We start from the raw sequence: 72,089 nt of genomic DNA, 5'->3' as shown, positions 1-72,089 counted from the left end.
GCCCGTGCCCGCTCACCCAGGAGGGTGGGTATCTCCTTTGCCACAGGCACCCCTGCCCCAGTCAGCCCTGCTGGCCTCAATGAGGAGGCTATTGACCTCTTGAGGTCCATCTCTGTGGAGTAGACAACCATCATGAATGCCATCCAGAGAATGGCATCCCAGATGCAGCAGTCCAATGCGTTCCTGGAAGGCATTAACGATGCCTTGTCTAGCCTACAGAGATCGTTTCAGGCTCGGGCCTCCTCATTGGCAGCAACCAGTGTACCTTCATTTTCCGTGCCCCCCCCCACAGCTACCTGGTCATAATCCACAACCCCTGTCCCTACACCCGTCCAAAGCACACCTACATACCAGCATACACCCACTACAACAGACAAGGTGCGCAAAGACAGTCATAGGCATCACAAACGTGCACACACACAACACACATCTACAGACACAACAGACACTTCCCCCACCACCTCCTCCTTTAAGGTCACATCTCCACTCACATATGCCAGCACTGTATCATGACAAACTGGTCCTGCTATCATTCCGGTCATACCCTCAATCACTACAACAGCAGACACACATCACATCTGCACTCACCACAACTACCGTCTTTGCCACCTGCAGCACATCCACCTCACTTGCACACACCACCGCAACATTCACTCACACACCTCCCATTCCCTCTCCCTGCATCTCTGCCCCCTAACCCCAATAAATGCACACACACCCACTCGCTCATCCAACATTCAGCCACCACACACAAGCTCTCATTGCACACACCAATATCCACGTACAGCACATCAACACGTCAGACGAGCACTCCCTCTACCGCCACTCCCAACCCTCAATCATGTGACCGCCCGTGTACCTAAGAATGTTTTCCTTGCTGCCCTTGACCTCTTCCCTACTCCTCTCCCACCCCGTGTTCCCTGTAAATGCTGTGTCCCCCTGGCCCTCTCAGGCCCTTCCACCTCCCATTCCTCAGGTGCCCCCTCTGTTTTTTCCCCTATTCCTCCACCCAGCAAGAAATCCACCCCTCCCAGTGCCAAAGTCACCCCTCCCAAACCGAAACATGCCCCTTCCACATCCAAGCCTCCTCAACCACCCCCACTCCCCTGAGGTGCCTGCCTGTCCCATTGATGCCCCTATGAGGTGGAGGCCTAATTGCTGTTAGGAGTCAAGTTGGGGCCATAATATGTATGGACTTGATGCGTTTCTGCATTAATGCTGTTGGACTTGCAGATTTTGTATATCTATATATATATATATATTTTTATGGTTACAATTAAATCTGCCCTCATTGCTGTGGTTGGCAAGATGAGTTGCTTGTCCTGGTTTTCTTCTACTTGGTGGTGTGACAACTGTGTGCAACGGTGTGTAGGGTCTGTGTATGGATTGTGTCTGTGTTGTTGCATGCGCTGGGTAGATGTCTGTTGCCAGGGGTATGTTATGTGTCTGACTGCTTGCTTGTGGGATTGTATGGGGTGTTGTGTGCGTCTGTGTGTATGGTGCTGCATGTGTGGATTTTCTTGAATGTTGGTTGTACTTGTCACCTGTGTCATTGTTTGGATGTGTGTTCATTGCTATTGATTGTGTGTCATTGTTAGATACAGTTCATGGTGTGTGTTTGTGTGTGTGGTGTCCCACAACGTGCCTGTCTATGCCTGCATTGAGGTGTTTGTGGTCTAGTTGTCGTTGTGTGGTTATGGGACGTGATGGTGTGCTTTGTGCTGTATGTTTGGCACGTATCTGCTTGGCTTTGTGTTTGTAGTGGGTACTTGGCATTAACGTATATTGTGTGTGCCTGTGTGTGGCTTTCTCTGTCTGTGCGAGGAATGTGTGTTATGTGTGGGAGTGTCTCACTGCCATTTCATCCCCTCTGTGCTAGGCGTACTTACGGTTGTCTTCATTAAACATTATCTCTTAGATGCCCCAGCCAACACACCACATTCAAGGAATGCCTAAGGGTGGGGATTGTGTTTGCTACCATCTCTGTATTAACAAACTGAAGGGGGCATTTGGCACCCATACCCCCGCCCCCCAAACCCTGTTTTGCCCGAAGGAATGAGGATGATTTAAAAGGGAAAAAAAGATGGAGCAGCTTGAGCTAGCCCTCTCCTCCGTGCCCCACAGCATTGAGCTCACAACTTCCCCCTTTATCCTTTAGCAACTATGAGGAAGATGCAAGTGAAAGGTGATGAACTCAAGGAACTCTATTTGCTTACTCTGGGACATGCTGGGTTTCTTCTGGTTTATGCAAAGCCTAAGTCATGCAACAGATTGAGCAGTATCCACTGATAATCCTACAGAACCACCGGGTGTTGCCCCTTTAGGATCATGTTTCCGAATACATTGAGCCTCATTTCTCTAGCCTGAAGATACGTCACCACTGACTTCAACAGTTTTGTGGAGCACATGGAACAGTGACAGAGAAATGTAAAGACCTGAATTAGAACTCCTGCACTTACCCTTCAAACTGAAGGAACCATCTGTGAAGACCCCAAATTGGAACCATGATGTTAATGTCCTTTAAGCCAAAGCACTTGCAAAAGGTCTCTGAACTGGTAAATACTCCATTTCGAAGTGACAGGAGACCGGCATGCATTCAATTTATCACTGTCCTGCATCCTTTCTCATTTTCCACCAGTGAAATATTGCTTAGAAAACAATGAGGGTGTAACCTCACCCTTGCTGAAACATCTAAAGCACTCATGCACCCTGGGTAAGCCAATGTCAGTTGGCCAGAACAAATGATGTCTGACCCAAAAAGTCACCTGTTTGTAATGAATAAATGTTTACCTGTCACTTCCCCGGAGTAGCAGGTCTCAGGAAGCAATTTGAATCATTTCATCAAATCTCTACTCATCCTGCCTGAAGCCCTATATTAATACCATGGACATGGTAGCAACCTTAGGCCTGGGCCAAGTTGGATAAACATCTCTTATTATGTCCAGCCCCAGTAAAAAGACCAGGTTTGAAAATGTTCTTAATGGAAAACTGTGCCTTGTTTAAGTTCACAAATTTTGAGAACTTCATAGCAAAGGATTCTTCAAAGCACTGCACTTAATTGACTGGGCCTCCCCTTAGACTACAAAACCCACCAGCTTCAGATCAGTGCAGCAATGTTGCCTTTCTGCAGAGATGGCACAATTAGCATTTGCAAGCGAGAAAATAACTCTGACAGAAGATCTGGGTTCATCACCATCCCTCTCCTCTTTAGATGCCTCCTCCACCTCTTTGATCTTTGTAAAAGGCACCACCTGTATCTAATAATTTATCTTGACATGCTCTCCAAGATTTATTGGTCCTTTTCTTTTGGACTCATTTGCCAAGAGTAAAGCACTTTAGTTCCAGGCCAGGAGTCGTCGTGACCTTACTCTCCAGTAAAGTGGCAGGCATCTGTAGATGCTTATCAAGTTGAATCATCTGCTTCCAAAAAAGAACAACATAACCTTTGCTTCTGGTCAACAGCTTGGCATGGATGAGCCATAGAATGTCCCATAGGGGACCACTCTTTTCATAGAAAAACTTAATCATGTTCACCTTGTGTCTCCCTGCAATCATAAAACCAGGTGGCTGCAGCCCAGAAAAAAAGCACTGACTACAGCAGTAGGACCATGTTAAATTTAAGTGCCTTAGTCGTCTTCATTAATGTTTCTATGGATGTGCCACACACTAATGATAAGTTAAACTTCCTCTTTTATAATAGAACAAATTGGCACACAGGTTCTACAGTGCTTTGAACAGCACCTTTCCAACTGACCTCTTTGAAGTATATCAGTCTGAAACTTCTTCCTGCAGCTTTGATATGTGATTCTTTCTTGTAATATAATCATATTTTCCTAAAACCCTCTCTTTGTTTAAATCCCTCTCTTGTTTGTATAATCTAGTAGATTGAGATGATCTAGTTGTAAAGTACGCTGTATTAGTTCTCTTAAATTAAGAGTAATAAAGATATTTCATCAAACAATTGGAATCAAGAATTCTCACTGCTTTGCTATTGAGGTCTGCCATCTATTCAGCTTAATCCTGCCTAGCAAGTGCCTCAAGATGGGAAGATCTTCTCAGCCATTCTAGCGGGCAGTTGGATCATATCAGGTATGCTAACTTCTATACCATTATTTGAGGTCCAAGCAAACATTCCACTGAGTAGGGGAGAAGGAAACATACATACACAGTGCTCTTCTTTGTATTGAACTCTGCCTTCTGCGTTAGTACCAAGGTGGAGACTATATGTAAAGCATCCACAGCTAACTCAGTCTTGATGACTAACTGGTTAGGTCGCCAGCTCTGCAAGGGTTTCAGTCCAAATTATCTGAATGTTTTTGCACTATGCTGTGATGGTTGTAGAGAACTCTAGCCTTAATGACCTTCAGCATTTAGATGGCTCTTTTTTAATACTAGAGACTGAAAAAACCTTCAGCTTTCACTTTTACTATTGTTCTATTCTATGTATTTGTAGAGTGCACTCATAAGAGTTTCATCGTACTTGCAGAGTCTGCAGGAAGAGGAGAATCAGAAAGTGGTGGCCTAAATAAAACAGTAAGATTTTTAATGACATGCAAAAGGCTAGATGGCCGTCTAGAAATCTGCTAAAGTATACTAAAAGTGATAGATGGAATGCCTGAACCAATCTCAGCCACTGGTAATTACTAGGGGCCGCATAACAGTCCATAATTATTTGGCACACCATGTGAGGCCAGGTCCCGTCTGAACTAGAACACCAGCAACCTACGACCAGTTTCGCCATGATTATGGCTCATTAGCCATGTGTAGCTTGAGGCCAGTGTGCACGGGACCCACGTCTGGGTTTACCTGTCCCACCTAGGGCAACAAACTAAAGTATACAAAAAAGTGGTGGCTGGAATGCTTGAACCACCCCCCAGTCACTGGTAATTACTAGGGGCCACATCCTAGTCTATCATTATTTTGGACACTGTCACCTCATTTTGGACCCATCCATATGCAAATGAGTCTTGACTCTGCTCCAGTAAGAACAGTCCAGCTGTCACAAATTCAGATATACCTATCTTTTAGGGACACCACGACCTCTGCAGTACTTTGCAACTTGCCCTTTTAGAATCCACACCCCAAAAAGAAATTCAGTGTGGCAGGGTGGAGCCCCGGGGGAAATGGGATTTGGAAGAGAAAAAAGACTGCTGGTCCGGATGTGTGTTTCAGTGGAGTTCTGATATTCTAGTCTCTCTTCAGTGAAAACCTAAAAAATAAGAACAGTAATTTAGTAAAACATATTATTGTAACTTGCAAAATTCTTTCATGTGGAACATTGCTATACCTAGCTACTTAACTCGGGCGTATAGTAATCCACCCTCAACATGCAGCAGCAATGGGACTGGGGGGAGAAGTACACAGTCCGTCACAGCTAAGCACTCTCTCTCCGAGCGCTCACCTCAAAGACTAGTCCATGCTGTGTCTGCCAATATATTATTGTAAAACAAATAATTATCTCCTCGCACCAAAATTGTCACAAGTCCACACAGAGCATTTCTGAATAAATCTCTATAGACTAAGTTCATTTAGTGTCCTTCCGAATGTCATGAATTATGGCTTGCAATCCTTTCACAAATAACACGAAGTTAATCTGCAAGTTCAGACAGTCTTTCTCCGGGTAGCGAGTTCTATGGCCTTTGGTATCTGTAAAACTAAACTCCAAATGAAACAGTGTTCACCAAATAAATATGTACTTGCAGTTCCGTATCAAACTTAATTATACAGAAAATGAAGCTTTAGAAGCGTCTGGAATGCTTTGTCCCTTTTCTTTCACTTGGCACAGCTTAATCAAAAACGTTATATTTTAAACAAGGACTTTATGAAATCGGCAATCTTCTCTTTAATTGTTTTGCTCCAGTTGCTGATGGTTCACACATTTAGGCCTGTGCCAAAAATAATTCAAACCAATACTACCTTATGTGGAGGGCCGTGGCCAGAAGCCCAGCATGCCAGTCACAGTTTAGAGGAGCCCCCGACCCTGCTGCCGTCCCTCTAAATCCGCAAGCATCCATCACAGACTCCACTTCTTCTTTACCCCCCATAGCCCTGACAAAGGACGAATGTCCCCGGGCACCACCAAGACATAGACTCCGGAGGCCGCAGTGTGCGGCTGACCGGCCACGACTAAGGCTCAGCAGTTTACTGCGGCCTGCTCAGGAGCAGACCCGAGGCCTTGGTGAGAGCGAGAGACTGGACAGGCTACCGGAGGCATTGCCGGCGGGACTGCTGCAGCAACCTCACCTACATCCTGCAGAGAGCCATGGGGCTGTCGTGATTGGCCCAGCCCCTGATGATTCTGACAAGGCAGCGACTCTGGGAGGTGGGGCTGGTCCAGGAGGTGGGTGTCGAGGCCCTCCCTCCCTTGGCCCGCTGGGGCCTACGTGAACTCGGACCTGCGTGCCCCTATATTGGCAGACACAGCATGGACTAGTCTTTGAGGTGAGCGCTCGGAGAGAGAGTGCTTAGCTGTGACGGACTGTGTACTTCTCCCCCCAGTCCCATTGGTGCTGCATGTTGAGGGTGGATTACTATACGCCCAGGGCACCGCCAGCGGAGAGTGAGGCCCTAAGAGTGAGTGTTTTTCTGGGGAGAAACTGTGGCCCTGGGGGCTTGAAAACACTCTGGGATGAGAGTGAGGATTTGTTTGAGCCATGCTGGGAGTCCACAGCGATGGCCCTTCTGGTGGAAAGACCAGAGGTATACACACCGACCAGTTACGGGCTTGAGACAGTCCCCTAGAGGAGACGCATACCTGTATTGCCCGATCCTCTGCCTAGCTGATGGTGGTGAGTAGTGTGTGGGAGAAGGGGTGCTGGTTCTTACCTGACATGGTGGGTGGCAAATCAACTAAAAAAAACGCAACAGAATAAGATGGACAGATAACCTGTCCTAATGAGCACACAGAAGGAGTGCGAAGTTTCTCCCGGCGAGGCTCGACAAGCCAGGGCGATGAGCCGCAATTCAAAGTATACAGGGCACTCGAACCTAAACTGGACTCCGTGATTGAGGAGATGTTGCTGCTCCATGCCAAGGTCAATAAAGAAAAAGATTGCCTACAACACACAGTAAAGAACATAGCAGGCGTCCCTGAAATAATAACTGTGCTCAAATAGCAAGTGAATCGCCTACAAACAGACAATGCTACCATGCAGGTGCGATTGGAAGATATGGAAGGCAGATCCAGACACAATACCATCCATCTGGTGGGGGTGCCTGACCGAGCACAGGAGCTATGCACAGACCTCTTCGTAGAGGACTTTATTATGAATGCTTTACAGCCTTTAGGTCTATCAAAAATGTTTCTCTGAAGAGCAGGCCCACAGGATGCCCATGACTGCTCCTAGAACTGGCGTGCCTCCCCATACTTTCATCACAAGAATCTTCAACCACAGAGATAGGGGCGCTATACTTCGAGCAGCTCAAACCAGACTTGAAATTTGAAAATGGTACAATCAACCTTTATACAGACTTTATTCTCAGGATCCAGCAACTGCGCTGCAGCTTCCTAGAAGTCAAAAAAGAACTCCGGAATCAGAAAATCAAATATATGATGCTCTTTCCCATCAGGCTACGAGTGATTTATGAGGTAAAACATGGCATTTTGATTCCCTGAAAGCAGCCTGGGAGTGGCTGGAGGGATGGCACCCAGCTCCTAGCAGCAGAAGGGAGAGGCACCACCCGGCCAATGAGGGGAGACTTGAATGAGGGGGCATATAGAGATTATGGGGGTGATTCCAACCTTGGCCCCCCAACAGAATACCGCTACGCGGTCAGAAGACCGCCGCGGTTATTCTGTGTTTCCCGCTGGGCTGGCGGGCGACCGCCAGAAGGCCGCCCGCCAGCCCAGCGGGAAACCCCTTCCCACGAGGAAGCGGCTCCGAATGGAGCCAGCGGAGTGGGAAGGGTGCGACGGGTGCAGTAGCACCCGTCGCGATTTTCAGTGTCTGCATGGCAGACACTGAAAATCTTTTAGGGGCCCTCTTACGGGGGCCCCTGCAGTGCCCATGCCATTGGCATGGGCACTGCAGGGGCCCCCAGGGGCCCCACGACACCCCTCACCGCCATCCTGTTCCTGGCGGTGAAAACCGCCAGGAACAGGATGGCGGTGAGGGGGTCAGAATCCCCATGGCGGCGAGGATTCCACAGGGCAGCGGAAAACCGGCGGGAGACCGCCGGTTTTCCGTTTCTGACCGCGGCCATACCGCCGCGGTCAGAATGCCCTTGGGAGCACCGCCAGCCTGTTGGCGGTGCTCCCGCGGTCGTTGACCCTGGCGGTCAATGACCGCCAGGGTCAGAATGACCCCCAATGTCTCTGATGGGTCATTCGTTACTGAAGGTAAGTAACTTGTTCTTCAGCATTAATAACTTTCATTAGCATTCATGTTACAGTAACTCTAACGAAATGACTGTTAATGCATTTCCATTAATGTGATGCAGAACTTAATTTCTCTAGTTTTGCATATGAATTTAAAGTACTTCTCAGAAATTCAATATTGTTTAATACAGACTATTAATTTAGATTATAAAATATAACATCATAGCAGATTCATTCTTCAAACATGCAATTTAATCTCAGTACCAACTAGGTTTCAGTGACTAGCCTAACATGAATGCACACTAACATGGCTTTTCAGTGCATCATATTGCAATCAATCTATTAGTACTTTAATTAACATACTGCATAAACTGTCACATAAAGATGATCATTGTGACATGAGGGACAGTCCTAAATTTCTGCTACATCAGGCCATCCTTTGATGGTGAATCAAGCCATCACAAAATATTCTAACTCTCATGGAGACAGCTTAAAATTTCAGAGGCCGACCCAGGTAAGGTCTTCTGAACTCCACTAACAGCTTGACTTTACTATAGCAGCAGTTCTCAGTCTGTGCATCGCGGCAACCCTGTGTGCCATGAAAACTAGCCAGAGGCGCCAAGAACCAAGCACACAGCTTGCTGCACTCTCCCTCATACACAGGCCAGACATCATTCGACTTGTATGACATCACAAAAGGCATTCAAGGGAACATAACATATAGCTGTCAAGAAATAGACAATTGTAATTGGAAACCGAGCCACGGCCTTGGTTTGGTGTTTAAATCTGCACGACTTGTTAAAATGATTTTGCTTTCATTTCTGATGTGGGAATGAACACTGCTTAGATGTCTCAAATGTAACACCTCAGAAAGAGAAAGGGTGTGGCTACAGTGAAAACAGCAATGAAATTGCAAAGTATTTATGTCTTAACGTTTTTCCCCAAGCCATAGGATTCCTCTTGGTCCTCTAAATATTTAAAGCCCATCACGCTGTACCTTAAGTGTTTACAGCTAGTGCGCCAGTACCAAAATACTACACTTTGGAAAATCAGACACCACAAAACATACGTCTAAAAGAAAACACTTACATGGGCCATACTAGTACACCAAAGCACGTATGAGGTAGCTTAAGCTGTGAGGGTTCACCCAATTATGCAGAATTTTGGGTACAAATTAATTTTTGCTGGGCAAACTTACCTGTATATAAGGCCAGTACATAAGAAGCCATTAAAAAGCATACTGATTAGTTTTCTACAGGTTTTCAGTCACACTGTTCCATTCTTCAGACAACCAGTGAAAGCCAACTGCAATTCTGTACAACTTAAAAGAAACACCAAAATTCAACTTACTCCTTTTAATGCCCTCTTCTCCTAATCCCCCACGAACACATTTATTAATTGTGAAATTGTTGATAAGTTCCATTTGTGACCTTTGCATTCTAATTAGAAAACAAAAACTATCACTACATCTTTTTTTACAGGCTTGTGAAGAGCATAACAATGAATCCTTCTATCAGGTGATGACGCAGAAACGAAGGTTTTACATTTATTAGCGCATAAACGTAGTGCCGCAATAATCAAGTGTGACTTTAACCGAACTAATAAAGATTGTACGGGGACAAATGTGCCCTCAGGGTAGTTCGCCAACATTTATAAGCGTGCTTTATATAACGTGATGTATTAGAATTGTACTAATCTGACATAACCGTAAACGTGTGCCATGATTTGCTTGTTTGAAATGTTTTAACTTTAGTGGAGGCTTCGGCCTAGTTGCCTTGTCTCACGGTTTAGATGCTCGTGTTTTTCTAATGTGCTAATAAAACGTGTATTCTTGCTTGAAGCTGTACTTTTCCAGTGAGATCGGTTCACATGCTTATCTTTAAGGTTTCGTGCCAGCCTGGCATCTTCTTCTTTGCTCCAAGGTCAATCTGCAGGTGCAGACAATGGAAGCTCTGAAAGTGAGTTAATTGGTAAAATATGTTGCAACTTACGTTCCCGACTCCAAGGATAATGTATGCCTAGGTAGAAGCTTGTGAATTGTTGTTTTTGATTGGACAATTTGAAGCCAACCTATGAACCCTCCAATGGAAGACCCTACTGGATTTGAACTGTTGTTTATTTAAACCTGGTGCACAAGAAGAAAGCAGCCATTCGCCATTATTGCCCATCGCAGCCATTTTGCAGGACATTGCAGCCATTATGGCCCATCTTGCCGACTTCGTCATTTTGCCATCTTCTACGATGCCAATTGATGTTCGACGCCATCTTGAATGAGACTTTGATGCTTTCTCTAATCGAGAGAAAGAGACTTTAAGTAATTCTCGCCCTAGAGACTTTAACTTCGATTTGCCCCTTAGCATAAAGTAGTAGTTTTGTCCTTTTATCTTGCCGCTGTGAGGCAATTGCCCCGTCCACCCTGCCCCTTTGCCCTGTCCCATGCTGATCGAAACCGGTACCTGTGAGACGAAGACTTCCTTGAATGCTGATTGAATTTGGTAAATATGAAAGGAAAATGTACAATTGCATTGTGTTTCTTTTTAGGTAACCAACTGCTGATTTTTGATAAGAACCCTAGTTAGGAGTTTTCCAAATTAATGTTGCTAAATTGTTTTTGCATGAAATCCCACATGCAGATGCTAATTTGAGGTTAGATGAGGATTCATTTGTCGCACGATGCAATTTGAGACCTTGTTATGCTGACTAATGTATGCAATTAGCCCATTACAGATTATAGTTTTAGTGGTTTGCGTTGCTATCATCGAATGCATTGTTATTCAAATGCTGCATAGATTGCATCTTTTTCGCCGTTATGGACAGCTATTAATGTTCATTTACATATATCATTTGGTGTTGAGACACATTTATATCGTGCTAGCTTTGTTAATATAGGGAAATAAATTCACTAACTTTGAATAAACTGGTGTGGTTATTCATGGCCGAAAGGTCATGGTTCGCCGAAATGTTTTCTGGATTAATTGTGAAGTGTTATGTTGATCAGGGCATTGCTTATGTTCGTTATTGATTATTGATTTGATTAAACTGACTAATCTCGGGTGAAGAGAGCCCCACTTGGTCAAAAGATTCATCGACCTAAGAGCGTCCAAATACAGGTAATTTATTAGAACGGAACGCTCTATCACAGGTAATTTATGCTTCCACTGATTTAGCAGTCATGTGAGCAGGTCAATCAGATCTTGCTGTCCCGGAGCAAACGCTGCTCTCGGGGCTCCCTGATTTACAAGTGAAAGACCTCAAGAAAGCCTCAGACTTAAGGATTGATGCTCTGGCCTCGCTGTACTTTTGTTGTTAATCATTGTCATAACACTAGTTTCTGTAAAACTGAACACGTTTCGAAGCTGAGGTTGCCATTCGCTAGTGCTTGTTTGCATGAACCAGAGCCTAACATGGGTATTACAAAATGGTGGTGACTTTTAGGGTAGTCCAGCAAGCTGTGAGGTTGGTGGGTTGGTTGCATCGGAATCACAGGAAGCTGTCAAACTGAAGCAGGCCATACATACCAGCTCTCAAAACTCAACACTACTGATGACACATGCTACCTCTGGGACTCAGAGAACCAGTGTAAATAGCCCAATATGGCACAAAAATAATCACAGTAGTCCCAATTCTCAGGTGACCTTCATTTACAAAACAATGTCTTTGAAATAATTTTTGTTACCAAGATGAGAATTCATTACAGACTAACTGTGCAGCAAGTCCATCGGTTCACGAGAAGAAACACTTTCATTTGTACAAAATTACCTGCAGCGCAGTCTCAGTCTATGCTGTTAAATGATGCATGCTTCCCATGATGTCACTGATCATGACCCTGTTATAGGCGACACGCTCGCTCTTTTGACATATTATAGAAGCCAAATGGTTCTTGTTGGCGTAAGTCTGCTTGTCGACATCAACACTGGTGCTGCTCACCAGAGCCCTCTACTGACTTGGGCAGGGATAGTGGCATACTCTGGGGAGCAGGCAAAGTCATCTAGTAAAGACTGAAGAGGTCCGTCAACGAAGGGATGGCGGGGCATAAGGCAAATAAAATATATGGCGCAGGTGAGGAATATACAGTACCATTGTCAGTATGGGGGATATCCATTGTCTTAAGAAGGAACTTTACTGGCTGCTTTCACTGCCGACCAGGCTGAGCCGTGCTGGACATTGTGAGAAGCTGAACAACTTGGGTATAATTGTAAGGGTATGCAACAAATTTGTGGTGCCTTTCACCTTGACTGTCCATAAGCCAAAAGATAAGTGGAGAGGATGTGGCAATACAGCCAACGTAGCTGACTTTGGAACAGGGGATCCAGGTTTCAGTTTTGTCCTCTACTCAACGTCCTGTGATGGGGATGACATGTCCATACTTTGTTTTTCTTTAAAAAAAAAAAAAAAAAGTTACCCTACTTTTTGTGGAAAGACAACTGTCTCTGACAGTTACTTCTGACAGTTGAAATACTTCAGGTGACGTGTAAGGCAGTGAGTCTCCTGTGCTGTAAAACCGAGGGTTCCGCAGACTGAACAAACCTTCTTTTCAGGGTGCCTGTTTCCATGAAAGAAATGTAAATGCACACAACTGATCAGGCTGTAAATGTAAAAGGTACTTGGAAGCCAGTATTGGCTTTAATTGACAGAATTATTTGAAGCTTCCTGATGACACACATTTATTCTTTTTGAGATGTATTGTAAGGGAGCTTCATCCTAATTATTTCAGGGAGAAAAATGGAAGTACCCCCGTAGCCGGGCTTACAAAACAGCCCTAAAACACGCATCCCCCCCCAGCTACTTTTTCCCAATTTTGTAAAACTATTCCTTTTTCTATTTTAGTTTTCATAGCTCTTTTCCTTTCTTCAACTTGTCCTATTAACTCCTTCTCTACAGGGGTAAGAATACATGTCAGATTATTTTTGTGGGTATATGCTGTACCAAATGTCAATGTAGGCTCAAAGAACCCTCCCACTGTGTCAATGTTTTAAATCTTTGCAATGCTGCTCAAATGTTTCGTGATCAGTACAATTAAAAACACAAGGTCATAATTCAAATAATATTGGTAATGCTCCTGCTGACAAAAAAGTGTGAGTAACAGGCTACAGGAAAATCTATAGGTTGGGGTAAACTATGATAGGTGATTCACTCACTGATGAAGACAGCTGTGTGCAGACATGTGGCTTTCATAGTATCTCCATATTCATATAACATCTTATAATATACATTTGTGGAGAGATCACCTCTAGAACCATCAGTGTGTAAGTATTTCTCATTATTGCAAAAGGGATTTTGATTTGCTATGGAACTGATAAACTCGGGACACTTGTAGAAGTAACTTTCTCTGAATCACTTGTGGGTAGCTTCAATCCAATGAGCAATAATGTAATCATAATAACTGTCACAGCCACTAAAGCTATACATATTTATTTATACATACTACCTCTACTCGACTCCATGAGTTTTGTAATTTCAGACCAAAAGTTTGAAATGAAAATGCAAAGCAACTTCAATGTATCACTGTCTCTTTTCAGACCCTTTTATTTGTGAGCAAAGCAAATAATAAATACTCTCCTTAAAAGGTTCAAATTATTCACAAAACGTTTCTTGATCTTCTAGAAAGTTTATCAACAGTTTCCTCTACTTGCAAATGTTCAAAAGCTTCTACTAAAAGTTCAAATGTCTCTAATATACACACAGCTCGTAATCACAAAAAAATCACTTCTAGTACGTGGTGTCTGTTCATCAAGTGGCCATGAGACTTCAAGGTTCAGCTCCACCTCAAAATCAAGAATATTGAACTTGATTCAAATTGTTAAAGTAAAAGGTTGTAAACTCCTTCTGCTAGTAATTGGCAGCAAAACATGTCCATTCAGGTGCTGAGTATTTTTGGTTTGGTACTCTCATTCACTTTGATCTCTGATCTACTCGACCCTCAGCATCACTGTCCCTTTGACTTGACTCTTCAGTCTCCTCTGAAATAGTCTGAGGCACTTGTACAGTTGGCACTGTTTGCTCACTAGGCCAATTGTCCCCTCGAACATCTTTTATTTTCAGTAACTGGTCCTTTGTCAGCAACCAAGCTTGCAAATCAACTGATTCTGTCTCGACCCTTCTGTACCAACCACTGATGTTGACTTGCTCAGTACACACTTGTGCTGTATCAACCGCTGGTTCAGTCCCAACAGCTTGACTAACCTGATTCCTATTGCTCACTGTAACCAGCCCTTCTTGGACATTTGCTGTATCATTTAAGGGACCTGGAAGTTTGCAAGTGTGGCTCAAATGTATCCAGTTAGGGAGAACAGCATACTTCACACCTGTGGTAGTTCTCAAAACCAGTCGGTAGGGACCTTTCCAACATGGTCCCAAGCAGGATTTCCTCATGTGTCTTTAACATTACCCATTCGCAAATCTCCTGCTGTGGCTGTACTGTAGCTTATCCAACCCAATGAGACAAAGAACGAACTATGTTAGCCAGTCTTCTGCAGTTATCCAGCACCAAATCATCTGAATTCACAAGCACATTTGCCAGCACAGCTGGCAATCTCATAGCTCTCCCCATGATGATTTCATGTGGGGACAAACAAGTCTTGTCAGGTGTGCTGCTTATACTCATCAAAACAAGAGGCAATGCTTCTGGCCATTTCAAAGTGGTGGATGTGCATACTTTCGCCAGTCTAGTACCATTAACTTGCTCAACATGTAGAAAATTGCATGCCAGCAACATAATTTCAATTGAGTCTTAGGATTCAAATAAACATCCAAAGGGAATTTGTGTATGTGTATGGACCATTAGAATGTCTTTGCACTGTTCAATGCTGACGCTCAGGGCTGCAACTACCTTCAAACAACCAGGCAGAGCAGAAGCCACAGGATCATGTGTGACAGAAAAATATGCAACTGGCTTGTTCACATATCTATGCAGATCTGTCAAAACTGAGAGAGCACATCCATCCCTCTCACAACAAAATAAAGAAATAAATTGTCATAATCAGGCTCTCTCGGAGCTTGGCCACGTCATAGGCTTTCTCTCAGCTCCTTGAAGGCACATATGCAGCTGTCATCCAATGTTACCGGCTCAGACACACCTTTGTGTGTCAGCCTCTGTAAAGACAGTAGACAGTACCCAACCATTCGCAGGAACATTCGGACTTCGTTCTCAGTGGCAGGGCAGATTCATTTTCATAATGGCTGAGATTGTTTCTTGCGACACATTCCACACAACTTTCTCAGTGTGGTGACCTAAGTAAACGACTTCTTTCTTGCAATATTTTAATTGTGCTGGGAAAACTTTGTCCATTTTCTCCTAAATGAGTCAAGAGAACAATTGCGTCTCTCCTGCATGCTTCTCGCGTGTTTGGTGCTACAAGTAGGTCATCAAAATACCGCACTAAGACTGAATGATAGGGCATTTTAAGTGACTCCAGATTCTTTTTCAAGATCTAATAAAAAGTGGATGGACTTTTGGTAAACCCTTGTGGAACTTAGCACCATGCCAAAACATGACTGCCGAATTTGAAAGCAAAGAGGTATTGGCTTTTCTTATGCCAACGGCATAGAGAAAAATGCTTGACACAGATCAGTCACAGTGAACCATTCTGCCTCACATGGAAATCATGGGAAAATATGGGACAACAATCTCCTTTATTTTTCTCAGATCCTGAACTTCGCAGTACTTTTAATTGTGCTTCAGCAGTCTTAGAATGAAGAAGAGTTACACAGACTTCTCAATATCTCCTTCCGGATTCCTTGTTCATTTAGAAAATTTATCAGAGGAGTTATTCCGGCAATTGTCTCGGGGGTCATGTTATATGGTGTTTTTGTTTTTGGATCTGCTTCATTTGGTTTCGCTGTTATTTTTACAGACAACTCCCTTAATGAGTCCTGTCTTTTCTTGAAAATTCCCATACCTCAGGTGTCACTGTGTCTTTTAAATCTTTAGGCAAATCATTAAATGTCAGCATTGGGTACAATGTGACACTCCGGTACTGCTTCACAGTTTTACAGGACACATCTTCCTCATTTGTTTGTATGGAAATTCCTCAGGTGTGCAGCTAATGGAGCAATTTAGTTTACACAGTAGGTCATGTCCAAGCAAGCTCACAGGACTTGAATCGCAGACCATAAATTTGTGTTCATCTTTAAATGAAGCTATTTTTACAGCGATAGATTCTGTTACAGGGTTGGTCAACTGTTTATTTGGGATTCTTTTTCGTGAAAGGGGCAAATTTGGTACTTCTGCTGTTCTGACAGCAGAGTGCATAACCACTGTGTCAACCAGGAATGACATATGATGACCCCTTACATGAGCATGTACATAGGGACCACGCTGATCTACTTCTAAGTATGCACCTAGCATGCAATCCTCCTCTTCTGAGCTATACGCTTAACGAATTTCTGGAAATTCTTCACCACTCAGGTACATTAGGGAAACTGATGCTAACTGATTCACATTTGCAATTTGGTTTAGATTCGGTTGGGTAACAATCATTTGCAGAGTCTCTGAATTTGAACCTGATTATTGCCTTGTACTTGAACAATTCCATTATTCTGTCCCTGATTATTCACATTATTAAGGGAATATTCCCTTTTTCGAATGGCCCAATTTTCTGCACACATGAGACATATTAGTTCTCTTCAAAGCCTGTACATCAACACCACCAGTTTGATCTACCTGAACACCACGTCCTCTACCTCTAGGCTGAATTAAATTAGTTTCCTGTAGCACTCCTTGCGTACCACAAATGTTCACCATCATCTGCAGGCTTTGATTAACTTTCTGTGCAGCTTTCGATTGCTTGACCATAACCATCTCTTTCAACTTTCTCTGCTTCAATTCCAATTCATTACTGCAATTTTTTGTATTTCACAGGATCTCATCAATTGGTCTGTACTGCCAACAGATCAAATGCTGCTGAATCATCTTACTTATGTCTGGTTTCAATCCTTGCTCAAATCTGAAGACAAAATGACCCAAATCTTTAGCTTCTATTGTTTCTATTCCACTGAAATGTTTAAAAGCCTGCAACAATCTCTCATAATAGACATGAATTGACTCCTTTGATTCCTGTGTTATCCTGTCAATCAATGTCTTTCGGAGACACCTTGTTTTTTTATAACTCAGTTACCTTGTAATACACCCCTTACTGGGTCTTTTTGGCGTTCACAGTCTGGTCAAACACCAACAACTCTTCCTTCAGTCCACAAATCACTCGAAACCACAATGTCAAACAATTAATTCAAATCTTCCCACAGTCATTTTGAAAGTTTGACAACCCTTTCTTTGTGCTTGTTCCCTTCCACTGGCTTCTCTCAATGTTGGGTAATCATTTGTGAATAACAGAATATCATCCCTACTCAAAGATATATAAACATACTCTCTAACTGGTATTTCTCTCATGTGCAGCATTTTTACATTTACCTTAGCTTGACTTGCTTCTGCAGGAGGCATCTTTGGCTTTGCTTTTTACTGATTTCTTTTCACTGCCCATCTACCTTCCCACTTATCTATAGCACCCCCATTTCTGAATCTACATGATTAATTCTTTAATATGCGTTTCATTCCGGGGAATCTCATGTTAGCTATATCTTTTGTGCTAAACTCCAATCTGAAACTTCTCTTTAAGGGCTTTGGTTTCTCCAAATCTGAATTATATTTCTCAGCTACTTCAGCTAATCTTTCATAAGTCTGTCCTGCATGTTATGTAATGTCTTTGCACATGAACTGCAATTCGTCTTCTCTGTACGTTTCTAGTTTGGCTGTGTCTAATGTTCCTAATATATAATTTAATTCCAATTTCAATCTGGGCACATTCACTCATCTATCTCTCCCTGGTGTATCTTCTGTTCTCACATTGCAATTTGTTATACCTGTCGCACCTTCAGAAATAAAATTATTTACCCAATCATTTAGCTGCTGTGCAGAGAAACCTCTCAAACTCACACAATAATTTTGTAACGCTTTTGCTCACCGGCCCATAGTCTGTTGATTTGGGGTATTGAATACAGACATGTTCTCTGGCGTGTTAAAGGGTACACCTCCTTGTGGAGTGCTGCAATTAACGTTCAGGATCTGCTCTGGTCTAGACACAAAATAAGGCGAGGCTCTCCAAGGAAACCTTTCATCAGGTATATCCTGCCTGACTTGTCAATGGTGTTAGATCTGCAATTTGTGTTGGGTTTAACAGTCTAACAAGGGAATGCGTTTGCTCCATCTCTGAGTTGTTAGGACATACAGATCTCAGCATACCAATTGGTGACATCCCAGCGAATGTAATTGGTGTATCAGGAACTGTCGGGACATTTAATGAATGTACATTGCTTCCAGATGTAACTGGAGCATACAAGGGAGCAACCGGACCTATATACACCAGAACTATTAATGCATCTGGGCTGATATGATTTGTCCAATTCTTAGGAATTGTCATTCCTACACTCTGTCCTGTTAAGACAGTACTGAAACTTTGTCCTATTTGGGTTGGCGAAACATTCAGTATTGACTGACCTGGACTAAACATTTGCGGTTGATTCAGAATAAAATTTGGTACAGGCAGTTACACATGGTGACTGTACCAACTGGTTCACGCTAGAATTTGGCATAATCTGATTCACAATAGGACTTGGTTTAGGCTGTACTGTGTTACAGCTCTGAAGTGGTTGATTAGTTTCAGGAATTTGCGTCACTGAATTTGCATCACTGAATTTGCATGTGTATCTAGTGCTATCTGACTCTGAGTTTGTGCAACTGGAGCAATAGGCACACTCGGATTACGCTTTGTACAGCTTCACTTCTTGCACCCACTTCAACTGAATGGTATGGAGGTAGATGAATTAACAGGATTTGATTTATAAATTCATCATCTGAATCACTCTTTTATGTCATTACCTTTTTATCCTCAGTATATGTTGTCTGCTCTGGTTTTCCTGTCTTTCTTAGTCTTGGGTTTAGTGCTTTCACCATCTTCACTGAAAAAAATAGCTGGATACATTGTAACTCCTTCAATTATGTCTATTCTCCAAACCTTCTGCTGTGCATCCCATCTTGCCTCAGCAAGTGTCTTTATTGCTTCCTGCATTGTGTTCTTGTATTTAGTTTTCATTTTCTGTTGTGCTAAAAGTTCCCAAATACTAAGGGCTTAAACTTGTGCTGGTCTTGGAGGCCTGCTTCATCTCATAAAGCACTCCCTCAGATTATCTAGAATTCTTTGGTTAAAAGTTCCATAACAGGGAAATTCTAAGAGTAATCTTGCTCCATTGTTCAAGCCACAAACATGCATGAAATCCTTTTTTGGATGATGCATAATAACCTGGAGTACCTGTGGTTGGTGGTTTCCATATGCACTTTTTAATGCTTCAAATAAATTCATTTTTAATCAAGTTGAATAAGTCACAATAACATTTCTTCCAAATCAGGAAGTAACTTCAATACCACAATCCTTTTCTCTTGATGTTCTCAAGCAACCTCATTGCAGCACTGTGTAGCAATACCAGTTTGGCTTCACACCAACCGATCTATACCAGCATGGCACACAATGACTTTACACTCACTTCTTTCAGCAATCCAGTCGCTTCCCAATTGTCGCTCACACACACGTAATGCAAAATATTGCAAGCAAAAACCAACAACTTGTCTGCACACTAAGGGATAGGGACTCAGACACTTCAAAGCTCTTCAGAGATATGCTTTCCGGCTATAGCTTTCACAGCTACACAACAAGTGAAACTTGACCAGCAAACCTCACTCTGGTTGACACAGATCCTCCATGGGCCCTCAGGATTCACTTAATACCAACCACAACCCACACTCACTCAAGAGAAACTATTGGCACTGTCAATGACGTCTCATGACAATCATCTCTCAAAAGACAATAAATTAACCAACTGTCTTCTACACTTTTATCCCTGGATTTTAGGCAATGACGGACCCGCCAACAAAAACAACTGCAGACATTTTATAAACAACAAGTGCCAAAATTAAATGAGTATGATGATTCCACAAAACACTCCCCCTCAATCTTCAGGCCAAAAAGCAATGCAAGCGCAAAAGTCTATTAATACTCACACATCAGCCTCTTGCAGGAATGATGCTAGAACGTCCTCAATCTTGTGAACGGACCACAGGACACAATTTGGGGTGGGCAAAATTTTGATTGGGATAATTTCTCTCTCCCTAACACAATACTTATGCTGCTCTTCCCCCATGTCGGGCAAACTATACTTCTGCTACAAGATTTGTTGGACCATTTCCTTTCTTCGCAGGAATCGGTGCTCAACAAGATCAACAGATCTTCGGACCCAGCAGAAGTGTGTGGAAAACCACACAAAAAATGTCAATACAAGTTAATTCAATTTCACAATATGACATCACTTGTAGATCCTAACCCTCAAGTTAAGTAACCCTTATGCTACCCTCTACCGCTCCTCTAACCCTGCTCTGAAAGTGACCTAGCACAAAGTTACATAGGCCACCCAACATCTGGGTCCAATGCAGTCAACCCCCACACCTTCAACATATGCCCCTAGTGGTCAAACCACGCTTGCATTTCAACCCTTAAAACCATGTTATGCACAGGAAGTGACATCATAGATTGCTTCAACATCAAGATCTTAATGTCTCAAACCACACCTACCTTTCTGTCTTCAAATCTCAAGAGTATAAGCTCAGAATATTCCCTCACCATGTAAGCCCATGCCATGTTTTTGTGAAGTGAACAGGACTGTTGTAAAAAAAAAAGAAAATCTGAACACTGCAGTATTTACAGAAGTACTTAAAGGCATATTTTAATAAAAATTGTTTTTATTGGGCAGAAAATAAGAAAGGTTTGAAAAACAGAGATATACATACATATGAATTCCATGACACATCACCAAAAGAAACACAAGATAGTCAGCCAGCTGTTGACGTTTTGTGGATGCTTCCAGAGCATATCCTTCACAGGAATCAATGCTCAACCCAAACAACGAATTTCAATGCGAGTCAATTTAATTACACTGTATGAGCAAGTTGGCCATAAAAGGAAAACTCCAGTCAGGAATTAACTTTAAGGGGTATTATTACAAACTTAAACCAAAAGTCATATAGAGAATTCTCAAGACAAAGTTATAAAGATACAGTATTACCAACTGTTGACCAAGGTGACGGAATAGGTTCAGGTGAACCAACATTAAGAGAACCAAGCACTCAGCAAAGGCCATACAGAACATCAATAAAATTATCTGATGGACAGACAGCAGGTGTTGCTCAGTTTTAATAAGCGTTAAGGCAATTCAAATCATCAAGGTTCAGCTAATTTTGCACAAAGGAAAGCTCTTCAGATTATCCAATTAGGGGATAAAGTGCTAGATGGAACACGTGGGCAAAAGCAAAAAAAGGACAAAAAGAATTTGGAAAAAAGGTGATCTCAGGCAACAGGTTTTACTAGGTAAGGTGGGCAAAAATTTGAAAAGAGAAGGGGTCAGCAATTCAGAAGCTTGACTAGACTCTTCTTTGCATCGGTAAAAAATCGCTAAATCTCACAGGACTCAGCATGCAAGATAAGGAGCAAACAGATTCTGACAAAAATCATGCTGGTCATTGGTATATTTACGTTCCTAGGGCAAGATGATTTGTCAGTTCATCCGTCCACCGGACGTTGGTCAGGGAAAAATCGCTAAATCTCTGCAAGGCATTTCAAAAGGGCACGGGCGGAGAGGACAATACCTCTTAGAGTCCATAGGACTCAGCATGCAAGGTGAGGAGCAAATGGATTCTGACAAATCTCCAGCTGGCCATTGGTATGTTTAAAGGGCAAGATGATTTGTCAGTTCATCAGTCCACCTGAAGTTGAAAGGGCAACATCCAACAGAAATCAATCATGTGACTCCAACTTGAAACATCAATATGGTTTGCCCGTTTTGTCATGAGAACATTGTCTATCTGTACTCTCCCACGCAAGATTGAAACAAATGTTAATTCTGACATAAAATAATTACTGGGAAAATTAACAAGGGCTCCGTAGACACAAGAGCGACAGAATGGGATGCTCACAAAGTTATTGTTCAGGGGGTACTGTCTGTCTGCTAGCTGGGGGGGGTCAGGCGCTCACTACACGTCGAAGTTACTACGCTGGAGAAAGAACTGAGAAGGCTGAAAATTGCTAGGGCACAAAATGAAGCATCAATAGAAGAATTAGGGAACACCCGCTTAAAATACAACGAGGCGGATTTGAGACTCCGTCGCCACGACTATAACTATTATCTACTACGGCTGCAGACGGAAGGGGATAGATCAGGGAGATTATTGGTGTGGTTACTCCGAGAGGACCGCCAGCATGCTCCGATAGGGGCTATAAGACAGACAGATGGAACTATGGCCACTAGCCAAGAAACAATTAACAAAGCGTTTGAAAGTTATAATACAAGCCTCTACCAGGGACGGGAATCATGCACTAGTCAACAACTTGGGTCCTTTGTAAACACAATTGTCACAACCGGATATTGAGGTGCTAGAAGCCCCTCTGGTGATGGCGGAATTAGAGACAGCCATAACACAAATGGCTAGAAATAAAGCGCTTGGAATAGATGGCTTACCAATAGAATATTATAATATGTACTCCAAACATCTGAAATCACATTTACTAGAGGTGTTCGAAGAAGCATGGACACATAAATTACTCCCATGTTCACAGCGAGAAGCATTGATAGTGGTTCTACCTAAACAAGGCTGTGAGCCCACAGATGTTAGATCTTACAGACCACTCTCACTACTAAATCTAGACTGTAAGATACTAGGTAAAATCCTGGATTAGCCCCCATAATGCACACCCTGGTACACGAAGATCAGAATGGGTTTATCCCAAAACGTAACACATTCTTGAACATTCGCAGACTGCTAAGCATATTAGGAGATACTGGACCAGAGGCACATGATAATGTAGCAATATCACTGGACATCGAGAAAGCATTCGACACACTGGGTTGGAACTATTTTTTTCGCAACGATGCAAAGTATGGGGTTTGGACTCAACTACATAGGCTGGGTGAAGACATTATACGCACAACCCAGGGCCAGAGTAAAGACAGGAGACATTATGGGCCTGATTACAACTTTGGAGGAGGTGTTAATCCCTCCCAAATGTGACGGATATACCACCAGCCGTATTACGAGTTCCATAGGATATAATGGACTTGTAATACAGCTGGTGGTATATCCGTCACTTTACCGTCACTTTTGGGACGGATTAACACCTCCTCCAAAGTTGTAATCTGGCCCTATATCTGATAGTTTTCCTTGTGAAAGAGGCACCAGGCAGGGTTGCCCACTATCTCCTTTATTGCTTGCCATAGCGATGGAACCACTGGCGACCAGGTTACGCATGGAAGGGGAACGGTGGGGAGTGATTACCGTGGGGACTCGTCATATAATTTCGTTGTATGCAGATGATGCCCTGATATATGTGAGAAAGTGTAATGAAACTATACCGTTGGTGATATCCCTACCAGAGTTATTTGGCGTAATATCGGGACTAAAGGTAAACTGGGATAAATCATGTGTGTTCCCACTGACTATATGGCCTACTGAAAATAGGGATTCAGTACAGGAGGGGCGCTTGAGATGGTGCTTTGACACCTTCAAGTACCTGGGAATACATATATACCATAAACCTGAGGATTTGAGAGATGGGAATTTGGGACGCGCATTGAATTCTATAAAGTGGTCTCTGCAGTTCTGGTGCGCACTACCATTATCACCATTAGGTAGAGTGGCGATAGCAAATATGTTGCTGCTCCCCTGACTTCTATACTTCTTCGCGGCATTGCCGGTGTTAGTACCCAAAAGCTTTTTTCGAGAGTTAAATGCAGCTTTACTGAGACTCATATGGGGGAATGGTAGAACACGAGTGGCCCTCACCACATTACAGCACCCATTAAGTGAGGGTGGACTAGGAGCCCCAAACTTTGAACTGTACTTTGCCTCGGCACAGCTGCAGTGGATCTTAAACTGGATACATAGACCCGAATCGGCTGAAACCACATGGATCCTGAAGCAACTACATGGCAAACCATTGCTGGAGTGGCTGTTTAATGCCCAGGCAAAAGGGGCAACCAGTAATTTATTAATGATAACCGCACACGAATGCTGGACAAAATACATACAAAAGGGTCCAAAAGGAAACCCGTACTCCCCCCTTATCCCTTTGTGGCAAATCCCAGGGAGGGGGAGCACCGCAGGCATGTATTCCACTGCGGTTTGGTCAGCGGCAGGTATATTAACAGTGGGTGACTGTTTTGAGGACGGAACGTTAATGTCATTTGGAGATATGAGAGAACTCACGTCAGTAGGAATAGGCCAATTTATGGCATATTACTCTATTTGCCACTTAATTAAAAAGGCATGGTCGTCGGGGATCAGGAACCTACTACATCCTCTTTATTACACCACATGCTTACATACGACAACCAGAATAAAGTTATAACAAACACATATAAAGCCTTAAATACATTCCCCATAAACGGACTAGAAAATGTTAGAACACGATGGAACACTGTATTATCGAACCAATTGTCGGCTGAAGAGTGGTCCCAGGCTTTAATCCACACTCGTAACGTGCCCAGAAACCCCTGGTTTAGATACACCCAATTCAATTACAGACATCAAACATACCTCGCGCCCGCCCGGCTGAAGCGCATGTTCCCCAAGACGGACTTCCAATGCCCCCAATGTAATTCCCCCTCAGCTAATTTTTACCATATGGTCTGGGAGTGTGGCTCCCTGGACTCAGAATGGCAAGTGGTAGCGTCTGATATATCAGAGATTACAGACCTTACATTCACACTAGATCCTAGCTCTTGTCTGCTCGGGATAAGGAAGAGGGACAAAAAACATAAACACATACATAGATCTAGCTTTTGGAATGTATAAAAGGTTAATCGCTATGAATTGAAAAGCCTCTAAACCACCGGATCTGAAAACATGGCGTGCCTTGACACTGCGCTGGGCACGCACAGAGTATCAGGCACTACGTAAGATGTCAGATGGAGGCCAGAAACACACTGGGTCTGAAGCTTGGGAAACATTTGTGGCCAAACTGGAGGTAAAACATTATATATATAAACAAACATGAAACAAATTATCCCACAGAGCCACAACATACATTAGCGGAATAAACATACACAAAAATAAATAAGTGACCTCTGACCCGGGCCCCCGACGCAACTGAGTAACCCATTTATAAATAAGAAAGTATAACGCCACCTGCTAAGAATGATGCTGGAGAGATCAAGCGTTTTAACTGTAAGATGTAAAATATGCAAAATAGATGGAGACAAGACCTGTGTTGCTATTGTTATCGTTATTGTTAATCATGTTATATGTTATGCTGGATTAATCCTAAAATTATTGTAACAAACTGGAAATGCTATCGTTTGATGTGCAGAAAACAATAAAAACAAAAATGTTTTAAACTGGGATGTGCCCCTGAGTAATTGCAGGCGGATGAGATTAATTCAAGCATTCCATCCATCGCTTCTTTGTATACTTCAGTATGAAGCCTTTAGTGGGTCGGATCTGCCAATAAATGGGTCCTGTGCACAATGTGCAACAGAACCAAACTATACTCTGCTGACGAGCTCTAAATAGGGCGAAACCTGTTTTTGGGTTACTTGTGTTCTGGCACAGGGAGTGCCTGGCAGTTTGGGCTGAACTGTTCCAATTGGAACAGGGTCAAGACTGATTTACCTATGGCTGTGTCCAAACCGAAGTGACATGGTGTGCAAAACAATGGACTGGTATGTGGCCAGAGTGTTGCCTGTGGCTGAGATTAACTCAAGCATTCCATCCATTACCTTGTTCTTTTTGAATTGTTTCGAAATGCCAGTCCAGCACTCTTTGGTAAATGGGAGAAGCATGTGATTAAGCATACAACATTGTGTTTTATCGCCTGTGTGATATATAGGATGCAGGATGGTATATAGTGACATATGGAATAAGAAGTTAAAGTTCTCCAGGCTGCCATGCATTTGTATGTATATAATTGTTACAGGATGTGCAGCAGTATTTTTCAATTCATCTTCTCCCTTCTAGTATTGTAGATGGTTGTTGAGATAAAATATTTCTGTAGTGGCTGTGCTTTCATGTGCTTTCAAAGGCTGTCATTAAGAAAATCATGTTCCTTTAGTCATTATCCCCACCCACTGCCATTTATATACTTTTTTTGTCCCCAACTTTAATAAATAACATTTGTTCAGCGGATTAGGTACCAGAAAGGTTTGCAGTTTTGTATTTAATAAGAAGGAGTTTACAGAGACACGGATCTGCTTTCTGCTATGGCAATGTTATGTTACCGGTGCCAGAGATTTGCTGAACCCTGTTTATTTAAGAGCTGTGTTTATTTTAGGTCAGGGCTGCTATCAGTGATGTTGATCAGTGCATACCAGGGTCCTCACCGAAGTGTTGCTCAAAAGCTTTTATCTTGTACTGTGGTGGTTGGTCCTTGTAAAGTTATGAATCTCTGGCCCAAGTTGGGCATGCATCAGGAGATGCCTTTCATGCTTACAGAGGGGCGGGGACCTCAGGTCAGGCTCCGTGCTCTCCTACTGATCCAAGTGTATAGCCAGTTTACGCAATCTTAGTCAGGCTCTCCAAGCCGTAACCTCCCCAAGTTCCTTTCCTTAACCCAAATTTGACAGTGGGGATGTCCCTATTCCTTCCATTCAGAACAACATTAAGTCCTCACTGCAAATGCCCCATCACGATTACTTGATGGAGAATTTGCCCTGAGAGTAACTGATATCTGCGGCCGAAATACTGAACAAAACGTGGGAATTGGTGTGGCAACACCGACTCCTGCACGTTATTCAGACGTATTCCATAGTCAGGAGTGTCCCAGCCTCCCACAGTTACAGATTCCCTTGGAAACGTTAACTCTAGAGGGAAGAACACTGCCTGAGTTGTGTTGCAGCCCTTAGAAGACCAGTTAGTTCTTAGTGTAAATATTACTTGCACGTTTATTTTTGATCGGTGAATTTTTAGATCCAATTTTCAATTTAGCAGGAAAAATGAGTTACAATGGGCGCAAATTAAGTTTGACTACATTTTGTGCCCTTTGTTGCTGGACCTTTGCTGTTATGTGTTTGGTGCTCACGTCTGGTCCCACCTCTCACCACCATTGGCGCACGGTTTAAAAACAAGCATTGGGAAAGCCAATAGGTCTTGCCAATCCGATAACTATTGGTTTGTCAATGACAATGTCTTTTAGCCATTTGTTATGGAGTGTATGTTTGTGATGTGGAGTGGAATTATGTAGGTTGGATTTGAATTGTTTGTTGTGGAATTGTGTGGTGATGGGTGGAATTATGTGTAGTGGAATTATGTTGCACTGTGTGCAGTGGAAAAATGTGCTGTGGTGTTTTGAGGCATGATATGAGGAATTCTGTGATGTGGATTGGATGTATGTGGTGTGTAGCAGAATTATGTGGTTGGAGTGGAATTATGCGGTATGGAAATGTATGGCGTGGAACTGTCCGATGTTGAGGAGAATCATGTGGCTCGTTTTGGTGTCAAAATGTTGGCTAGTATGCTTTTGGTGTTACTTTGACAGATCGAACACCGTTTTATGACATTACTTTAGCACCCCTCACACCAAGATGCAAACATAGCACTTCTGTTTCCCTCTTCTCTCTGATCTGCCTTTATAGTGCTTCTTTCTCCTCTCCCTGGCCTGCTTATAAACAGATCCGGCGCTCTAGACAAAATAGCAGAAAGAGGGTACTTTTTTAAGTCAAAGAAATGCTGCTTTTAAGAAACACCACTAAACACTTGCTAAAATTGTTTTTACTTTGTCCCCTTACGTGCCTCGACCAGTCACCAGCACACCTGTACCTACTTGGGGCCTAGAAATTGTAGACGTGTTTATGTCCCTGCTGTGGTTTTTTTTCTATCCGACGATTTCACCTACCCAAGAAGTGACGTCATTGCTCTTTCAGAGGAGGAATAACTTTAGATACAGGCATCCTTTTTAACGAGGACGGGAAAGTATCCCAATCCATTATGGCTATCACGGGAAGGCTGCTGAAGACTGAAGACAGGTAAGCGTTGCTGCCAGGTTAAATGAGGCTATGCAGGATTTAGTCTGAAAGGCCAGCTTTTATAGCTGCCCCAAACCAGGTGCAAGGAAACACATGGGGAAAACAGAGAAACTTGTTTGTCATTATTGCACCTGGTTTGGGGCAGCTATAAAAGCTGGCCTTTCAGACTAAATCCTGCATAGCCTCATTTAACCTGGCAGCAACGCTTACCTGTCTTCAGTCTTCAGCAGCCTTCCCTTTGTAGATGCAGTCCTCTCTTCACAGCGGCATCCATACCTTCACAGCGTCAGGCTTCTCCTTGCAGTGACGCGCTTCCTGAGTTCTGACCTAGTATTTCAATCTTCTCTGCAGTTACAACAGTACCCGTAAAAGGAGGTCAGCTTGCAATTCAACTCTCGCATCACGCTTTCTTGCACTGGCAAAAAGACAAGAATCATCCCAAATACGGTAACACAAGTTTTTCTGTTTAATTTGGGATCTTGATCAGCACTGATTAATCAAACTTCGCTAAAGCCAGCAATAATATTTGGATCAATCTCGTGGCTAAAAAGATATTAGAGAAAAGTCGAATTTCTTGTAATAGCTGCGCCTACCTGGATCTTGTGCTCATAGTTAATTTTCAATCTGTGTTTTCTCAATCAGACAGCTCTCCCCTTTGATACACCTAGATACACCCTTCCGTGAGGAGCTGTGGCAAGAGATTACTGACTTTCTGGAACACAATGCAGACTTAGTCCCATTGATCGGTACTATATGGGAAGCACTCAAAGTCACAATACCGGGAGTCTGCATTGCAAAGAGCTGTGGGATACAACGTGCCCTGTGCACCAGTCTGGATAGACTGGAAACAGAGCTCAAACAACTTGTGCAGCTCCAGAGTACCCTTAGGGACCCTATTGTATCTCACAAAATCAGAACACCTCTATTGGAATTCCAGGAGGTGGCAGAAAGCGAATGGCTATATGCTGCGGTCCGAGCGTACAGAGAAGGGGAACGTCCAGTTCATACCCTGGCCACTATGACCCATAGACCACTTCGGCTAATGAGATACTCTAAGTGAAGGTGCCGGAGGGACAGTTATGCAGAGATATGCCAGACCTACTCCATGCCTTTGTGAGGTTCTACCAAACCCTAAATGACACTCGTAGGATGACACAGGTAGGCACCCAATGCATTTCTGAATGATGTGGTACTGAGCTGGATAAGCGATGCACAGTAACAGTTCCTTGCTGAGGATATCACGGATGATGAGATCAAGGAGGTGATGATGTAACTTCAATCAGGCAAAGCCCCAGGGCCTAATGACCTCCCAGCTGACTTCGATAAAACATACGCAGAGCTGCTAATGCCAGTCTTGAAAGCGGTCTCTCAAGAAGCATAAAATGCAGGCACGCTGCCTCCTACAATGCGTGAAGCTGTGATTCTAACTCTGCTTAAACCTGGCAGACCCTCTGATGAATGTGATTCATACAGACCATTATCGTGAATTAATTGCGATACTAAGATATTAGCTAAAATTCTTGCCAATCAACTACCATTGCTTATGCCATTTCTTGTGCGACCTGATCAATCTGGAGTCATTCCAGGGAGGTCAATGTGACACAATCTTCCAACATTGTTTGCCTTAATGGAAGACATTGACCCGGACCTGTCTGTGGTGGCAGTCTTTCTTGATGCCACCGAAACCTTTGATTCCCTAGAATGGGATTTCTTGATGACTGTCCTCCAGCACATGGGGACCTCACACTCCAACTTGCCATGGATTTGCACCCAGCAGTGAGAATGTGGATTAATGGAGCAGTTTCAGCACCAATATCTATATCCAGGTTTATGCTAGCAATGGAGCCCTTGACTGCCAAACTCTGCCAGTGGGACCGGGAATATGCCATTTGTTATCCACCCAGGCACATATTAGTGTTGTTATATGCTGATGACATCACTCTGTATCTTACAAATCCACAGGTCCGCCTCAATGGGATCTTGAGAGAATTTGTCCGCTTTGGAGAGAAATCCGGTATACAAATCAACTGCGGGAAATCCCATATTTTTCCTCTGACAGCTAGCGTGCACCGTTTCACCCCCCTGACTATCCTCTGCAATGGTGCCTAACTGACCTCAAATACCTGGGCTGGTGATAGCTAAAAATAAGGAGGACACATTGAGGGCGAACTATGGAGTGGCTTTTTTCGCAATTACGGACAGTATCACTCGATTGCCCTTGACCCTAGCAGGGCATATCGCACTAATGAAAATGATTATATTACCCACATTTTTATATCTGTTCTTAAACATGCCATACCCCCAAGGCTGCCCCTTTTCACATGCCGTCTGCACACATTTGATACAGCTAGCATAGGCAGATAAGCAACCTCGTATACTGTGGGAAATTCTTGGGCTCTCTTTCTCTAAAGGAGGATTCGAAGCACCAAATATGGAGTTGTATTACCTATGCGCCCAAGATCATTATGCTAACTTGTGGTATAAGCCCACCCCGTATATGCCACATCTGGCAGTGGAGGAGGTATACTTGAACCTGACACCCCCGGCTTCTTATCTAGGCACTACATGGAACTTTCCAAACTCAGCAGATTCCACCATTCCATGAAATACCACTGCTTGGTCCAACATAGCACTCAAACCTTGGAAACCGCTGTTACATTCCCCGCTTGTCCCGCTACATTACCACCCTCTACTCTCTGTTACACATGAAGCTACATGCCGTAGACTCCTCCGCAGTGGAGGTTACCTCTTTTGGGGAGACCTATATGTAGAAGGCAAGTTCAAATCGAGGCAACAATTCTTCGAGGACGAAATGCCACCCCCACTAGATATATTCACCTATGTCAGAATTAGGCACAATGTGAAGGCAGTCCTAGCTTTTCCCGAGGAACCTCAGAAACTGAATGCCCTACACATACTACTTCAAGCAGAGACACCACAACACTTAGTTTCTCTGTTGTACTATACTGCACATCTTGAGGCAGCCCCCACTGGTGAGCAAACACGCAACTGCTGGCAAACAGATATAGATATTGTCCTCATGGACGACATATGGGGCGATTGCTATATGCAAACGGAAAGAATCGCTTCCAGCAGTCGAATGCATATTATACTCTACAAATTTTTTGCATAGAGTATATTACACCCTAGAAAGGTTGTATAGATATGGTCTACACACAGATGCTAAATGTAAACGATACAACATGGAGGGTACTGAATTTTTATATCTTGCCTGGGCGTGTAGGCCCATCCAAATGTATTGGACTGCGATAGATTCTGCACTACGAGAAATGCTTTGCCACAACCTAACGCTTACCCCCTTGTTTGCTTTAGTGGGATACACAGGACAGATTGAACCATGTTATAGAAGGTTTGTGGCGCTGGCCCTATTGCTAGCTAAGTGTAGAATCGCTTGCCATTGAGGTAGTGGGAGAGCACCTACATTTAAGCAGTGGCTGACTGATTTAATATACTGTAATGAGTTATATGCTGAAATTCTGCTGCCAAGATCTAGGCCCAAAGACATCTAGGATCCCTTAAGTAGCTATCTGTAGACACATCCCCTTGACACTTCAGAACCGGAAAATAGAATTAACCGCCCAACTGAAAATATGCGTATTCTGCCAGATAAGAGGATTACAGCCGAATGTCAAAGATAACTGAGGTATTTAGGACAGTTAGAGACCTCCATAATGTATATTGTGCAAACACCACTGAAAGATGCTTTAGAGTGCGAATGTAGATGGTGATAACCAGGATAAATTAACGTTTCCTGAGATACATGGTTGAGATAAGGTACTTGAAGGAGTATCTAGGGGTTTGCAAATTGGTACTACGCAAAACATAAATGTTTCTTTTTTTCTTGTTATGACTAGCTGACATGATGATGCCAATATATTGCACTGCTACCTGCTTTGGACTTATGCTTGTAAGGTTTGTTGAAAATTAATTAAAAAAAAAATGTAAAAGCATCCTCCAAAGCACAATTAAAATCAAGCATACGAGCCATTTTGCCCTCAAAGACTGCTATTGGAAATGCCCACCTCACAGGAATCTTAAATACTGCTTTGGTATCCAGAAAAGTTACCCTCCATTCGGCCGCTGGCCTAGCAACGAACCCCAAGAAATTGTACTATATCAATATCTTGAGCGATCCATACTGGCTACTCCAGCAGGCTAGGATAAAATCTAAACCAACATACCTAACTTTCAAAGCCTTGAAGTGAGGCCTAACATCCTACATACACTCCCTATTACACATCTCTGGAGGTGAAAGAACATGAGAAGCAAAATATCCCTCTGACTTAAAAGCAACATTTTTAAATGATACCAAGACTTATAAAAATGATTTGCATGTGTGGTTCCCTCTCTCTGGAAGACATCAAAAGTGAAAGAAACCTGACCATTTTCAGTAACAAGCATTGGCAAAGCCAATAGGTCTCGCCTATGCAAGAGCTATTGGCTTTACCAATGTGTTTTAGCTATGTCATACACCAGCGTGGCTGCTGTTTAGCATGGCTAAAAATTAGTGGCGTAGAAAAGAGTGTCATGCAGTGTCGTAGAGTTTCATAAAGTGGAATCATGTAGAGTTGAGTTGCCTAGACTAAGGGAGTGGAGACGTGTTGTAGAGTGGAGTGGCTTAGAATTGAGTAAAGTGACACAGAGGGAGTTGTGTAGAGTGGCCTAGAGTGGAGTAGTGAGTTGTGGAATGGAGGGGCAAGGAGTGACAGTGTCATAAAGTGGAGTGTTGTAGAGTTGAGGAAAATTGCATAGAGTGTCTTACAGTGGAAAGCCATAGAGCGGTATGGAGTAAAGTGTTGTAGAGTGTAGTAAGGACTTGTAGAGTGTCATAGAATGGAAGGGCATAGTATAGAGTTGAGTGGCATGGAGTGAATAGGGGTAGCGTAAAGTGGAATAAAGTGTCATAGGGCAGAGTGAAGTAAAATGTGACATGGAGTTTCATGGCCTAGAGAGCATTGTCATAGTATGCATGGTGTGGTAACGCACTGCCATTATAGGCAACATGTTTTCAATTGAAATGAACATTACATTTGCAGATACAGTTTTGCTGATAAAACTATACAGCACACAAACAATAATGTGTGGAAATGGCATCACTTAGTGTATTGATTTGTTTTGATCGTATTAAAATATTTGTTTCCACCACACTTCAGAATTACCAAAAAATATGCTTGATTTGTGCTTTCCTAATCCTTATATATTCAGAAATATTTGCACATTTCATTTACAGACATTTCAATTTTGTTGTGTGCTAGAAAAAACATTTCCTTCCCCATACCCAGCTAGATTGTTACATACATTCTCTCACTTCAAAGTCAGAGAAAGAAAAGTAATCACCAAGATCCCTCGGATGATAGAGCCTGATATGTGTCGCCTGACTTTGAATGCACAGCGAATGTGACAAGGTAGGAACAAAATGTATAGGCCTGTTTAGAGGAAGCGAGTGAGAATGCAGTAAACAGGCTATCCTCCACAGGACAGACTAACTCAAGCTGGACCTCCTAAAACAAATAAAGCCAGAAAATAAAAAAACAAGCAAATGTGAGGTACAAACCACAAAGCCAATTGTAAACAACAGGCAGAAAGCATTCCCAGGAAAGCTTACATAATGTCCACAAGAAGTATTTTCGCAACCAGACAGCTGTGCGGTCTGGTAGGCTTTGACATAAACTACTACCTAACTGCTTTTTTCAGACTGATTAGTTCCTCATCTCCCTTTAACTCTCGAGACGCCCCCCACCTCCATGACATATTTTGCCTCAGGATTATCTAGTTTGTTGTGATAATTGCTTTTTGTTTTTCATCGGTTAAGTACAAACATGATACTTCAGGTAGAGTTCTCATCTGTAAAGCACTGTAACACTCATTGTTGATAGAATAGTGTTATAAAACAACCTAAAATAAACGAAGTAATACTGTTTGTTTTTCTCCATTCCAAGAGGCAGATCTTGAAATGGAAACAAAGGAAGGTGGCTGTGTACTTACAGCACACGCTCCAAGAGTAATATCCTTATCATTAGTCCAAAAAAAATTAAAAGTCCATCTGGGTGCTCAGAACATAAGAAAGCCACCACTTCTCCAACAGTTGGTAAGTCCTCCAAAATAAACAACACAAGGTTCCAAGCACTCCGTCAAAGTATCACAAGCGACATTATTACGTGCACTCTTCAATAGTGTTTATTTCTTCATCACAAAGTACTGCCATTGATTCTCTCGGTTACATCACCAAATTTTCATCGAGGCACAATAATACCCACAATAGCCAAAAAGTGTTTCGATCAGGGCTATTTATCTAAAAAAAAAAAAAACAAGACCCATACGAGTTGTTGTCCAGTACAAAATCCACACCGTCACCTAAGCCACCTTGTGTGCTTTGGTCATTAGTCCACAATATCCACATTAGAGTATGTGTTGTTAGTACAGAAAGTAAATGTGCCATCGGGATTAGAGTTAAGATAACAGTTTCACACAAACAAGGGCCAGAAAGCGAGTCCCAGAAAGAGCAACATGTGTTTTCGGGTTGCGCGAATGTAATAGCCCTCCAGCCACTCCATTTAGAGACAAAATAAAGAAATGTAGGAAAGATTAATTAAAGCAACCATGATGATCACCACAAACAAACAAAAAAAATGTCATATGTGTCCTAATAGGTCGCCATGTCCGCAGCAGTGGGAGGTTAACTGGTACATTAAACTTTATGCCGCTCACTTTATAGTCCAAATAACAAATTACGCTGTGTCCAGCGTACCCTCCGTAACATTCAAAAGTATCTAGGAGGCAATGAAAAGTAACCAAATAAACATCGAAATCTCCGCCCCCAGGGACTGTAGTACTTAAAACCTCGTACACCAGGCAAGTTATACTCACTTTATAAGTGCCATGCAGTAGCTTATAATTATAGACATAGTCAACTATTAAGTAATTGCAAACACTAATGTTCGAAATGAATACTGGGAGGGAAAGTAATGTCACGGCCAATATATACTTCTTGCTCGCATAATAGCCATAGCGTGTAGTCATTACATCGAGCAGTGTTTGAAGAAAAGTCAAACTATCGAAATTGTCTCTATTAGCATAAACACATGTAGCTGGTTCAGTAATAAAATCCCCATCAAATCCAATGTATAAAGTCATGTCATTAGAAATGACCCAGACTCAATTCTAAGATCAATTCATCCCACCTCAAGGGTCTACTCAAGCTCCATCTAGTACATTATATTTGTGATGACACATCATATTAATACATCCAAGTGCAAATAGGAGAAGGGGTAACTGCACCATATTAGTGTTGTGAGAAGACGCCATACTTACCCGGCATTTAAGAATGGTGAAAGAAGATTAAAAGACATCAATATCATATATAATCCATACTGAAACGGTGCAGGTGTTTTCCCAGCACATATTACACCAGGTTTTTTTTTTACCTGACAAAAACTGTAGTTGGGTAAGACCCACAGAATATGATAATTCTGTCACCATAAACCCGATTTAGGCACACACTTCTGTTTGTACCTGAATTAGGATCACCACAGCTCTGAGGATGAGGGCCTGCGTGTTTGAAACAGGCAGCTATCGGTTTTTGGTATTCTGTGCACCCACCTAGCAATGCAGCTTTACTTTTTATGGCACAAGCCCAATTCTGACTCGGGTGAGGGTGAAAAGAAGTAAGCTGAATAAATCAACAAAAGGGGATGGAGATAAGACCTTAAAGGATTCATATAATGAGTACACATTTGGTTGATGATTCAATGTTATCTTTCACCTCAACACACACTGGCCCAACATGTAGCTCAATATGAAAAGCACAAGATTAGAAAGGCAATGCCCAAAGAGCTAAGGACATATATGAGACCAGAGTGACCAAGAACTACCACACTTAATAAGGTAGCTTTTACTCCTGAACTGGATCCAAAGATGATCGTGTTTCTGAACAAATTTGGTCAAGATCCTAAAAAGAGCACTGAAAGGATGTCAGGATAAGAGTCATAGATGTACTGGGCTTACTGACTAGGATTTGTGATATGGCTGAGGAGGCTTTTCTGGGCAATTCATGTTTGGGTGTTGGGTACAAGCTGGTGCTTGCATACGTGGTTGGAAGGGTATATAACAGTAATGTATTCTATGTCAAAATTATTTGATGATTTTTTTAGGTTTTTGGTGGTGCTCTGAACTTCTCCCTGCAGAATTGATATTGTTGTCATGATGAGATGTGAGGTGGATTTGGTGGTGCTTTCATGTGTCCAAACTGCACAGAGAATTCAGACAGATTATCAGAATTTACAAGGATGCTAGCGGTGGTAGGCACCTTGTGCAGCCAGACTGTGTATGACTGAATGCGGGTATGTGGGGTCTCCCACTTCACAGATCGGAGTGGTGTTTTTGTTGTCACAGTGCGTTGTTCCACAAGCCATATGGAATGATGAGTGGGAAGGACGGCATGCTAGTGCAATGCGGGATGAAGGATTTCAAACTTTGTATGCCAAAGTGACATCATGTAAAGGGTTCTGACGGTTGGAAGATTCTCAGGAGCTAGGGGCTTCTAGGCCTGGGAGGCCTCATCTTCACAGACTTAGTGTACCAGGAGTAAGGGTGACCCCTTCCAGTAGCCAAGGTTCCAATGACAAGGTCAAACGACTAGTAGTTAATGCCCTCTGGAAGAAGCCCCAAAGAGGAAAACACAGATGGGCAAAAAACTTCTGATGATTAGGAAAAACCTCCTGATGGTTGGTGATGAGCGCTCCGCTGTAGGCAGAAGAACATGTCGATGAAGGACCCCAGCATAGGCCAACATCGGATGATTGTGTCAGAGCTGGAGGCTCCCAGGCCTGCTAGAGGGCAAACACTCAGACATAAATAACTGAACTCCAGGAGGAGGAAGGTGGAGGTGGAGGAGAACTAGATGAGAAAACAGCTGAAAAGACATCAGGACTGGTCAGGAGCAAGAAACACAAAGAAAAAAAACACACCTCAAAGTGTTGCGAGGCAGGGAATAGAGGAACTGATTTCATATATGAGGAAAACAAAGTAGGAATTGAAACCCCAAGCTTCCATCTTGGACTGTGAACGGATGCTTGGGAAGGAAACTATAGTACCCATCTTAGATGGTAAATTAGAAATCCTTACCAGAGGTCAATGCAGAGGGACCTTGGGAAAGAGAAGTCTGCTTGAGCTGGGACTTCAGCCCCAGATGAAAGCTTGACACCCAGCAGGACAGCACCAGTGGGTTGGCTGCCAACAAGTAAGTAAGGCAGTGAAACGCATCAACCCACTGGTGCAGCAGAGCTTCTCTCTGCACACGCCGTGTGGGGGCAGCAAGATGCACTGCAGGCCCAACAGATTGTCTTCAGGCAAAGGTGGGGGTCAGAGCGCCAACCACCATAGTGGCATGACAGACCATGAGGTTAATTAAGAAGGTGAAGCCAAGCCTTCCCTTTCCACAATGGTGGTTTAGCCAGGGAATCCTATCTGAGATTTCAGATACAAGGCGGAAGGTTTATTCCTGTGATGTCAATTTCTAGTTAAATCACACATAAGGAGGCATCTGCAAGTGACAGATATGTCACAATGTATTAATTATCTTATTTTTTTTATCATGTCCATTTCCCATTAGATATATTTATTTGTCCTTTGTAGCTGGATATTCTGCTGGATTTCGTCTGGACTCTTAATGTCAGGAGGAGCGTGGTACCTTCCAATTTATTTTTAGATTAGTCATCAGCTACAATCGAGCTATAATATTACCAAGGTGATTTTTTATTTTTCCCTTTTTTGTCAACTTTCATGTGCACTATAAAGTGCAGGGTGGCATTGAGGATACTTGAAATAGTTGCCCTTTCCTCAGACAATCAATTCAGCGATTATCTAGACCTCAGCGTCCAGTCCTTGACAGGACTGGATTACTTCCGGGCTCGGTGCTGAGTCTTCCTGGGATCTAGAAGATGTGGAGGCAAGGTTCATCCACTGTTGCAGGCAGCCAAGTGATTCTGAAGGGAAAGAGAGTTCTTAAGGATACTTTCATGAGACATAGGTCACTTTGCATGGCCTTATGCCAGTGTGGAAGCCACACCAAACATGTTTTTTTTTTTTGCAGTATTCCAGTGTCATGCCCCATTAGAGGATGGTTAATTGAACTTGAAACTCATTGAGCTCAAAGTCGCATATCAAAGGGTTTACAGTTACAGTATTGTGTCCTTGAACTGATGAGGGGAATTGAGCCTTTCGTCCTATACGTCTGTACGTAAGCATGGGTGCCATCTGACCCTTTTAACTCATACCATCTACCATCTCTGCCATGTGGGGGGAATGATGTGAAATCTTCATCAGAAAGTAAGTGGCAGATTGCCCTACTGTACATCTACAGTGTACAAGCTTACTATAATATTTCCTTATTATCTAATGAACGCAATAGTTTTTATACACATGCACGTACATGTTCAAAAATAGAACAGGAAGTGTTCATAACAATTATATTTTAGTAACTGGCTCTGGAAGATCTTAAGACAACACAGGACAGAAATAATCCCGGATAGCCTAGGAAAGAAGCTCACTAAAATACACAGTTTCACTGGGGTACGTTTTTTTTTTCTCAGTGAATCTTTTACTGCGGGAGCTGAGGAAGGGGGAAGGCATGACGGATGTACCAGGTTAAACCCAAAGTGGGCCTATTTTATTGTAGGGTTAAATTCACCCATTGCCCAAATAATCATAGACGTGAGATGGAAAACCTGCACATGGTATTACTATCCTGTGAAGGAATGCCTAAAGGGGATGGGGCAGTGGAAAAAGATGCGGCATGACTTCAGATCCAAATCATATTTAGGAGTTCAGGTGCTGTTGAACAACCTTGCCAGTGTTAGATTAGATCTGTCACAAGCAACCTGATCCTCCGACTGGGACTTGCTGCCATGCAGACCAGAGTAACCACATAATGCCTGGAATGAACTCTTGGTCCCATTTTGTCTATGAAAATAATTCTCAATCAGCAACAATCCATCCTTCGCCACTGACAGTTCTTACAGCCATTACCCTCACAAAATGCCCCAAAACTAGAAGACGCGTAGCTTTCCATACTGAGCTTTGCCTCTTTTTCACACGCCTTGTAACAACTGTTAAAGGGGGAACTGGGTCTCCCATCAACAAGACTGTAAGCCCCACCCCCTGTCACACAAGCCACCCCCCTCTCTCTCTTTGAAAAGTACTGCACGTAAGTCATCGCTCCCTTCAAAGCATTCCTAACCATCTATGACAGTGGTTCCCTACCTATTGACTTCTGTGGACCCCCACTTTAGCATTACTGGAACCCGGGGACCCCCACTGAATCCTTACTGAAATCGAGGGACCCCTTCCCCCCACAAAAAAGTCATTACTGAAGCTGGGGACCAAGTATGGTGGTAATGTCACATTTTCTAAGCAGTCGTGGACCCCCTGAGGAGGCTTCACGGACCCCCACAATTGATCACTGCTTTGGTCAGCTTGTAAATGTCCTTGACACACTTGCAAGCCCAACTCTAATCATTCGTCTTAGCAACTTTAATTGCTCACACAATAAACTGCACCACACCATATTTTTACAATGTGTTTCTGGACACCGGATAATTAAGAGACTCTTCTCACCAACACATTGCTAGGGGAATATATATATTTTTTTTACATTTTATTGCATTTATGAGAAAGTACAACAAATCAAAACATTCACCGTCATGACAGTCGAAAGGCACAGTTAGCAGAATATGATAGGTGAGTCTCGTGCCAATACAGAACAAACAGCTTTTATCCAAAACCCCCCCACTTCTTTCCCATGCTACCTACCTCCACGAGGTAGGGACATTTAGTCAGCACATCAAGCAATGGGGTCGTATGGCTCAGTCTTATGGGTTAACGTCAGTGACGGTAAACCACGAAAGAAAAAGGAAAAAACAGAGAGAGGGGGGAAAATGAGGGAAGGGAGAGAAAGAGGGGGGTCCGCACAACAATAACAACTCTCTTGAAGAGGAATAGTGTTATCATCGCCTTGGGGGAGGAATGGGGGCGTCATCTATATCATAGCAGGTACTATGCATCAGCGGCCGTGTACCTCACTAAGGCCGGGACATAAGGAAGGATCGTAAGGGGGACCATATGTCTTGTGGCCAGGAGTTACCGCCATCAATTCCCAGAAAGCTATTAGTTGTTCCCGACAGTGCGCAGCATCACTCAGCCACTCCTTGCATCGGGGTATCTGTATCTTTCCCCAGCACATCGCCACTCTGTGCTTGGCCAGTACCAGTAGCAACCCCACCAGTTTCCTGTGATCAGAGGGTACCTCCTTGATATATCCCATGAGAGCAATCTTGGGGGAACGCGGCACTTTGAGCCCAACCATCTCCCCAATCGCACTCAGCACCTCGGTCCAGTATCCCTACAGCACCCCGCATTTCCATGCCAGGTGCAAGAAGTCTGCCTCCGGAGCTAAGCATCTTTCACATCTAGCATCCGACCTGACGCCTATTTTCCTAAGTCAACTCGGCATATAGTACAAGCGGTGCAGGAATTAAAAATGTATTAGCGCAATCTGTAATTGGGGGAGAGTTCTCGCATATGCGCACAGCAATATCGCCACACATCGTCCGGAAGAGTCTCACCTATGTACGCTTTCCAATGAGTTCTGGCCTTGGACATGACAGAGGTTACAGTCATCTGCATGCAAACATACAGGCCCGGGATGAGTCTGAACGGAGACGGCGAACTGTACACCAGCTCCAGCGCACTGCCCACCGGGGGCGTCTCAGGGAAGCAGGGGTATCTTGCCCACAAAAGAGCCTTGATTCTAGGGTAGATTAAATGATATGTTATAGCGCAGTATTGTGCGTATCGCAAAGAGCGGCTTCTCAGGAGATGAACGAGCCCCCTAGATACCAAGACCCCAAGGTAGCCATATCCAGATAGTGCAAGTGTTCATAAAACTGTCCTTCCTCCGAGATCTGCGGTGCCACGATGTCTTGCACCGGTATCGAGGGCGCAAATGGCTCCCTAGCCTCCGCATGCTTCAGGAGCACCCTCCAAGCCCTCGCCATACATGCAACAGTGTTGACCTCTCCCGACCTAGTTCTGGGTGGTCCACAAATGACCCCAGAAAGGGTAGTAGGCCAGACTGAATCGTGTGTAGAGAGCCAGATGTGGTAAATATTTTATGGGGTGCAAAGTTGGCCTGTGCACAGTTATAGTAAAGTTTCAGATCCGGGGCCACTAGGCCGCCTAACTGAAACGGTAGCGTCAACATTTCCAATGAGGTTCTGGGCTGTCCACCAGCCCAGACCAGAGCTATGAGTGAAGATCTAAGCCTTTTCAAGAAGCTGGAAGCTGGATGTGAAGACAAGAGGAATGTTAACGAATAGGTAGAGGAATTTGGGCAAAATTACCATCTTGTCTATGGCTATGCGGCCCGTCAGCAAGAGTGGAAGAGAGCGCCAGATCGCCACTTTATCTTCCAGCCACATAATGGCCTTGCCATAGTTGGCCGACCACAACTCGTCGGCCTCCCTGGTAAGCAGATGCCCAGATACCGCACTGGTCCATCAGCCCAGCTAATAGGGTATTTGGAGCAGTACTGTACCGTTACAGCCGACAGGGGGAAAACAACTGACTTAGACCAATTGATCGTAATCCCAGAGATCTGGCCAAAGCGTACTATCTCATCTATCTCGTACTATCTTGTCTATCAGTGTATCAAGATGCAGCTGTGGGTCTCGAACATATAGCACAACATCATCTGTATACATAGAGACCAGGAGTGGGCGTTGTCTAAACGCCAATCCCCTATGGTTGTGGTGTTGCCTCAAGAGTGCTGCCAGTGGTTCCATTGCCACTGCAAATAGCAGAGGCAAGAGGGGGCATCCTTGTCAAGTGCCTCTAGCTATTGGGAAGGGTTCTGAAACCATCCCATTGATTCTCAGTCTAGCGATTGGAGCCGAGTACAACAAGCAGATTAATTGGATGAACCTAGGAATCAGCCCCACCCTAGCCAACAGGCCGAACATATGCGGCCATGCGGGGGAGTCAAATGCCTTGGTGGCGTCCAGGACCACCGCCACTACCCGTTCTTCAGGATCGATCATTCGGGACACCGCAAATAACAGTACAAAGGTTATACAAGGTCGAGCAACCAGGCACAAACCCAGATTGATCCGGAAGCACCAAAGATGGGAGGAGGGGCTGCAGTCTAGTTGCAATCAGCTTCACCAATATCTATATTTATTAGCAATAATGGCCTTTATGAATTGCAACTGCACGGATCCTTGCCTGGTTTCAATATAGTGACGAGGAGGGCCTCACGCAGCAAAGGTGGGAGAGTCCAGCCCTCGAGCGCCTCCGCATAGACCTCTAGTAGGTGCGCACTAATAGATCTGCGTACTCCTTATAGAAGGCTGATGGCAGTCCATCCAGCCCCGGGAACTTGTCTCCTGGCAGACTGCGTATAACCTGGATGACATCGTCCACCAAAAACGGAGTGACCAAGTATTGCCTGTGGAGTTCTCCAGCCAGAGCAGGTTAATTTCTTCCAAGTATTCTTTATACTCTGCATGGTGCGGCCCTGTTGTTCCGGCATATAAGGCGGAGTAGAAATCAGTCAAGACCCGCCTGACCCACTGACCCAGTATGGCGTAATCCAGCCAAGTCGAGCAGCTCAACAACATAGTTCCCCACCCACAGCATTACAGCCAGAGTTTTGCCAGCCCTCTCACCCTCTCCCTATCTCCTCGCCTTGGCTTCCCTTCCCAGGAAACCCCACTTCCTCATATTGTGACAGCTTCTCTCTTATTTCAGCCAGAAGGCTGCCGGACATATCTGTACACATTTGTTTCTCCAGAATGGCGAGCTGGGCCTCTAAATCTGATAGGTCGCGTTGGATCGCTCTCAGCACACTAAGGGACAAGGACTTAGCGGCTGCCACATGTTGCGGCCGAGCTTGACTCTCACGGTCTGCCTCAAAGTCCAATACTACATTAAAATCTCCTCCCCATAGCAGGGACTCGGAGCCCAAGGAGTTAATCAATCGCCATACCTCCCCAAAGAACTATGGGTCATCAACGTTGGGACCATAAACTGATACCAGACGAAACAGCCTGTCCTGTAATGTACCCTACAGCATAACATAGCAGCCGTGCAGGTCCGTAAGCACTTTTTCAGTATGCCACTGCAGTCCTTTTCTGAGCAGGATGGCCACCCCCCTAGCATAGCTTGAATACACCGCTTCATGGCTCTCACTAATCCAACCAGCCCTCACCCTAGATTATGTGGCGTTAGGTGAGTTTCTTGGAGCATACAGATGTCTATCACATGGCGCTGCATATAAGCGGACAACACTCTCATCTTAATCCCATCATTTAGCCTTTGAACAGTCCATGTCAAGCATCTCACAGGAGTTGCATTTTTAGAAGCCATTAAATTAACCTTTGCATTCGTTCCACCATGACCCCCTTCCATACATAAAGGGAATCAGCTGTGTGGACGGGAAGGAATAGGGGAGAAATCACAGGGTGTAAACATCAAACCTAGTGACGAACGGTACATCTGCCGCCCGCCCACTCAGGCCCCCCACTTGGGCCCGGCCACTAATCCCACCCCCACCCAAAAACATATCCCATATCAAAACCACAACCAAATGATTTGAACTCCTCCAACAGGGCACTGGTGTGACCGTCAGACTTCCCACCCAATATGGGTAGGTGGGCAGGAGTCGCCAAGTAGTCCGAAACTCAACGGGTCAGTCATCACCGGGGCGCAGTTCACTAACGGGCCTAAAAAGGCCATGGGGCGCCGTCCAGACCCACAGATGCCCCTCATGTGGAACTGGTCTCAGTCATTGTCACTCAGATGATTCCCCTCCTCTTCATTTGCCGGCGAACAGGCAGGAGCCATTTTTTTAGGAATGCTTTTTGCACTTTTTGCTGCCAGTTTCGGATCCGAGAAAAAAACGTAGTTTACCTTAATGTTGTACATGTAGCTTAGCCGGAGTATTTAGCCTCCGTGTGGCTCAGGGTGCGCTTGACCGGGAGAAACGCCCAGCGGGCCACCTGCACATCAGGGGTGTAGTCTGGAAAGATGCTGAGTTTGTTGTTTTTATATATGATGGCGCGGTGGTCACGGGCAAGGAGAAGGACTGTGTCTCTATCTCTATAGTTGTGCAGGCGTGCAATGACAGGCCCTGCTGGTTCCCCCCGGCGGCAGCCGCGGATCCAGCAATCTGTCTGCCCACTCCGCCATCACTCGAGAGAGCTCACCAGGGAAGAGCGCAGTAAGCATCGCCTCTACATAGTCCTCCATGCGCCCCATGTCTGTCAATTCCGGAAGGCCTAAGATGCGGATGTTTCACCTGGATCAGGCTTCAAGGTCCTCGTTTTTATTCCAGATGACTTCCAAATACCCGTTCCGTCGCGGCTCCGACCATCCTCCAAGTCTGAAACTCTAGATTCTGCCTGCACCAGGCGGGTATCGTGATCATCCACCCTATCTTTCAGACGATCCATGTGATCAGTTAGATAGTCTAGCTTAGTATCTATAGCCGCCAGGCTGTGCTTAAGGTCCATAAACATGGCCTTGAGTGAGGGAAACTGAGAGTCCTCCTCCTGAGGCAACTCATCCGTCAATCTACCCGCTTGGCTGTACTTTTTTTTGTCCTCAAAAGTCAGCTTCGATTGTTTTTGGTCCATCTTCCCCATCGTGACCCGGTACAACACCCAGTGGGGGCGCTACTTCATTCGGATTCGGAACCCCGGCAATCAGTCCAGCCTCAGGCACCCTCAACCGTCACCACACTGCCCAGCCAAACGCCACCCACCCAGAAGGCCACCAGCAGCACACCAGACAGGCCGCTCGGTCATCACGCCTGCATGCCGTCCAATCATGTTGTCCTGGCCACACAATCACTCGCAGAGGCCTGGGGCCCCAGCTCCCGTCTGTTTACATACGCAACCCTCCAATAGTGAGCAGAGGCCTCTCTCCACCTAGGCCTTCCCTCCACAGCAGCCCCGGACAGTGCAACAAGTTGTAGGGCCAGTCTGGTAGGCCCAGCAGGCCAAGCTCGGGCGCGCCAATACACGCGGCCAGTGGATGTTGCCCCAACCGTCAGATGACAGGATTCAACGCCAGGGGCGGCAGGGGCCTGACAGCCCACCCCCTACCCAGGCCTCCTCTCCCTCCGGCACATCCCCAAAGTCTCCAGCCGCCTCACACCAACCTGCTGGGACTGCGATTCGGCCCTTACTGTCGGCGCAGATCTTCAGACGCCCACTGCCCAGCTGTTCCTGGGGATCCATGGGTGCTGCAGCCCCAGCCTGCCAGCCCCGCTGACGTCCAGGGGGGTAGGGCAGGCGGCAGCCCCAGCTTCGTTCTCCGCCACCACCGGCCTGCGCCGGGCTCAGCTCCGCCTCCACGTCCTCGGCAGACCACGAGGCCCCGCCGGCTCGAATGTGATCGGGCCCGCACTCGGCCCCTGTCACCAAGCCGGCCTGCTGCGCCAGCCCACACCCACACCAGAGTTCAGTTCTCAAATTTTGCCAGGTTAAGCATCTCGGGAATCCGATCCGTTAGGATTAATTATGGATTAATGCTCCCGCCCTGCAGAGCCTCACACAGTGGAGGCCATCTTGCAGGACGACCAGGCCACGCACGGGAACATTGCTGGTGGGGAAAGGCTTTACAGGGCCCGTCTGAAGCCCTGGGAGGCATAATTCTTAAAGTGAGTAATCTGCAGTAAGATTGTGTATCCACAACAATATTGTTACCGGAGGTAACAACTTTTTCTTTTAGTCTATAATGACCGTAATCTTTAATTTACCTATTGGACCAAACAAAAAAGGTGCCCACAACATCTCAGAGCTCATATGCTTTGAGGGAGTATAATTCAGCCACTAAATTTAAGCTAAAATTACCGAGGAGTGATTCTACAACTGCATGCGCCTGGGGAAAAATACTTTTTTTCTGATGAAGAAATACAGCAATAGGAGCCTCTGTTAAGAAAACTCTAAAATGCATATTTTACTTCACATCACATTGTATGCATTGCTATTGTGAAACAATGTTACCCTCTCTCAACCAAACTATCCTGTCCTTATTCATAGCCCTAACATGTATTACTGTCTTACAAATAACCTTGTCCTTATCACTTACCTTAGTCCAACACGTTTTAGAACCCTAATGCTGTTTATTAAATCACAATAACAATTGCATATGTAGTTCCCACTCTGTTTCTTTCTGCAGACTTTTTCCTGTAGCAAATGTGGTCTTGAGTACTTTTTTTAATAGAATAGTCTCCATAATTACATAACCCATGAGAGTAAGCTTTAAGCGGGAAAAAGGGCAGCAGGAAAGAAGAGGAAAAACACCAGGTTAAATTAGTTAAAAATTTAAAAAGTTATTTCCAGACTATTTTGAGAACATGTGTATTATATGGCTACTTTTTGTAGTCGCCCAGTTTGCAAGTATGGAGGGCCACTGGCATTATGTGGCTGCGGAGGACAGAATTATTCTGTAGGGTTGACTAATTTGTGCAGCTAGAAAAGGGAAGTTATGCAACGTTATGCAGAACACTGTAATGCATATATGGGAGGTCTTTGTTTGCATACTCTCTTAGACCCAGATTTACTAATATTCACACAACTCAACACAGCCCAAATAATTAAAAAAATGTGTGGTGCCAGATTTAATAAGAGTCATGCACGAATTGTCATTGGCCCCAGTATTTGCAAAAAAAAATTTGCGTTAGGCTAAGCGTTGTGCTGTGCCACAAGGAAGTGCAGGTGGGGTCTAGTGAGAGATTTGTGTTGAAGGTACAATCTCCAGTACATATTTCAATATGATGGCAACCGATCAAGTATAAACTGCTTAAAATGTGTAAATTTGCAAACATTTCACACATTGTGTGGGATTATAATGCATAGCATCGGTCCTTTGAATTTTATGGCCGCCACTACCTTCATGCTTTCCTTTGGCCTTTTTTCCATTCTTTCGGGAATCTGAGTTTCTCCATCACACACTCAAACCTGCTAAAAGTTTTGCACAGGCGCTCACATTGATGCAGTGGTGGAAAGCACTATGGTGAGTTATTACAAAGGCCAGCTCGAAAAAGCCCCTGCAGATATTTGGAAATGTGGGCAAAAAATTCAATCTAGTGGCAACAGATGCAGGTTGGGCAACACATTCAGTTGAGAGCCTTGAATTGTGAAATGATGCAGAAGGGCTGAAAGTCAAACTTGGTAAGGTCAATTGAATCAGACAGCGGCTAGCCACCCACGACCAAGCATTCACCAGAACATAGTGGTCCAGCCCCCAAGAAGAAAGGAAACAGGTAGCCAACTGTTGGAACTTGTGAAGGGGTATCCACAAGATCCCACCATGGCAAAAGCTTGGGATTTCTAATGTGAATACTCAAGTACTCAGTGGTGAGTAAAAGTGCTGCATGCTCTATACCCGCTACGTATATTTGGGAAACGGCTGCTTCCCACAAGGAATAAAACCTAAATCGGCAGATTTGTTAGGATTTGTGCAAAATCAGAATACCAAGTTTGGTATTTTACACTATTGTTGTACCATTGCATTGTTGTGAGATGGATTTAATGATAGACTCTGCAGGCAAAGTGTAATTTGGAAAACTTGAGCAATCATGGCAGTTTGGCTGTACGTCAGCTTATCACAACCATACACACGCTTCACATTAGATACTCCAAGGACTGTGGCAGTGGAGGACAACATTATGTGGCAGGCTTCACCACAGTATGGGACATGTAAAGCCAAATTATACAGCATTATCTGGCAGGTTCTGTGGCTGTCATATCTGACAATTTTGATACGAATGGAATTCTAAATACAGTGCAAAATACAAAACTTTCTAAAGAAAGAAATTGTATTTCTGTTCCCCAGATTGTATTGAAAAGTCATTCACTAACAAATAACGATTTTGATTTGCATGGTGCCTTCAGTGCCTTTCATCTCTCCATAGTCCCTCTGTCATGCGTATTTCATTTGTTTTATAGCATCTCTCATACCAGTGTATGGCGTCGGAGCACTTTACATCACACACATACAGACCACAGTGAATCATACGTGTGTAATTCAGTTTATAGAAAGTGTTACATAAGTCAAAAGGGACTACAATGTGTAGGATTCACGTCACCCACTGATTCTAGTAATGTATTATGTTGAAATGATCCATTTTAGATCAAAGCCAGCGCATCTGTGTAGACCAGAGATATATTTGTATTCATGTGTGTGTCAATGGACTTTGCTTTTGATTTCGTCTAGCTTGTTTAGTTCTGTTTGAAAGCATCTTTGCCATTTGAGTGGCTTTGTTTCAATGTTGTTGTCAGATGGATGTGTTATTTTTAAGTGACTTTCAGTGTGGTAAATTTAAGTTAGCTTCTAATGGATATCCTGGGGACTGGCAAATGGATTTGTATATTATCTGGAAAAGTTACAATTGGGATTGGCCACCTTTCATGCTATAGAGTTGTACAAAACTTGGACTGACATTTTAACTGAACAGGAAAAGTCCTGGGAGGTGACTTTTCCAAGCAGTACTTCAAGTTCTTAAATCTTTGAAAGTTGGGGGTAAGGTACTGTTCCTACTTGCAATGCTCCTGTACTCTGTCTCACCCTATACCTTTATCAATATATCCTCTTCCTCCAATCTGACTCATTGCAAAGCTAATTCTACTATTATGATCTCCAAAATAACACTTTCTAGACTCTTCCCTCCTCTGTGCCTCCTTGGGTCACTCCAAACCTCATTTTACTACTACGATCTCCGAACCCACCCTTTCTAAATTCTTCCCTCATGTATCCCTCCTTTGACTCATCCCAAACCTCATCTTACTACTATGATCTCCCAAATAACACTTTCTAGACTCTACCCTCTTCTATCCCTCCATCATCCTGATCAATTCAGCTAACAGACACCACTCAAATTAACTCATATTTCCCTATATTAGTCCACCACTGATCCTTTTTGGGTTCCAGAGTAGCGTGCTACTCGCCGAAAAGCACTTAAACGCTTGGTCAGGGGTAGTAGGTGCTCTATAAATACAATTCCTATTAAAATTATTAGCACTTCCTCTCCTAACTCGAGAGCAAAAGAGTGCACATTACAATGTGTGCACAGTCATGAACACAAGCCTGTTATGCGCATTCTTCCTGAAATAAAAGGTGTCCCTGTTTTATTCTTCGTTCACCAGTTGCGGTGTAGAACTAGTCTTTTTTGGTTTACCCTTTTGTTCTACGACCTTTAGAAGCACCTCTTCCTTTAAAAAAAAAAAATAATGGTAAAATATAAGTAAACATGCATGATTCATTACCTCCGTTTGGCCGACCTAGGTGTGCCGACGAGGAATGCAGGGCGTGCGGCTCGATGTTCTTGTAATCCAACTACAAGATTCAGTGACACCGGCCACTAACACCCCACCCGTACTGAGGAAAACCTCTTGAAATCTGAGGGCCTAGGCCGGTACTGAGCCTCGCCCCTGGCCTCGATCCCCCAACTACCTTTCTAACCTTATCCCATATCCCCCCACCCCAAAAACAACACGTTCCCGTCCCTGCTCTCGGCACAGGTGATGCACGGCGACTCTTCGTAGCGTGCGCACTGACCTGCACTTTGATGAGTGAATACATTGGTCAATAAATCTGTGTGAATATTCAGTGCAATTTAACCAGTGTCTGCAAAATATCACAAGAACCATAAAGTATCTGTTATCGCTGTGAAAGATTTACCCCTTCAGACCTGCTACAAGTGCTCAATCACCCAAGTACAAGCGTCCATGTTTTTTTTATTAGTAGAACTAATAACATTATTTAGGGTTTGATCAAACGTGAGAATCGACACAAACCGCTTGCCTCTTCCCCCCCAAAAGTTTTTTTGCCTATTTAGAGTCTGGGAAAGCTATGAGTTACTTTCAGCAGAGATGTTTCTGGCTCTGAGGCAGTAACCTCTGACCCTGCGACCTGTCATGTCTGCCACTGTCCTGTTGAGTCACATTGACAGTTGTCCTGACATACTGAGGGCGGGACTCCAGGTACTCATTTTCCTTGCTCATGTCTGGCATACACAATTTGGCAGACACAGTCCGGAAAAATGTTAAATGGCCATCTACTTTTTAAATGGCCATTTACTTTTTGTTGGGAGCTTTTCTCTGAAATAAAAATTGCAGAGTTAGCTCTTTAAACATGGTGGCCGGTCAGCAGACTGCACTGCTGTGAATAGCGCAGTCATGGGGTAGCGGCTTCCTTCTCAGCGAAGAGACCCTAATAAACTAGAGAAGGGGTGGTGGGTCTGTAATAAGGCAGATGGCCTTTCACCAGGGAGTGGCAGGATCAGGGCCGGCTGTAGCGCTGGTGGCGCCCGGTGCCACAATCATTCTTACGTCCCCACTTTCTCCTCTGGTTCCCTCACTACTACCTGGCAAAAGTGCTCCTCACCTCGCTGTAGGAAAGTGCCTCTTTTGACATGGTCACCCCCCCCACTTTTTGCCTGCTTTCTGGTGTAATTTCTACTGAAAGACCACTGGGTTCCTGCCAACCAGGTCCCCAGTACCAGATTTCTTTCCCCCCAAACTGCACAGTCCTTTTTCCCATTTGGCAAAACCTTTAGCGCCCACTGTAAGTCCCTAGTAAATGGTACCCCTGATACCTAGGGCCTGGAGTACAAATGAGAGTCCCTAAGGGCTTCAGAACGAATTGTGCCACCCTAAGGGACCCCTTAGCAAGAACAGGGTAGGCTGCCATTGCAGGCTGCGTGTATTGGTGCGGACAAAAGTGAAAACACGACTTGGCACAACACAACTTGGCACACAGCGTATGTGCTTTGTCCCCTAAACACTACATGGAATATATGTAAGTCACCCCTCTGGCAGGTCTTACAGCCCTAAGGCAGGGCGCATTATATCACATGTAAGGGCATATCTGCATGAGCAGATATGCCCTCTGCTATGTCTTTGTCAATTCTCAGACATAGTAAGTGACCAGGGAAGCCATTTTAAGTACATGCGCTGGACACTGGTCAAACGAGTTCCCCAGCTACATGATAGCTTCCCTGAAAATAGGGATGTTTGGTATCATCTTGTATTGCTAAGCCCACACTGATGCCAGTGTTGGATTCACGAATACCTGCACCCAGAAAGCACCTTAGAGGTGCCCCTTGAAAACCTACCAGCTATTGGTGTGTTCACTCACTGGTCCTGACCAGTTCAGCCACCCTAGCCAAGTTTCTCACCCCATAAGGTGAGATCCAGCACTCTCGAGGGCCAGAGACAAAAGCCTGCACTGGGCAGGAGTGTTAACACCTCACCCAAACAGGATGGACATTCCAGGGGGGGAAGCCTCAAAGGGCTAGTCGCCTTTGTAATGCAACCCAGGTCTCTCCAGATGGCGTAGATGACCGACCCCCCTGTCATGACCCCACTTTTGGTGGCAGAACAGGTGTTAAAATTAGGCAGATTAGGAGGTGTGTCCATTTCATGCCAGTCCTACCCCTACGGTGGATGAACTGAAGTGCACACCGCTTTTTAAATTCCTCCATCTTTGTTTGGAAGGAATTAGGCCACTAGGGTTAGGGTAATGCCCACTTCCCAGCAGAAGTGGTTATACAACGCGTGTAGACACCCTAAAGGTGGTCAACCCATTGGTTGCCACCTGGATCACACTGTAATGCCCCTAAATTGGGTATTTAGGTGGCACCCTTGAACCTTAGAACTCAGATTCTGATGACCTAAAAAGAAAAGGGCAAAGAAGAGACCCACCTGCAGAAGAGGAGAAGCAGCAGCAGATGACCTGGTACCAACCCCACCGGCCTGTTTGCACTCCTTGATGGACTCTGCACCAGAAGACACCTCATCCTTCAGCTGAACCTCCAGAAACCTGGGAGGACTGTCTGCCTTTGAAAAAGACTCAGGTCTCCAGTGAGCAGCAGACCTGCTCTCCAACTAACTCTAAGGAAAGGACTCTGCAGTCTCGGGAACCGCAAAGACCCGACACCTGAAGTGACCACTGCACCAATCGTCCACGACCAGAGTTGAAGCAGACCACTAGTGTCAACAAAGTCCACCACCTGCCCAGAGTCCGAGTCCATTGTGGTTTCACCCCTCCTGGACTCCCTAAAGATGCTTACAGCCTTTGCATGCAGGCCTCGTCTCCTGCAGCTTCTGAGGGGGAAAAACCCAATGCCTAAAGCAACCCCTGCACCCATCGCTGCCGGCCAAAACTGAAGAAAACCTTTGGTCTCAACGATGTCCCCAGCTCTCCTGAGCTTGCATCCACTGTGGTTTTACCCCTTTTGGACTCCACGACGACGCCTGCAGCCTCAGGCCAGAGGACCCTCCAACTGCCAGTGCTCTAGTACAAGGAAACCTGACGCGAAAGGATACCCCTGCCTCTGATGCACCCGGGCCTTGGAGAAGAGGACCAAAGGTGCACCTACATCACTGAGCTTCCAGTGTTTGTGACCTACCTGTTGGTTGTCTCTGACTGGCCCCCTAGACCGAGCCTGCAGCCTAAACCCATGGAGACCAATCCCCATTTAAATACATTGGGCACCCGACATGTACTGCACCCGGCTGCCCCAGTGCTGCCCAGAGTGACCTATTGGTGTAGTTATGACCCTTGCCCAGTACTCACCTTAAGTCTACAAGATTGGTCCTGTGAGTTGTCATGAAGTGCTTGTTTGCTGAATGTGTTTTCCTCTCATAGGTTAACATTGAAGAACTCTGAAAGTGCACTGTGCGATTTTTGCCATTGAAAAGTATTGATGCTTAAAAACGTACTTACCTGATAACAAAGTTCTTGGGTTTAAAATATATATAAAAAGAAGTGTTATTTTTCTACATTGGTCTCAGATGTATTCTTTGAGTGTGTGTCTAATTTATTGCCTCTGTGAAGTACAACAAATGCTTAGCACTACCCTCTGATAAGCCTAACTGCTCACCCACACTACCACAAAATAGAGCATGCGTCCTTTCTACTTTTGCCTCTGAAAACCAGTGGCGATCCACTGGACTCTCTGCATGGTGTACTTTTTAGTGCACCATTTAGAGAGTCGGCTTCCTACACTCTCCACAGCCCCTCTCTCAAATACATTTAATTTGTTTTAAAGCGCTAGTAAAGACTGGCTTTACTAATCCACTCAGCCTTCCACATAAAATACACAGCTGTTCTTTGCAGCATGCATATTAATAGTCCATCCTACTTTATGGGGAGTCAAAATGGCCACTAGACAAATATCCCATCTCTTGCTCTAGCAGGAACATTAATCACAAGTAATCTTGACATATTTATTGCTGCCTGGAAGCTGAATAAACAAGGAACTCTGGAGCAGGTGCTTTTTAAATAAGTTATTGCTCAACACTATGCCCCATATGAGGTCAGTGCCCCCCTCCAGGTCAGCTCCCAGTGCGACAGCACTGCCCTAAAGCCAGCCCAAGGCAGGACAACCACCACAGTCTATACAGGTTAAATTTTAATTATGCTGGGCTGTTTTAAATTAGGAAAAGGCATTGTTGTCGATTGTTCTCTTTTAACCTCAGTTTAAATGCACAGAATTTGAGACCTGATCTCCACTGTGATGACGTCAGTCTGTGTTTGTGCACTTTACAAATTTGTTTTCATCTTAGCGTGCTTTAGAAATAAAGGGCCATATTTATACTTATTTATACTTTTTGACGCACAACTGCGCCAACGCAGTTGTGCGTCAAAAATTTTAACGCAGGCTAACGCCATTCCAAAGCCCCATGCGGGCGCCTTATTTATGGAATGACGTTAGCCGGCGCAGCTGACTGGTGTGCGTCAAAAAAAATGACCCACACCAGGCAGCGCCGGCGTAGGGGAAAATGGAGCTTGGGCGTCAAAAAATGGGGCAAGTCAGGGCTGAGGCAAAATATTGGCCTCAACCCGATTTGCGCCATTTTTTTTACTCCTAACCCCCATTGAAATTACTCCTGTCTTAGCACAGACAGGAGTCATGCCCCCTTGCCCAATGGCCATGCCCAGGGGACTTATGTCCCCTGGGCATGGTCATTGGGCATAGTGGCATGTAGGGGGGCACAAATCAGGCCCCCCATGCCACAACAAAAAAAAAAAAAAATACTTACCTGAACTTACCTTAAGTTCCCTGGGATGGGTCCCTTCATCCTTGGGCGTCCTCCTGGGGTGGGCAAGGGTGGCAGGGGGTGTCCCTGGGGGCATGGGAGGGCACCTCTGGGCTCCTTCCGAGCCCACAGGTCCCTTAACGCCTGCCCTGACCAGGCGTTAAAAAATGACGCAAAAGCGGCTGGATGTCATTTTTTTTGACCCGCCCACTCCCGTGCACCATTTTTGCACGGGAGTTTAAATAAGGCGCACATGCCTTGGAGCCATTTTTTAGACGGGAACGCCTACCTTGCATATCATTAACGCAAGGTAGGTGTCCACACTAAAAAATGACGCAAACTCCAAGATCTTTGGCGCAAGACGGGTCTAATGCCAAAGTATAAATATGGAGTTAGCTTTGCGTCGGATTTGCGTAAAAAAAAGCGACGCAATTCCGGCGCAAACAGAGTATAAATATGCCCCAAAGTTTGCTTGATTGCCATGTTGTTTTTCTGTGATTCACCTTAACAGGTAGGAGAAAGAATATTTCCATTCTCCGACCCACACACTTTTTCATAAGAACAGCAACTGAAATATGGCTACTTGTAGAGGCCCATCTTGTAGGAAGAAGATTGAAAAATGGCACTAAACCTCTATACATTGCTTTACTTTGAGCAAGAAGCATTGCTCAGTATCCCGTGGGCCTCTGTTGACCCTCCTAACGCCATAGGGCTCCATGTATAAGAAATGCGTATCAGCCATAGGGAAGAGAAGGGTGGGGTTAGGCACACAGTCTGGTTGCTGGAGAAACCGTGAAGCTTAGAGCATCAACTTGTGGCCTTATTACACAATAAGGCAAGATGATTTACAGAAGAATGGTATATCGAAGATAATCACATTGTTTGAAAACATGTCTATACGCCTACTAATGTCGGTGTCCAAGCTGGGGCTCGATATGAAGATGAGAGATTTTCTGACAGGTTTTGTTGGACTCCTAACATCCTCACCTATCTGAATTTACTCTGAGGAAGAAATGAGAGGCACCTGCTAGTTTTACCTTTCTCTGAAAAGGTAATAGTTCCCTTTTGGTTTAAGAAGAGTCTCAGGTATGACTATAATAATTTGGGGTTAACATGACATGATGCCCAATGCAGAGTATGGCCCCTGGGGTGTTTCAACACCAAGATTACGTCACACACATTCAAACTTAACCAGAGACTGCCAAAGGTATTTTGCAATTCTTCTCAGTGCCAGGAAAGTTCTTTCCTTGTCCAGTGAAAGTTTGTTGAGCACTTAACAGTTACAAAGTAACTGACCGGTTTGCTAGCACACATTCCGAGTATTTGGAAAGACTGACTAGAGAGTCTGAGGAGGTAGAATTAGAAACACTGGATATTCTAGAAAATGTGCATTCTACCCTCACTGCTCATCTGATAGCCAGTGGACGACCACTAATGTGGTGAAATCACGCTGGTAGCTGGAGCTGATATATAACCTATAGGTAATCTATTCAGGAGCAGAAATAGAAGCTTCAGGGCTTTGCACAGTAGACGCTTCCAGAGCATCCAACTCTCTATGGTCCATGTAGATTTAGTGCATTGTCATTAACCCACAGGGCACAAATGACCTTGTTTGAAGGGAGGCCACAACACATAACAGGAACTTTTAACATTGCGAAGATAGACGTGACCCACATTATTAGCTATATACATACACCCTTCACCCAGATAGGGTGTCATTACCTATAGGAGAAACCAAGGAAATGTTGATGGAGGTAGTAATGATATGCAGACAGTTGAGACAATTTGTACTGCAGCAGGAAGGTTCTGAGGTCATGGCTGCCACCAAAGCACTCAAACACTGCATGTTATGCACAAACTATAGATGCCATAAAGGGGTATTGCTAAGCTAAAGGAAAAGGTTGCTAGAAAAAAAACCTCATAAATATGGTTTATCTTTGCTCAACTCTACAGGATCAATACAAGGTTATGAATATCTGCCTCTTAAAAGGGATGGTGCCAGATCCATAGCAATTCCAGTTCTGAAGAAGCATGTTCACACGCATGTACACTACTACTCAATATATTCCCTCATCAGCTGTGTTACCTGAGGTTCAAAAACAAATACATAGGAGCATGGGGCCTCAGCTACAGTGGGCCTGGGTAATAAACTGATTGGTAGCATTGGCTCTGTAGCCGAAATAGCTGTCAGCAATGTTAAAAGTGATGCAGCTCTAGGCCACATGCCAAGTACATCGATACTTCTCCAGATCAGAAAGAAGGGGTGTAACCTACACCTGAGTTGGTGAAGCAGGTGGGCTGACTTTAGGAGCAAGATAGAAGGTTTTATGGAGCCTTCCCGAATTCCTGTCTGCATAGTTTTGAAACTGATCACATAATTTAGCTGATTAGGGTGAATAATTAGTGGTCTCTGAAACAGTTTAATGCACCTACAGTGTTCCCCAGCGAACTGAATTGGAGTACGCTTAGCAAGCAAAAGAAAAACACAGATTTATAGTGTCATACAGATGGTTAAGAAAAGGAGATCATTAAAAGTTAGAAGACGGCCATCAGTCTTCAACAAGAATTACAAATTTTGGGTGAGCAAGATAAATATAATTTTCTCATCTTGGGAATCAAGAAGTTCAAACATCAGAGACTGGCACTTCCTCGGGTCATTTATTGTAAGAAGAAAAACATGGCTGAAGCAGGTCAAAGTTAGGCTAATGAAAAAATGTTTTACAACAGCTAAAAGAAACCGTGTTAACAAGAGTGTAGAAATGAGTCTCCAGTCAAGTTATCAGTCACCTGCCTCTAAGGTGGTGTCAATTGGGAGGAGTTGGATTGGCCTCTGATGTCACAGGTTGTGAGATAAAAGACTGACTTGGTGATCTGTGTGGTGTGCATATCAAGGTTATAAATCCTGGTCAAGCACGTACCCTTCTATGGTTGATAAGTGCCAAGGACTGGATGCAAACTAGCTCTCTCTAATGCTCTTCAGGACTGCCCAAGGAAATTATGACTTCTGTCAGCAGTCACGGTGCCACCGTGCGCAGAAAATTTTACCCGAAAGTGACACAAACCTGCCATTGTTGATTGAAGATGTAGAATGCATTGGTGATATTAGCAAGGCATCAAACCCTCCTCCCCAAACCCCAACATCAGGAAGGAGGAAAAGCCAGGCAAAACATGGGTCCAGAGACTGAATAACCACAAGGCAGTGGACCGAAACTGCTTGAAGAGCAATGACAATAATACTAAAAGACACTAAGCAAGGCAAGCGGATAATTTCAATGGAAGACTCCCTTCTGCTGAAAAAAATCAGAGACAAAATATGTATAGCCTGGGAGAAAAGGGTGTGACTAAAAGTCAAATAATGAATATGCTACTTATTTTATTTATTTTATGATTTCTTGTGGAGCTCATGTCCTCCCAGAAGTGGTCTTCCCATCTCTAACAGGATTCGTGAGAATGTAAGGGAGCTGTTTACAGGACAAGGTGGATCTTCCAAATGCTTTCTGGAACTTAACAAATTGCCGTTGGCTCTGAGATAAATAAGGAGTTCCAGAAAGTGGACACTAAATAGGCAAATAACTGAACTCCACTTCAAGATCTTTTGATTCTGGGTGTAATCAGGAGGGAACGATTGGTCGATCTTAGCTCTCTTGCATTGTTATGTGTGGACCGTGAACATGTTTTACTTTATGCACAAGGCATAAGTCTTTGAATTCAATTATTTTGCTCACTTGCAACGAGGGAGGCTGTAGGAAGCTGGGCTGGTGTGTGGTGGACACCTATGGTGTTTGCACCTTATACCAGGCCAGCGCACTTACATTCTCAATAGTGAGTATCTAGGAAGGCAGGTCTCTTTAGTGTAGCTGTGGTGAGCAGCCAATACTTATCTAGGAGGAGTGTAAAGCACTTCAATACCACAGCAGTCACACAGTAACTTATCACACCTGAAAGGAACCACACAGTGTTACAAAAATAAAGGTACTTTATTACAGTAGCACTGAACTAGATTACTTACAGGTAGTCCCCCAACTGGAGGTAAGCACACACTATATATATATATATATAAATATATGTCACCATATAATTGCTGGAATCCCGAGGCTCGAAAACGGTGGCAGTCCGAGCGTGGACCCAGCAATCCACTTATATACAACACCAACTCCTCCACAATGAAAAGGACGTGCTCGGACACTGGTCGTCAGTGCATATGTTTAATGAAACAATGCCTCCTCACAACACGTTTCAGCCGTAGCCTTGATCACGTATGGGATTTTTCTCTCTATTACCTCCTCGTATATTTGACTGAATCTGTTCAATGACCACAAAGCTCAACATCCTTTCATCCCCATTATGTGCTATATGAAAGTGTCAAGCCACAGGGTAATTATGGTCACAAATGCGGATAGCTCTTATATGTTCCAAAACTCTCTTTTTAGCCATATGTATTGTGCTCCCAACATACAATTTGTTGCAGGGGCACTTTAATCAATATACACAGAAATCTGTGCTGCAATTGTAATGACCCCTTATCTCATGGGAATTAAGACCATTATCACTTAGTACATCCGTACGATTGGCACTGTATTTACAAGCTTTACAGCGATTACAACAGAAAAATCCAGCCAGATTTCATGACATTTTTCTTACCTCCTGCCCAGACGTTACTGCATTTTGGCTCAAATCTTCTCCTAATGACTTACCCTTATGGAAAGTAATCAAGGGCATATTGGTAATAGAAGCATCTAAGATGGAATCAGTCTGTAAAATATGCCAGCTTTTGGTGAGAATCTGTCTAACTGAGTGTGCCTGATTCGAGTATGTCGTAATGAATCTCAAGCTTTCATCTAACTTCCGCTCACCAACCTTTGTATATAGGAGATCTTCCCTTTTCATATTATCTACTTTATTTTTAGCTTGTTGTATAGTCTTGTTCTTATACACTCTTTCTTGAAATCTCTTGCACATTATCATACTTTCACGCTGATAATCATCCCAAGTATTACAGATTCACCATGCTCTTTCTCCATACGGAATACTCTCTATGAGCCTGGGTGAATGTGCACTTTTCACATTCAATACGCTATTTCCAGCAGTGGTTTTTCTATGCAATCTAGTACTTAAGCTGTCACCCTGAACTGTAACCTCTACATCCAAAAATTGGAAATGGTTATTGCTATGCTGCTCACTAAGCTGAAGATTGTACTCATTCTCATTCAAACCCCCACAAACCTAGTTAGAGAACATTCATCACCTTTCCAGATCACAAAAATGTCATCTATATAACGATACCACATCACTACTTTATCCTCATAGTCTGGTGCATTAATGGATACTTCCTCCTCCCACCAGCCTATAAATAGATTAGCATACTTGGGCCTAAATCAAGTACCCATCGCTGTCCCCTGTATCTGTCTGTACACCTGATTGTCAAACAAGAAGAAATTGTTTTTGAGGCAGTAGCTGATCATATCGCAGATCATCTCTGTATGTAACACATAAGATATTGATCTAGCTCTCATATAGTGTCGAACGGCCAGTAGCCCTAGGTCACATTGAATGCATGTATAAAGACTTGAAGCATCCATAGTTAATAATATGTAATCATCCTCCCATTGTACACCATCAATCAATTTCAAAAACTGAGTCATGTCTTTCACATATGATGGAAGACCTTCCACAAATGGTCTAAGAAAATAATCTATACATCTTGAAGTGTTCTCGAGTAGAGAACCAATGGCAGACACAATGGGTCTACCTGGCGGAGTTTTCTTACTTTTATGTAACTTGGGTAAAAGATACCGTATAAGAATAATCGGTTGGTCACATTTAGAGAAACAAAATTCCTCCCAATTCAATAAATCTCTTTCTCTCCAATCAAATAGTAACTCATAGTAGAGGACATTGGCTGACTTCACCTCCGACATCTTTACTTTTATATAACATTTGACATCTTTCAACTGTCTCTCGCTCTCCATGATATATTGACTATTGTCCAAAATCACTACATTCCCTCCCTTATCAGATTGACGTATTATAATGCTAGAGTCATTCTTTAACCTTTGAAGAGCCATTTTCTGAGTATTAGAAAGGTTGTCATATTGCCTGTTTCTTGGTTCATATCTATTTTTTTCAATTGTTTGAAGACATCCCTCTCAAATACCTCTATAGCCTCACATTGTACCACAGGTAAAAACGTTAATGTTGATCTAAAATAAGTGGGACATGCTGCATCTGTCTCAGTTTCTAAATTATTCAAATTCATGATCGGATTCCCATGAGCATCTATGTTATCATGTAAGATGGACAGTGTGTGTGACAATTCTATATCAGAAATACATAAACTGCTCACTGCACATTTATCTGGAGCATGAGGTTGTTCAGTCACTTTCGTCTTATACCATTGTTTTTAATTTCACCATGTTTTCTATAGTGATTTTAGTTATGTAAGTAAGTCTGTTTTCTATGTTCACTTTTTGAGTGTATTTAATATGCAAACAGAAAAGCCGTCCCATACGTGATCAAGGCTACGGCTGAAACGTGTTGTGAGGAGGCATTGTTTCATTAAACATATGCACTCACGACCAGTGTCCGAGCACGTCTTTTTCATTGTGGAGGAGTTGGTGTTGTGTGTGTGAGTGTATATATATATATATATATATATATACACAGTAATTATTAAGTATTTGCATATAGAATCAACAAGCATTGGCAACAACTAGTGAAAAATAGCCAGGGCTCTATTGGAGTTGGGGGAACCATATACTAAAAAAGTGAAATGCGAAGTGAGGTCCCCCACCCAATGATGTGCAATAGTTAGAAGGGAGGTGGGAGAACTCGAGACCCGAAGAGGTGAGTACCTAGGTGACCCCCAGTGACCAGGAGAGCAGAGGTAAGTAACCTGATCTTCCCAAAGACTAACAAGGGGACTTGGAAAAGGAAGATTGCAAGACCAGGACAAGTCGGGTAGAACCCAACAGTGGATTCTGGAAGAGGAGGACCTGCAAAATAAGGGGACAGAGTCCAGTCCACAGAGCAGTGTCTAGGTGGGGCAGGAGCCACTACCCACCCTTCTGTGGATGAAGATTCGGGTCGATGGGGGAAGATGAAGATCAGCTGTGGAGCCAGGAGCTGCAGAGAGGTGCTTGGAGCTATGTAGATGATGTCCCACATTCGTTGCTGAGTCGCAGATGGTCAACGGTCAGAAGGCGACCAACAAGGGAGTCTCTAAATAGCCCTAACAGGGGGCTTGATCACTCTGCATGGTGACCACCTGTCCGAGGGGGTCACTGAAGTCAGTCACCTGTCCTGACCAACCAGATGCTACCAGGGGCTTCTGCACATTTTGTTTCCAATATGCCAGAATCAAGTAGCCACGTGGAGGAGCTCTGAGCACCACCCCTGGGGCGTTGATGGACAGGAGAGTAGTCACTCCCCTTTCCTTTGTGTGGTTTCGCACCAGAGCAGGTACTGGGGCTCCCTGAACTGGTACAAACTGGATTATGCAAGGAGCGCTCCAAATGTGCCCTTCAAAGCAAGCTGGGGGAATGGGAAGGCTACCCCTCCCCAGCCTTGTAACATCTATTTCCAAGGGAGCGGGTGTTTCCTCCCTCTCCCACAGGTAATCCATTGTTCTGCCTTCCCCTGCTTGAGCTGGTCAATTAGCAGGAGGGCAGAAACCTGTCTGAGGAGCTGCGGCAGCATGGGCTGCCCGCAAACTCTGGATAACTGGCAGAAGCAATACTGGGGGGGTATTCTAAGTACCCCATAGAGTGCATGGAATCATGCCTCCAATACTGGCATCAGTACTGGGGTATGATTCTGACATGTTTGATACTAATCATGCCTAGGTTCGGAGTTACCATTATGTAGCTGGACCACAGGTTGTGTGACCTGTGGCCAGTACACGGGTAAAATGGCTTTCCCACATTTACAAAGTCCAGTGCGTGGGAACTGGAGTTTGTAGGGCCACCTTTGCACATGCAGGGGTGCCCTCACACACAGGGACCTACACCATGCCCAGTGGGCTAGGATGGCCTACCATAGGGGTGACTTATAGTGGCCTGGTGCAGTGACCCGTAGTGAAAGGGTGCTTGCACCTTTTCACACAGGCTGCAATAGCAGGCCTGCAGACAGTTTGCATGGGCTCCCATGGGTGGCATTATACATGCTGCAGCCCATGGGGGACCACTGGTGTACCAATGCCCTGAGTACCTAAGTACCATATAATAGGGACTCACAGGGGTACTCCAATATGTCAATTGTGGGTTGAAAAGGGTACCAAAGCAACAAAAGGTAGAGGAGAGAGCAAAATCACTGGGGTCCTGGTTAGCTGGATCCCAGTGAACACATTCTAAACACACTGATAAACAATCAAAAAGTGGTGGTAACCATGCCAAAAAACAATGACTTTCCTACAGAGGCTTGCTAGACCTGAACATGCAAATTGCATTTATGATAGGCCCAGCAATACTCGGGCTGCAGCATTTTGATTAACTTGCAGCTTCCTGATGACATAAGCGGGGCTGCCTAGATAAAGAGAATTGTCATAATCTAGGTGTGAAAGTACAAGGCCTAGTACAACTGTTCTCAAAGTTTCCATTGGGAGTCATTTAAATGTCTTTCTGAGGGCACCCAGAAGGCCAAAGCATCGACCTGCCACTTTCTTAGCCTGAGAGGCCATAGTCAGATCGTTATCCATTAATACTCAAAGGCTCTTCACTTCTGGTTTGGGGGAATGGCAATCACCCAAGCATGAGAGTCAGAGGATGTGATCCCAGAGCCATGGGTTATTTCCAATTACTATGATCTCCATTCTATTACCATTTACCTTGAGACAGCTGGTTGCTATCCAATTGTTCACCTGATCCAAACAGATGGACAGTTTCTCAAATGTTAAATAAATATTGGGTGACAGGGAAAAAAAAATCTGAGTATTGTCCATGTATGACACCATAGTAAGACCTGATGAGCAGATGTCTTCTAGAGGGTGGACTTAAATGTTAAACAGTGGTGGGCTCAGAGATGAGCCCTGTGGCACTCCACATCTGAGCTGATGTACCTCCAACAGACATGGTCCTTCCCTAACATGGAAACTTCTATTGTCAGGGAACGAAGTAAGCCACTTTAATGCCCTTCCTGTGATGCCTATCTCCTCCTGGGTTGGAGGATTGAACGGGAAACTGTATCGAAGGCTGCAGTCAGATGAAGAAGGAGGAGTGCAACTGACCCTCAATGATCTAGTGTCTTCTTGATCCTCCTAAACCAGTAAGTAAGCCGTCTCTGTGCTGCACCTGGGGCGGAAGTTGTTTGTGTCTGGTGCAGAAGATTGAGTTTCCAAAAATTCGCCCAGATAACTATTTACTAGTTTTTCTAGAATCTTGCTGACACCTAGGAGCAATGAATTTGGTCTATAATTTTCAGTCTTGCTATGGTCTAAGGAGGGTTTGTTCAGCAGCGGACAGATAATCGCATGCTTCCAGGAGCCTGGGACTCGTCCACTTTCCAGTGATGGATTGTAAACGGTAGTCAAGGCAGATACAATGGCATCTCCTCCTTTCAGCAGGATATAGGGGCCAGATCCAAAGGAGAGCCAGACTTGACCGTATTTGTTTACTGCCATGATAATATTATTGCTCAGTTGTGGGAAGGTTGAGTAATCCAATAAGGCCTTCTTGTCTGGTACTCCTTCTTTAACTATAGAATGTAAAGCTAGGACCCCTGCTAGGGAGACATATATAAGACTGACCTTTCTAAGGAAGAAGTTGGCTAACTGCTCACAGCGTTCCTTAGAGCGAGAGAGACTTGCTCCTGTGACTTTAAATTTTAAAAAAAAGAATCCACGATCTCATAGGTCTCTTTGGAGAGTTCTGAGGACTGGTTGATCCTATCAGCAATATCCTCTAATAAAGCTCTTCGGATTGCGTGCTGGTATTTTTTTTCAATGCTTTTTGTTTTATAGCTTGCCTTCCTATCATCATCGTATTGGAGTCCCCATTTTCTTTCCAACCTCTTGCATTCTTTCTTTAACTCCCTAATCTCTGGTGAGAACCATTTGGCACTAGCTCTGTTTCAAGGAGACTCCCAGAGTTTTCTTGTGAAGAGCAACTCTATTGTTGACTCAATCCATTCCTCCAAAGCCAGATAGGATGTGGCAACATCCCCGTCTGAACTCCGAACTTAGTCCTGCATGGCCTTTTTCCAACCTGTGATATCGAGTTTGGACCATTGTCTGATAGGTTTTTATAAAAGAAACGTTAGATTTAGATGAGTCAATTCTGATGATCGAAACTCGATCCACAGGTGGCCTGACCACAGGACAGGCAGTGAGTCGTCTACCATCATATTAAACATATTAGTAATGATAGGATCCAATATTTGACCCTTAACATGTGTGAGAAGTGTTACCAGTTGGACAAGTTGAATCGCTGTTCAATCTTGCCTGAGATTTGAGGCCTGTCCACAAGTGTTATTGCCACATGTATACTTAAATTCCCCAACGACCTGCTTTGGGCTGATTGAAGGTTGTGGAGTGCTTTGATCTCCTGTATAGCCTGTACAAATTCTGTGGTGGGCCTTGGTGTTAAAACTGCAGGTCTGAGAATGCAAAAGAATGTGAAAGTTTGATTGAAAACAACAGGTTTTCACATCCTGTGATGTCCACTGCAGAGGATTTACATTCAAGGTTGTCTTTAAAGCTGATAGCTACACAGCATCCTTTCTTTCTGACCCGATCATTTCTTACCATTGCGTATCCCGGTAGGAAGTCTACCGTAATATCGGGCCAGCCATCTCAATTCCGCCATGTTTCTGTTAGGAATAGAGGTACGGGTTGCCAGTCTTCCAACAGGGTCAACAGTTCCAGACTACGCTTAGGTAATGACCCACAGTTCAGAAGAAACATTTGCCAGCAGGAGGTTGGTCATTTTTGGGCTACCATAACCCTGATGCTGCTGAGGCTTTCTGCAGTGAAGGGACAATAAGTGGATTTATCCCTCTGGCTAAACCTACAGTTGCAAATATGACACGTGCTAGGTATGATAGCTGGATCCATGGTGTGGTAACAAGCTTTCCTAAGTGGTTGATTAAGGCTTTTCTGGGCCTCTGAGGTATATTGAATATAATCGGGATGAAAAGGGGCAGGGATTCTGGCCGTGGCCCTGGTTGGCCGCAGATGGTCTGTGAGGTATCTTTTCTTTTTAAGCGCTGCCTTTTACATACTTAAACAGAAAGTGACCTCATAAAAAGAGTCTCTGCCACATCTTTCCAATAACTTCTAATGGAAAACCACCATCTTGGAATGAGGACTTTATATGGCCAAACTCCACCCTTGGCTACGAACTCATGGTGAAGAAGAATCCAAAGTTACGCATTCCACACAGCAAAAAAAATTCTGTAGGACCCCCAAGTCTCCACTCCACATCATCTGCTACCCTCTAGATCCTTGCTGGTGTGTTGGCACCAGAGCTACAATGGGACAGCTCTTCCTTCAACATGAAATGCCGTTTAGCAACGCACTGAACTCTGAACTTTTTCCCCCTTCCAAAATTATGGGAACTCTGCTAAGCTGTGATCTTTCGCTTCGTTTTGAGGCACCAGCGTGACAATGAGCTGAGAGCCATTGCGCTGCATAACAGTGACGTCTTATTAATAGCTCTGACATGGTGAAACATGCAATTGCTCATAGTTTGTAATGAACAATTAGTTATAACTACTCTGGGCACAGAAAGTACACGCACTTTAGGGTTGAAGGCAACCACTCTTCATCGTAGTTGTGTTTTTTTTTTTAAAGTTGTTTACTATTAAATATTGCACGTTATGGTGGGTAAACGGGATATTTTGTTTATATGTAATGTCTGATCAATGCACTTTATGGTTGCAAACAACCGAATAAAGTTATTATTAAACTGAAGCTCCGAGGGGCTTCAGCAATTAAAGTCTATTAAACTCTACACTTCTTAAAAGTGTAAACGTAGTGCTAAGGATTGACGGGCAATCACTGGGGTTTTCATTTGTACAAACAAACTTGCTTGGGGAAGTGTGATGGAGAGGATGTTTTACACAAATTGTATCTCCATTGGTTCTAAATCATTGTAGATATTAGCAATATGTCATATCTGCTCGCAGTTACATTTCGCAAATGTCTTGCGTATACATTTTTAAAACATTCTCTTACAACATCAGTGCCAAGGAAGTGAAATGGAAATGAATAGGCCTGTGAAAAGTCTAGAACTGCATATGGGTCTGCAAGTTCTCTGTTTCTCAATTAATGTATTTCAAAAGTAACTAGGAGTTGAAGGGTCATAATAATTATTGTGATGGTAATAAAAGGCAGAAACTCAGCAAAGGTGCCGTAATGAAGGTTTATTTACTCTTCAATGGAATCAGGAATGTCCCCGAGCTTAGTTGTTCTTGTAGCAATGACGGTGACACAAAGAGTGATGATGGAAGAAACCTTGGCGCCCTTGTACTTGTAACACACGAATGGCGGTGAAGATTGAGACAAATGACTTGGGTAAGAGTACTTTCTCCAGTTGTGCTAGTATTTTCTTGACTGTGGTTTTAGGCCACAATCGATGCTTTTGTTCCCAGATCTTCGGATTGAAGAGGCCTCGCCCTGCATCCAGAAAAGAAGGCGAGGATACAAGTAAATAGACATAACAAGATGAACCATGCAACGTCCAATCAACTACGGGAGCTCCTGAATCATAACAGAAGTGGGTGAGACCTTACTTAGGAAGTGGCTGGCACCTGATCCTTTGGCATTAAATAAGCATGATCACCATCCAAGAATTCAATTGTCAGGGGTCAGCTTGGACAAATCTGTTTCCAAATTTATCACTCAGATGCTGACTCGCTCCTGCGCGGATGCCGGTGCCTAGCACGATGGACCTGAAAGCCCCTGGCTCGTTAAAGGAGCAGTGTCTAATTTAAGCTTTCCCTAGCTGCTGCCTCTGGCGAATCTATTTATTTTGTATGGTTCCCCTGTGGTTTAATCAGAATGGTTGGAGTTGGTTGTGCAATGTTATTTTAAGTTCAATTTTTATGTTAATTGGAAATATGTTTAAACAAATAAATTCAGAAAATATATCATAGTATAGGCTGTAGTCTTTCCTTTGCATTTGAAAATGCCAAGGTTTTCAATATAAATATGTGGTTTACATATTTAAAAATGTCCTAGGATCCCCCACCCAATAGGATTCTTCTACTGTTTAGAGTAGGTGGTTTAAGTATGTGTAAGGTCTGTTTTACTTTGGTGAGATGGGGAGGGAAGAGCATTTGAGGGGAGAATGTTTACAGCTCCTGTTGTGCTGCCTTTGGAGTGCAGGTGGGAGCCCAATGAGCTGTGGATCTTTTATCCACATTGCAAACTCTGCATGGAAACCACAAGTAGCTGGTGCAGCAGTTGCCCACAGACCTCCATTCCCGAATAGGAACCCCTTTTAGGTCTTACTTAGACAGCGCATGCGCTGTCTCTTAAACTCATTTTGTTTCCTATTAGTGGGCTTAGAGGCTGCCCATTACCTACTATTGGTTAGCTCCATGGTCACTCCCAATTGCTTGCTTTCTACTGGTCAGCGCTGAGGTTGCCTTTTCCTCTGCTGTCTGTGGCCCTCCCCTGGAGCATGGCCCAAGTACATATGTCCTTCCACTGCCCATGCTTTAGAGAGCTATTTTGTTGAAACGCTCTACAGAGTGAATCTTTTCGCTCCCCCACCTCTTTAACCTGTAAGGACTTCTCTGATCATTCCTCCCTGTCTATTGCTTTGTTATCAGTATTCTGTTGGTCACTTCACTTCGTTTCATCCCGTCTTGCCTTTCCATCTTTCTGCCCTTTGATTTTTACTATAAAAACAATATACGGTCAAAAAAAAAGTGGGAAGTGTATGCCTTGACTTCCACGGCAAAATTAATTTCTCAAACAAAGGAACCCCATTTACTCAAGCCGGTATACTTAAATTAATTCATACTTTATTTCTTTACCAAATCATTCACTATAATCTTTTAGTTCAATCTCACATTTTTTATGGTTTTTGATAAGTACTAGGTGCTCCTAAAAATAAAAATAAAAACACAGTGATAGTGAATATTCTGATGCATAAAAGTGCCAGTGTTATATACAATATTTACAAAGAATGTGGTTAAAAATGAACAGTGAACTTCCAAAAGGCTCCTTCAATCCAGGAGTCTTGAAGTCACTAAGGCCCTCATTACAACATTGACAGTATAAGCTGATTACCGCTGTGCAGAAGACCATCAACACACCGCCACGGCAGCGGAATTCCGCCACGGTCATTATGACCCACTGCTCGGAATCCGCCAAAATTCAGACACCCACACAAGTCCGCCACATCAAAGGTCAGTGATAAACTGGCGAAAACAAAACCTCCACCGTCACGCCAACATAAATACGCCCACACTATCACAACACACAAATCCATGTGGCGGTCTTTCAACCGCGGTATTCCATTGGCGCTCAAAATACACACACATTTACAAAACCCAGCCACATTGGACAATTCGAAATACACACACCTGATACACATACACACATCACTCCCACACACTCAATACAATATAAAACACACACCTACATCACCCACAAACCCCTACGACAAAATTACTGAGAGAAGGCCAGAGAGAGACACTACAAACAACTACCAAGCATCCACAGGCACACAATATCATCACCCACATAACTTCCACGCACCTCACACAACACACCACTACATATCACCCCACTTATCACTACACACCACCCCACACATCACCCACACCACCCCATGGAATGGCAAAGACACCCCAGGTTCTCTGAGGAGGAGCTTAGGGTCATGGTGGAGGAAATCGTCCGGGTAGAGCCACAGCTATTCGGATCACATGTGCAGCACACCTCATAGCTAGGAAGATGGAGCTATGGCGAAGAATAGTGGACAGGGTCAACGCAGTGGGACAGCACCCAAGAAATATGGATGACATCAGGAAGAGGTGGAACGACCTGCGTGCAAAGGTGCGTTCCGTGGTCTCAAGACACCACCTTGCGGTTCAGCGGACTGGCGACGGACCCCTACCTCCTCCCCTACAACTAACAACATGGGAGGAGCAGGTCTTGGCGATTCTGCATCCTGAGGGCCTCGCAGGAGTAGATGGAGGTATGGACTCTGGTAAGTCAAATCTTAACTATTACATCCCCCACCCTACTTGCATTCTATCACATACCCCCACCCTCACCCCCAACCCCATCACTCCAACTCCTCACAAATGTCCCACTATCACAACCCACCCATCCCAACACCAAGCCCTGCATGCAACTACAAAGCATGGACACCCATCACCAATGCATGGCCACTGCACATACCCACACACATCCCTAAACAATTATCACACAAGGTCCTACACAGGAATGCAAGCACTGGGGTACACGGTCACCCACCCATTGCACACCATGCCACACACAGATGTAATAAACATCCTTTTATACCCCTGCAGGACCCCTACCCAACGTCACCGGACAGGAGGGTCCACACATGTCCACACCACCAACTGAAGAGGCCCACAGTGATGACAGCAGCTCTGTCCAACTGGATCTAGATGACCAGCCCGGCCCATCGGGGACCTCTGGACAGTCGGTTCCCCTGACACAGTCACAGGCCACCACCGAGCTTCCCCCCTCTGGAAACACCAGCACAGCACCCACCCAGCGGGCCCATACCTCTGTCCCCAGGACACGTCAATCAGCAGTGTGTCCACCACTAAAGGAAACCCAGGCTAACCCACCACCCCAACAATAACAGGGACCTGGGGGCAGTGGCAGTGGGCACTCGGTCCAGGGGACGGAGGCCCAGGAACACAGGGGAACTGGGAGGACTGCTGTGCGACAGGGGGAGGACAGGCCAAGGGAACCCACTCTCCACGAGGCCCTCTCCAACATCATGGGAGCCTACCACCATTCCCAGGAGACGATGGCAACAGTACTGGCCAAGTTTCAGGAGACCCAGCACCTGCAGGAGGAACAGTATTTGGGCTTCAGGGAGGAACTCAGATCCATCAATTCCACCCTGGGCACCATCGTAGGGGTGCTGAAGGAAGTCCTCAACACCAGGAGGGACACTGTGGCACTACAAGGGGCCCCTGACACTAGCCTGGACGATGAACTGCCCACCACCTCTGCCGGCGCTAGTGGACAGGAGGCACCGCCACAGGACCAGCACCGCACCCCCTGCAGAGGGTGAACCACCCCGCAAACGGTCCCTGAGATACAGGACAAAGACAGAGAATGATGCCAAGACCCCTGCCAAGAAATGAGACCACCCTGAATGTCATCCTTCTGTCCCACTTTGTCACCCTGTCCATCCTCAAACTGCCCCAGCTCCACTTCCTATGCCCATTTGGGCAATGCACCTGTGAGACTAATAGACTGGACTCTGCCATGGACATTCCTCCAACATCACCCCTCACCATTTTACAGCCCCCTCCAATATTGAGCACTTAAATAAACACCCTTGAAGCACAAAACAATCTGGAGTCAGTCTGTGATTTCGAAATAGTGTATTAGCAATTACAGTGTCAAAATGCTCTTTCAAATGTAATGTCAACATACCTATGTCACACAGCTCTAGTCCATGAGGAAACAAAGCAGATGTCACACAGTGGGACCCACGTCTGTGAAATCGTAAGGGAAAGTGACAACTCAGTGACCATACACTGGGTGAAAACGACAGACAGTTGAGAGGTAGTAGTGTTAAAGTACATGTAGTAAGCAGGTTTGTATTCTTACCTGTGTCTCACTGGAAATATTGCAGGATCACTGAGTTCCTGTTGTCGATGTTCTCTTCTTCTGCTTCCTCATCTTCACTGTCCACAGGCTCCACAGCTGCAACAACACTGCCATCTGGACCATCCTCCTTCAGAAAAGGCACCTGTCGTCGCAAAGCCAAGTTGTGAAGCATACAGCAGGCCACGATGATCTGGCACACCTTCTTTGGTGAGTAGAATAGGGATCCACCTGTCATATGGAGGCACCTGAACCTGGCCTTCAGGAGGCCGAAGGTCCGCTCTATAATCCACTGAGTTCGCCCATGGTCCTCACTGTAGCGTTCCTCTGCCCTTGTCCTGGAATTCCTCACTGGGGTCAGTGGACTGTGGTCTGCCAAACACACCATCTGCACATTCATGGAACGATAACTCTTCCGGTTTCTGTACACCTGATCACTCCTGCGGGGGGGTACCAAAGTCACATGTGTCCCATCAATGGCACCTATGATGTTGGGGATATGTCCCAGGGCATAGAAGTCACCTTTCACTGTAGGCAAATCCTCCACCTGAGGGAAAACAATGTAGCTCCGCATGTGTTTCAGCAGGGCAGACAACACCCTGGACAACACGTTGGAAAACATAGGCTGGGACATCCCTAATGTTATGGCCACTGTTGTTTGAAATGACCCACTTGCAAGGAAATGGAGCACTGACAGCACCTGCACTTGAGGGAGGATTCCTGTGGGATGGCGGATAGCTGACATCAGGTCTGGCTCCAGCTGGGCACACAGTTCCAGGATTGTGGCACAATCAAGCCTGTAGGTGATGATCACATGTCTTTCCTCCATTGT

This window comes from Pleurodeles waltl, chromosome 3_1, assembly GCF_031143425.1.
Source record: "Pleurodeles waltl isolate 20211129_DDA chromosome 3_1, aPleWal1.hap1.20221129, whole genome shotgun sequence".
Classification (NCBI taxonomy): domain Eukaryota; kingdom Metazoa; phylum Chordata; class Amphibia; order Caudata; family Salamandridae; genus Pleurodeles; species Pleurodeles waltl.
This window is presented reverse-complemented; position numbering follows the sequence as displayed.